Source organism: Lycium ferocissimum, chromosome 4 (genome assembly GCF_029784015.1).
Source record: "Lycium ferocissimum isolate CSIRO_LF1 chromosome 4, AGI_CSIRO_Lferr_CH_V1, whole genome shotgun sequence".
Classification (NCBI taxonomy): Eukaryota; Viridiplantae; Streptophyta; class Magnoliopsida; order Solanales; family Solanaceae; genus Lycium; species Lycium ferocissimum.
The window spans coordinates 28685556-28736505 of record NC_081345.1 but is presented as its reverse complement, the minus strand read 5'-3'; the positions used below and the strand labels follow the sequence as shown (position 1 = coordinate 28736505).

General features: G+C 34.9%; 2 protein-coding genes and 1 long non-coding RNA gene across 4 annotated transcripts; all 3 read right to left on the bottom strand.

The window, feature by feature from the left end:
* Positions 1-12532: 12532 nt before the first annotated feature.
* LOC132053909 (myricetin 7/4'-O-methyltransferase 2-like) lies at positions 12533-14360 on the bottom strand. The gene is made up of 2 exons (XM_059446001.1): positions 13527-14360; positions 12533-12844 (listed from the first exon to the last, which is right to left on the bottom strand). The coding sequence occupies exons 1-2, from the start codon at positions 14358-14360 to the stop codon at positions 12542-12544; spliced, it is 1137 nt and encodes a 378-aa protein (XP_059301984.1). The 3' UTR covers positions 12533-12541.
* An 8399-nt stretch (positions 14361-22759) lies between these two features.
* LOC132052123 (uncharacterized) lies at positions 22760-25714 on the bottom strand. Of its 2 annotated transcripts, none has more exons than XR_009413939.1 (2): positions 24809-25714; positions 22760-23035 (listed from the first exon to the last, which is right to left on the bottom strand). It is a non-coding gene; the product is annotated as an uncharacterized LOC132052123 (long non-coding RNA). The 2 variants fall into 2 exon arrangements; XR_009413940.1 differs by having other exon boundaries at positions 24814-25714.
* An 8349-nt stretch (positions 25715-34063) lies between these two features.
* LOC132052122 (myricetin 7/4'-O-methyltransferase 2-like) lies at positions 34064-44235 on the bottom strand. The gene is given in 5 exon segments (XM_059443496.1): positions 34064-34200; positions 34203-34327; positions 34329-34414; positions 35540-35854; positions 43636-44235. Coding segments are annotated over 5 exon segments (1104 nt in total). The 5' UTR covers positions 44092-44235; the 3' UTR covers positions 34064-34078.
* Between the last annotated feature and the right edge of the window lie 6715 nt (positions 44236-50950).

The following is a 50950-nucleotide window of genomic DNA, read 5'->3' as shown; positions in this document are numbered from 1 at the left end:
CCCCTTTAAAAATTTTCACGTGAGTTTAATATCTCCTCAAAAGATGATATGACAAGGGATGTGTTTTTCAGTGCCGCTTGTCCATTAAGCAATTAATTTTCTAAGACCCCATAGTTATGAGGGCCCAATATGTAGTTATGTACCTTCTATATGTATATTTTTTTTTTTGAATATTTAGCAGTTTAGAAGAAAGAAATTGTACTAATTTGTTAACATAAAAAAGGGAAGAGAGGTTACTGTTTGGGATTGGAAGAGAATAAGAAGAGTTTGGTGAGAGAAAGATCGAACGTATTGTACTCCATAAATGCAATTTTAGAGATCACGTGATTTCATGCCAGGAATATAGTTCGTGTATCTATTCACTCATAAATTATTGTACTTTATACTTACCTTTCAATTTTTTTTCTCAACACTCATTACTTATTAGCATATATCTGTCGACAGTTTCTGTTACAGTTGCCTCGGCCGAAAGAAAATTTTCAAAATTGAAATTGATAAAGTCTTACCTAAGATCAACAATGTCTCAAGAGATATTGAACGGATTATAAGAAAATTATTAGTCATTTTGCGTATCGAAAAGCTAGAAAAATAAATTTCAAGAATAAATATATATGAAAAAAATTCAAGTTAAGGCCCCTCATTAAAATTTGGCTTTAGGCCCCCGATATGGTTGACCCGCCCCTAGTGTTTTCACTCTCCCAAAATCGTGTGGAAAGGAGAAAAAGATAAAAAGTTGACCAGGCCCTTTTTTTTTTTTTTTTTTTGTTGCCTCATCACTTTTTTGTCCCATCCTACCTTTCTTCTTCCATCCTCAACAATGGAGTCGATATCTGTAACACCTCAGACCTTTAACTTAAGCTTTGACCATGATTCTAGACTTAAAAAACCAGATAAAGAATGTGGGAATTGAAAATTTCCCTTCAGTTGTCAGATGAGGATTTATGTCCCAGAATGCGGACCGTATTTCAAATTTTAATTTGGTATCTAAATCACTGTGCATTCTGAAAATTGGCTCAGGAAATTTTATAGTTAAATACGAACTGTTTTTTGAAATACGGCCCGTATTTGGGAAGGAGGTGCTACAGTGTTTTTGTCCTGTTGAGCATGCTTAATTACGGTCCAGATTTATGGACCGTATTTCTCAACCCGCACCAAAAACTATAAATACCTAGTTTCAATTCTAATTTTATTTTTACAAGTCCCAAAAACCCTAGAACGACTTAATTCCCTCCTCTCCAACCCAGGAACTCTAAGGTAAGCAACTTCTACCCATTCCAATCAAATTCTATCATATATTTATATAATATAAGATAGAATTCATTGTTCTTAACCTACACAGATAAGGTTTGAGACACAGGCTTTTGGGTTCTTCTCAGAATTTAGACTTTTAGATTGAGGATTGTGAAGCACATAAGGTATGTGAGGCTAACTATCTATGTTAGGGAATGTTCATGATTCTCCCTACGCCTCATTCTTCATACTTATCAGTAAATTGACTCAGAATACAGTTTAGCCCTAGTTTCTTAAATAGTTGTAGAACTGTTATCTCTAGGCTTATAGTTTCAGAATTTGTTCATGGTGATTAATTTGAATATTTTGAACTCAGTTCGTAATCAATATAGACTTGTGAGTTGTATCTCATGAGTCTCGGTATGAATACTTAGAATTATTACGAACAGTTACCAGTTTTATCTTCATAATCGCAATCGCATCATGTTATCAGTTATATTTCAGTCTCAGTGCTTGTTATTGAAAACCTTTATTAGGGCATCAGGGCTACAGATATGGACCTAAGGTCACAGATAGTAAAAAGGTTATTCATTATTCAGGACAGGGAGTATCCATATCTTTACTTCTCTGTTTCAGTCCAATTATTAACATTTCGCCCGCTTTTGTTCAGCTTATTATTTCATTTAGTTGCTTTACATACCAGTACAATTTCAGTGTACTGACATCCCATTTGCTCGGGGCTTGCATCTCATGATGCAGATACCGATATACAGGGTGTTACACCCCGTACCTCAGAGAAGCACTGGTTAAATTTGAATGTAAGTATGTCGAGTTATGGCTAGGTAAAATAATTTTGGAGTGTGAGAAACGAAGCATTATTAAGTATATTATTTAAGTAAAAGATGAATTATGATCTTATAAGTCGTAACTAGGAAGAACAACCTTGGAATCAAAGGAGATGACCGTTATCAAGTATGATTAGTGATAAATATCATGTATGGAGAGTTTCGGAAGATTTCGGGATCAAACAAATCGAAGAAAATAAGTTTGACAAAAATTTGAAAAAAAGTTGGCAGGATTTTGGCAGATTTTTAGTTAACTTTGGAGGGGTATCTCTCCAGGTATATGAGGAGTTTTAAGGTGTTTTAAAAGCCTAAAATGAAGTTCGTCGAGTCTAGTTTCTAACGCAATAAACCACTCGTCAATAGGACATCGGAGTAGAGAATTATGAACGTTACAAATTAGGCGGATAGAGTAGGTCGCGATGCTACAGTGGTGCTACGGTATTAACAATCTTTGCTGATGCCGACTTTGGCACACTATATAAGGGGCAAAACCCCATTTTTTCTTCACAAATTTTTTTCCAAATGCTCTAGAAAGTTCATCCAACATATGAGAGCCTATATATCATATAAAAGTGAGGATTTTGAGTAATTTCAAGTTACGGAGTACTAATCGAGGTCCGGACAACGTGTAGTGTGATTGTAGTATCGTTTTGCGGTGGATTTCGGCTTGGATTCAAGGTGGATATTGGAGATATTATTGTTCTAACAAGGACAAGGTATGAATCTCTCTTTATTGGTATCAATTTCGACTTCTTTACAGAAATAAAGTTATTAAATAGTAGTATCACAAGCTGGTTAGTTGAGAAATTTGGAAAACATCGTGTGGGATGTTTTAGGAAACATATTGGTATCGAAATGATGTTATTACTATTGGTATTGTTGTTGATGTTGTTGGTTGCTGAATTGGAATTTCGGGCTAGGCATATAAACAGGGGAGATGCTGCCCGATTTTCGGCAGAATATAGAGTAGTTTGACTTGAAAGTTTAGTATAAGTATACTATGATGAGTCTAATGATAGTGTGAATCCTCTTAAATGTAGACTCACGAATTCGGACGAATAAGTGTGGATAACTGGAGGTTGAACATGTATGTTAAGGCTAGTCCCTTTCTTCTAAAGGCATGATTCCTTTTTTATGAATTCAATAGGTGTTTTCCAAATGCCCCATGATCCCTTTCTGTGAATCCATAAATGTTTTCTAAGAATATTCTTATTCTCAAAAGCTAGAGATTCATGATTCATAGAGTTCCTATGATGCTAAAGATAAACATATTTTTATGATAACGATGATCCTATTTCTAAAAACTCCTATGTTATAATTCCCTACATATGTTTCATAACCTCCTTACTTCCAAAAGTTAGAGTTCATAATTCAAAGGCATGACTTCTTTCTTGATAATCCATAAATGTTTTCCAAAATGTCCCTATTTTCCGAGTCAAAGATTTATGCTTCTATAAGCTGTTATGACAACAACAACGGATATGTTTGTACAATGTTAATGACGATGCTAAAGATGAGAATGTTTCTATGATGATTACAACGATGATGATGATTTCATGTTTAAAAGTCCCAAGCTTATGATTTCAATGAGAATATGAGAATGTTGAGTTTTTTTTGTGATTTTCTTGATTTTTATTCATTGTTGTTGATCTCGCTTATAATAATTGTTCCTTCAAGGTGAGATAGAGTGATGATGATTATTCCATAATATAATCGGAGGTTACCAACCTTACGTCACTCCGATGTATTTATAGCTTTTATTTGGCTCTCATGCATACTTTATATATATATATATATATATATGTATGTATGTATGTATATATATATATATATGTATGTATGTATATATATATATATATGTATGTATGTATATATATATATATATATGTATGTATATATATATATATATATATATATATATATATATATATATATGTATCTCACACCGCGCCGCGCGCGTATAGTCGGCCGGGCGCTGGCACGGAGATGTGCACGCCCGCGCACTGGGCATGTTATGATATTGCTCCGAACGCAGTAATGATGATGACACCGAGCCTTAATGGTCGGGCATGATACTATATATATGACACCGAGCCGTAATGGCCGGGCATGGTACTATATATATGACACCGAACCTTAATGGCCGGGCATGGTACTATATATATAAAAAAAAAAAAAAAATTTAAAGGCTAAGCATGTATAGCATCCGCCTTATGAGGCATCCAGAGGTGCAAGTTATCTCTCTTATTCCATGTTACCTTTCATATCTATATTATGTTGTTATTCATGCCTTACATACTCGCACATGATTAAATGCGACCGACGCTCTTCTTGTAGACGCCGCGGCTCATGCCCGCAGTAGGCGAGAGATGGATCGGCCCCGTAGGTGTTCTATCAATGGATTCTCACGAGCACTCCACTTACTTCGAGTCTGCAGCCTATTTGGTATTGTCCTTATGATCATTGTATTCTATGTAGAGGTCGTAGACGTGTGTGTACGGTTAGATGTTTTATAGCTCCACCGGTTCATATGGTTGTATAATATTTTGGTGGCACTTGTCGGCCTTATTTTGAGCTCTTGATACTTTACCGTTAGCCTTGCGGCTTTATGATATACGTTATGTTGTGGCGACCTTGTCGGTCCGCATATGAACATATGTGCTGAATGATCGGATATTTCTATGTTGGGCCTTTTCTGCGTGCAGGTGTTCTTTGAGTTATGGTTTATAATGTTCAAAGTAACGGATAAGTCAGGTGGTTCCCGGCCTACGGGTCAGAGCCCGTCATACTCCTGATAGGGGTGTGACACAGGGTGCAGACGCAGCTCGCTAGGAGGCTTTCAAATTCAGCTAGTCAGTGGTGAGCCTCAGTTCTCCGAGGCCCTACCTTTATCTTTATATTCAGTCAGTTAGCAGATAGTATTCCAGTATTAAGGTATGCCGGGGGCCTTGTCCCGGTAGTCAGTCAGTATTTCCTTATTCAGTAGAGGCTTCATAGATTACAGTCAGTCAGATATTTCAGTATTTTGTTGGATTATTGAGTTAGCCCTTTTAGTTACTACTTATTCAGTATTGCAGAATTTTAGTATTTCTTCCGCACAAATATTGTAACACCTCAGACCTTTAATTTAAGCCTCAACCATGATCCAGGCTTAGAAAACCAGATAAAGAATGTGAGAATTGGAAATTTCTCTTTAGTTGTCAGATGGGGATTTAATCCCAGAATACGAACCGTAAACCAGTATACGACCCGTATTTCAAGTCATAAAGTGTTACCCCAAAATCACTGTGCATTCTGGAATTTGGCATGTGGAATTTTATATTGTTAAATACGGACCGTATTTTGAAATACGGCCCGTAAAGTGTGATCGTATTTAGGAAGGAACATAAAACAGTGATGCTGTTTGAAGTATGTTGAAATACGGTCCAGGTTTACGGACCGTAAATCAGTTTACGGACCGTATTTTGGTCCGTATTTCCCAACCCGCACCAGAACCTATAAATACCAGCTTATGAGTTAGTTATTTCGTTTTTCATAATTCCAAGCCCTAGAAACAAAGTGTTCTTCTCCCAACAATCCAAAACAACAAGGTAAGTCATTCCAAACTCTTCAAATCAATTCTATCATATATGCTCTTAATCTAATAATAAAATCATGTTCTTAACATAGGGTTTTCAAGAAAATCCAATTAAAGAGTATAAAGAGCAAAACCTTGGAAACTCTTTTTCTAAGACCAGATTATTATTCAAGTTTGAGAGCAATTCCAGGTATGTTAAGCATACTACCTACATGAGGAACATTGTTTAATCATCCTCATACCTCAATAATCATAATTCCCAGTAATCCAGCAAGTTCACGATTTTGCCCTAGTTTTTGATTTTCATAACCTTGCGTTAGAGCTCAATTTTCTGATTATGTTCATACTTGTTATGCATGCTATGGATCCTAGCTTAATCTAAAAGACTTGTAATTCAATCTACGAGTCTCAAAAATGCAATGCTTAAGTCATCGGGCCAAAGTTGCGAGAGAGTCGATTTTTACATCTGTTGCTTCATGTTTGATTGGGCCTAAGGCCATAGTTATGATTCATATGGATAAGTAATTATTTTGGGCCTGAGGCCATAGCTTTGAGATCTCATTATTTATTGGGCCTGAGGCCATAGTTACATGATATTTGCACAGGTGGTTTCTATACAGATCAGCTCATGATATGAGCATTCAGTTTCATTATGCTTTATTGTTCATATCCCTTATTATTGCTTCAGTTGCTTATCATACTTGTACAATTCAAATGTACTAACGTCCTTATGCATGGGCCTGCACTTCACGGTGTAGAGTCCGACTTTCGAGGATACAAAGCGGTCGCTTAGCTCTGAAGCTTTTGGTAGTCAGCTGAAGTTGGTGAGCCCCTCTCATCCAGGGCTTCCCGTCTATTCCCAGTTTTTCGAGTATTAGGTAGTTCATTAGTATTTGAAACATATTAGGGTCTTCTCTTGACCTGGTTATTTTTTCAGTATTTTGATCATAGAGGTTTCATAGACACAAACTTTAGTCAGTTATGTTGGTTTTGCCTCACAACATTTATTATTATATTTGAGATAGAGCATTCTCTTGCTTCGTGTTATATCTTGCATGCTTCCATGATACAACTGTTAGATTCAGTAGCCATGAGTTCGCTCGGTCATAAATAGTCAGGCACCGAGTGCCGTGTCACGCCCAAGCTATAGTTCGGGGCGTGACAGATATATTTTAGTAAGTTATTCTCACTTGATTAGCATGTGTTTATCATACTCAGATATCAGTATACCACATGTTGATTCAGCCAGCCAGTTGGTGCGCTCGGTCACATGCAGACAGGCACCGAGTGTCGCGTTACGCCCATGCTATAGTTTGGAGCGTGATAATATCATCAAATTAAATGAATAATCAAACATTGGTAGCACAATCTTATCGATACCATCAAATTAAATGCATCCAAATATCAGATAATTAATTAACATTTGAGTGTACGTTCTTCGTGTCACGATGATTGAGATGTAATTTTTCGACAGCTGCAAAGATAGATGGTATCGCCTTATCCTTCAAGGCTCTAGATGTGGAAGGGGCCAATTTTTATCGACCTGCGAATCCCCACCAGAAATAGCCGAGAACCCACCGGAAAAAGCTAAAAATCTAAACAAAAAAAACATCATGGTAAAGCCATCTAAAATGGAAATCTAATCAGCAACTTTTGTAGGAAAAAAAACCGCTAGAGAAGCGGCGCAATTATGGCTGCAACATCTAGGGCTAGGTTTTCTGGGATATGAATGACGAAGTGTTCATCAACAATAATCATGTCAATTTAATCAAGTACAATTGATGATACCTTTTTCACTCTTCTTGTGACACCCCGGCGTAGGTGGAAACTTCCACATCGGCAAAATACAAGAGAGATGCTACGTATATAAGTAAGCATGCCTTACTTCCTAGTTATGCATTTTAAAGCCGTGCGGGCCTAGGCCCAAAGCGGACAATATCACTAGAGGGCTGGGTCGTTACAAATGGTATCAGAGCCACTCTTGTGTCAGCCTTATTGATAGTGGGCCAAAGTTCAACTGAGTTTAGGCAAATCCCGGATAGGCAGGGCAAACCTCAGAGCTAAGTCTAGGCAAATCCCATGCAATGGGGCAAACCTCAGCAAGGACGCTGAGTCCATAAGAGGGGGTGTCTATGACAACCCAACTTAGGTGGAAAATCCCATATCGGCATAACATAGGAGAGGTGTTGGGTATATAAGTAAGCATGTCTTACCTCCTAATGACGCGTTTTAAAGCTGTGCGGGCCTAGGCCCAAAGTGGATAATATAACTAGCGGCAGGCTATTACAGATGGAATCAGAGCCACTCTTGTGTCAGCCTTGTCGATGGTGGGTCATAGTTCAACTGAGTTTAGGCAAATCTCGAGTAGGCGGGGCAAACCTCAGTGCTGAGTCTAGGAAAATCTCATACGGTGGGGCAAACCTCAGTGAGGACGCTGAGTCCACAATAGGGGGTGTATGTGACACCTCAGCTTAGGAGGAAAGATCCACATCTGCATAACACAAGAGAAGTGCTGGATATGTAAGTAAGCATGCATTATCTCCTACTGACACGTTTTAAAGCGGTACGGGCCTAGGCCCAAAGTGAATAATATCACTAGCGGACTGGGTCGTTACACTTCTCTCTCTCTCTCCCCTTCTCTCTCTCTCCCCTTCTCTCTCTCTCTTTCCTCCTTCCCAAAAATCATTAAAAGAGTACAATCGACGACCCATTTTTTCATTCTGGTGACCGGCTGTTGTAAAAAATGGAGTCTGGCGGCAACATTTTCGATGTCCGATCTGTCGATCGACGATTGTAACGAATATTCTGCTTCACCCATCTATGATGTTGTGGGGAAGAGATGGCTGGGTTGGATAAAAAATGAAAAAAGATTTTTAGAAAATATTAAAAATGTGTTTTTGACACGTGGAGGTGCATGTAGAACACCTCCCACCATAAGTGTGGTTTTGTACTAAGTAGGTGCTAAATTCACTTGAAAGTTGTTTAGGGGGATAAAAAATTGCCCATAAATTTTAATAGCTAAAGTGAATTTTGGGGACAAGTTAAAGAGTGATTTTATATATTTTCTCTAATTTTAAAATGGAAAAGGATCATATTTGCCCCTGTACTCTTAGAAAAAGCTATATTTATCCTTCTCATCCAAAGTTGGGTACATATTTATCTCAGAAATCCTACGTGGCGCCTATGTGGATATTTGTTTCTCACAATTTAAATCCGGTCAAATAAAATCCGACCCATCCAAATGGCCGACTCAATTTGCAAATAAACTTATCACAAATATTTAAACTGTGAGAAATAAATATCCATATAGGCACCACGTAGGATAATAAAGTTGGGGACAAGGGAACTAAAGATTCAGGCATAAATGTGAACCCAAAGTTGAATGAGAAGAGTACATATATCGAAAAAATATAACGAATGACAAATATTTTTTTTTTGAGCGAGTATATGGGCAAATATAACCCTTTTTCGATTTTAAAATGATAATCATGCACGACCCTTAACAAAGAATATTGGCTTTCTACGCAGTTCAACCAATAGATGGGGGCAAATGTCAAATTTATCCGCCATAATTTGAAATTGAGTAATTTGTCCTTGGACAAATTTTTGTTCATATCTTCTCTGTTACCTCGTTATAGGTAAATGTCTCATTTTTCTCTCTGTATACCAGAAAAAGGATGACAGCGCATAAAACTAATTATTCCAATTGCGTTTTTTTCAATACGGTAATTATTTTTCTTCTTTACTAACTATATAAACAGTCCAACGTCGGAAATCTAATGTCATTTGTGGATAAATGCCGAGAAATAATACGTATTACTTAGTTAATAACTATAAAATATGGTAGAATTTTGAACAAAACAAAATTAAAAGTTTAAATATTTAATTTGTAGTGGGTAATATAATTATCATTAAATTTAGTATTTGAAACAATGGTGAAATATTAAAAAGCTTATTTAATCATTATTTCACACGAAATAATCAAGATTATTACTAACAATTTTCAACCTTTCTTTTCATGTCCAAACATTATTATAAATTATAGTAATAAATTTCGAACACTCTATCTTAATTCACAACTCAAAATTCAATATATGTACACAAATAAATAAAAAGACAAACTCAAAATTCGAAATTTAGAAAACTAACTAAGGCTGCATATGAATGAAATTATGCACTTTTTAACTTTCCAGATAACAAAATTTATCAATGAAAGAATCAAATCTCCACGTTACTCTAACAGGTAACATAAGTAACAAAAGAATTCTTGAAACATAAATAATAGTAATAATATGTTGGTTTAATTAGGAAAGTAATTGTTGATACACTTTGAAGTTCCAAACCAATTCCTGTGAAATGATAGGAAGATATTCTGCACATTAAACGACAGGTGGTGATAATTGATGATATAAGCAAAGGGCAAACTGGTAAATGGCACATACAAATTTGAATGGCAGCTACAGTAATGTAGTTCTTCAGCCAATAACATTTGTATATTTTAAGTACATTTACTGAAATACCCTGTTGGGTCCATATGGCAGAAGGTGCTATTGTCATTTTATGTCCACAATAAAGTACTGAAGCCTAGGGAACAAGTACAGAATGCACAATAATAAGTCAAAATGACCAAAATGCTCTCAGGTTGCCAAGCAGGCATGTTGACCTCCTATGTGCTAACTCCCTCTTATTAGATAGTAGAATTTCTTAATAAATCTTTAATATAAGATTTAGGTAGTAGTATTACCTTTGTAGTTTCTTGTCCTTTGATTTCCTATTACTATCTACTATCTCTTGTACTTCGATTATCGTATTGGTTTGCTGCATTTACTCTTGCTTTTCTTCATAGTGCTTATCTTTATTATTTTTGTTATTACTTCTTTACTTTCTTCAATCCTTGTCTAATTTTTTTGTCATGCTTTCTCTTGAGCCGAGGTCTTTCGGAAACAGCCCCCCTATCTCTCAAGGTAGGGGTAAGGTCTGTGTACACTCTACCCACCCCAGACCCACTTGTGGAATTACACTGGGTGTTGTAGTAGTAGTAGTAGTAGTAGTAGTAGTTGTTGTTGTTGTACTACAAGGATTGAAGAAAGTAAAGAAGTCATGACAAAAATAGTAAAGATAAGCACTATGAAGAAAAGCAAGAGTAAATGTAGCAAACTAATATGATAAAGAAGTACAAGAGATAGCAGATAGTAACAGGAAATTGAAGGACAGGAAACTACAAAAGTAATACTACCGCCTACTAGTATGGAAAGATACACGAGACATGCTCTACTACCCACTAACTTTCTACCCTAATCCGCATCCTCCACAACCTCCTATCTAAGGGCATGTCCTTGGCAAGTTGTAACTGCGCCATGTCCCGCCTAATTACTTCTCCCTAATACTTCTTTGGCCTACCTCTACCTCTCCTGAAACTATCCCTAGCCAACTTCTAATACTTTCGCATTGGGGAATCTGTGGATCTCTTCTGTACATGCCCGAATCATCTCAGCCTCGCTTCCCGCATCTTGCCCTCCACTGAGACTACTCCCACCTTGTCCCGGATAACTTCATTTCTAATCCTATCCTTCCTAGTATGCCCACACATCCATCTCAACATCCTCATTTTCACTACCTTCATCTTCTGGACGTGAGATTTCTTGACTGGCCAACACTCCATCCCATACAGCAAAGTGGGTCTAACAACCGCTATATAAAACTTGCCTTTAAGCTTTGGTGACACCTTTCTTAGTAAAAAATCAAAATAAATATAACTTTTTTTGTCAAAAAATTAGAATATGGGAGTCCATTCTTTCATGCTGGAGCTCGTTAGTGGTAGAGACAAATGAAATCATTTTTCGAATTGACCGAAAGTCTAATGGAAAATATAATTGAACAACTTAATTTGATATTACTGTGACAAATTTAAACCTTACACCCATTAAATAAAATAAAAATACCGTAATTCTAACTTCTAAACCAACAATAAGAGAAGAATAGCTGACCCCGAAATGGCGCACAACTTTTTCAAAATTTTGCTTTACCTGTTTAATGAAACGAAAAGCAATGATGCGGGATTTAAGATCTGGATTTTGAATCTCGAAACAAACTCACAATATATTCTATAAAATCATGAACAAACTAAGCAATTGGTTTTCACCAAAAAAAAAAAAAAAAAAAAATGAAAAAGAAAAGAAAAACTCCGATGAAAATGTTATCCAAACACATACACCTTTCGTCCCAATTTATGTGACATTATTTGATTGGATGCAAGTTTAAAAAAGAAAAAAAATGCTTTTGTAACTTGTTAGGCATGAATGAGTCATTTTGGTAACGGACGATGTCATAAATGAGCCGAACTATTGATGAGTGACATAAATGAACCATTTCAGATAGTTCGATGGCGTAAATGAGCCAAACTATTGATGAGTGACATAAATGAGCCATTTCCAATAATTTGATGATATATTTGAGCCTTTTCCGTATACACTATTCTTTAAATACTAAGGTTAAATTTTATTATTTGGGGTAGACATGATCATATGTGATTTATCCTATGGGAATGGATTGTTTTTTACACAAAGTACATTAGTGTTTACTTTAGCTATACTCTTCGTATACTATTTACTTTAGCTACAAATAAGATACAGTAATTAATATTTGAAGCACTTATATAATAACTGCAGACATCTTTATTAATTCTACCTAAACAACATAGATGATGTGTGACATAGGGAAAACATGAGTGTTGCACTAATATTATTATTATTACATATAAATCAACTTCCTGTCTCTTGTTTCAATGAGATTCCGAACAGAGAAAATTAGAGTAAAGTATTAAGTAACTGGAAATATTCATCTTATTTAGCTAAATAAAGGATAATACCCATATATAACCATGTCTTGTTTATGGATAGATTTCAATTAGAGACCTCAGGCCAAGAGAGGTTATTATTTTGTATGCACTAAAACCAGCATCTAGGAAGAGTTTTTCCCATTCCTTCTTAGTTCTCTCTTTGGAAGCATGAATAATCCTCATCATAAAGTCCATCAAGTGTTGTGCTTGAACAAGCTGCTCATTGCTAGAATTATCATTCATTACAATGTCTATGATGATCACTTTCCCTCCCTTCTCCTTACTTGGAATTGACTCTTTGCATTTCTTCAGTAAGTTCACACAATCTTGGTCACTCCAATTGTGCAAAATCCACTATTTTACCATGAAATAACAATCAATTGATTAGTAAATGGCTAGGAATATTTTTAATAGGCATGTGGAAAGGATAAAAATGTGCATCTCAAGGGGCCATATTACCAATAATATTCAAAACAATTTCAGTTTCTCAAGTAGTGATGTGGATAACTAAGAAGAGATGACATGGGAATTTCACATATATAATCATTAAATTTTGTCTATTATAACATGAGTAACATTACAAAACCTTTTTTTGTCACCTTAAAGTAATTGCACTTTACTCGCTATAATATATTGTTAGGTCACATAACTTTTTTTTCATTACATTAAGTAGATTTTGCCTATGTTAATATAAATCACCAAAATTTACCCACTATGACTGACAAACTAAAACCAAAATCTCTAGTGGGTCGTAAAGTTGTGTAATCTTAACATTATAGCAGGTATTTTCGGTTACTTTAATGTAATAAAAAATAATTTTGTGTTGTTTATTGTTATGTTACAGTGAAAAAAAATACAATAACACTACTAAAATCGTGAAATTCCAAAAACGTTTCGCCAGAGCACAGTTATAAAAATATGAGATACCTTAAGGAAGATCGTTAAAAACATTTCCAACAAGCCAATTTCCTACATATTCTTTCAGGAATAATTAAGCCTTGAAGAATATAATGACTAAACGAGGAAAAGCACGTACCTTGAGTAAGATTGCATTAGCATGAGGAATTTTATCAAACATATTCCCAGCAACAAATTCCATGTTTCCTGTTCCCTTTCGGTCACCTATAACATGAGGAATATCGAACACAATGCACTTCAAGCTAGGAAAAGCATTGGCAATAGACATGGCCAGAGTGCCCGTGCCGCCTCCAACGTCCACCAACGAGGTCAAGTCCTCAAAAACACGCTTACAACAATCAGAAATCAACAGATTTGAGACCAATAATCTCGAATCACTAGCCATTAAATCGTTGAAAATATTACCGAACTCTGGCTCTCCAGCGCAATAATCCCAAAGGGATTTCCCATGTGCCGTGTCAAAGGCAGTGGGAAGATCATTGCATAACCAATCGCTTATGGAAGCAAATGTATTTAGCATAACAGGATGTTGGGTGAAAAGGAGATGTGACCTCCTGCTGAAGGGGTCATTTTCAACAAGGAGACGACCATCACTGGTGAGTGAATAGCCGTCTCCTTGTTGGTGGTAGTTGAAAAGGCCAGAATGAACTAAAAGTCGCATTAGAATAGGAATAAAGGGAGCCTTAGAAGGGTTCAAATTTGGCAAAGCAGCAATAAGGTCAGATAGAGTCATGAAGGGATTGGCATGTTTGTGAAGGATATCAGGAATTCCTAATTCAATTGCGCATTTTATACATGAAAGACGCATCCAACTCGAAATGTACTCTGAAGTTTGAGCTTCAACTTGTAGGAGCTGATCAGCGGATTGCATGTTTGCTACTACGTACTGCTTAATTGTGTCAATTTGATTAAGTTTCGACCCGTAGATCGTTACCGATTTATAGCAAAACATGCACAAGCGCACTGCCTTACGTTAATTAAGATAAGATCAATTAGTAAATACTTTTAATTAATAAATGCTGCCTATATATAGGGTAGTTACTACGATTAGGTTTATCCGAGTTGCATGCATTTGCATGTCGCTTACCAACCCTACTGTATAGCATATGAGATTTATCTTATATAGCCACTGGTAGTGTACATACTTTTTACCAATGGAATTTAACTTGTTGTAAAGAAATTATCTTTTAGAAGTTACTTTTACAAAAGGTCACTTAACTTAGAGCAGTATAATTACAGTAAAATTAAGATAGGATCAATTAGTACACTATTAATCGCGCATACCGTGCATATCATGTAGCGAGGAGCTTGGTTTTGAGTTGGGTTACTAATAAATGTTGCAAATTTGGGGTAGTAATTAGGCTGAGTTTATTATACAGTCAGACCTCTCTATAACGACATCGTCATATAACAATACCTTTCTATAACAATCAAGTTTTTCTCGGAATTGATTTTTTATGTTATATATATATGGCAACTTTTTACCTATAACATCAACAACCATCTTTATAATGGTACGCTCTTTGTAAAATTACCCCTCTATAACATTTTTTTTTTTTTTGGTAATATAATGATTAATCATCTTTATGGTAATAGAATCTCTAAGATTACCAATAATAGGAGTAGAGATTTTAACAAATATTTTGATACTTTGATACACTATTTAAGACAAATGATATTATATGAATATATATATTTTCACCGTTAGAAGATTTTCCTTTGTCGTTATACAAAGTGTGATTAAGCTTAGGATATAACAATTTAAAATGAAAAATTAGATTTTATACATCTTTTTAGCCTATAACAGCAAAATATTATTTAAATGTCAATGATGTTATAGGTGTATATAACAACCATCGCTATATAGTGAACAAATTTAGGCCGATGATGTTGTGATAGAGAGGTTTGATTGTATACATGTCAGAACCCTATAGTATATATTGACTGTTGTTTGCGAATTAATAATGACTTGCTGAGCTAGGAATATTGACTGCTATATATTTATATTGTGAATTATAATGACCTGCGCCGAGCTAGGAATATTGACTCCTCTTTTTGAATTAATGACTTGCCGAGTTAGGAATATTGATTGCTATTTATATTGTGAATTAATGACTTGAGCCGAGCTAGGAATATTGACTCCTCTTTGTGAATTAATGACTTGCCGAGCTAGGAATGTTGACACTTGGCAAGGCATGTTCAAATATGAAACCCGTTCTCTAGGCGATTTAGTATTACTCCATGAATAATTTTTACAAATATTTTAAGATATATTTTTTCATCGTATTGATATGAGAATAATTGTAGCCTATAGGACTTTTCGTGTAGTTTTTGAATATCTAAATTATAATTTTAAAATATTGAATTAATTTAATTTAACTTAGCTCCGAGGATTTGTGAAATTGAGCACTCTCAAAAATCGAAACGTGACAACTATTATGGGACAAAGGGAGTACCAAAACACATTTTCTCAGTTTTTTGATGAAGCCTAACTCTTACAATATTCTATTATGGAGAGATGTAAAAGAAACACAAATAAAGAAAGTTTTTCTCAAAGTCAAAGATGCGAATAGATTGAAAAAAATAAAGGATTTCTAGCCATTTCATTATCCTCTAACACAATAACACATGTTGATTATTTGATGAAACGAAAAAATAGGTGATAAAGAATCCATTGAGAAGTTCACGCATATAAGAGGGATTTGCATTTATCATGGAAATTCCATTTTTCTAAGATTAATATCTTCTTTAGAAGGTAAAATGATTTTAAAATTCAATAGTTTACTATCAGTTCATTCAATACTTTCTTTTCTAGAGGATGTTTTTTCACATCTAAATAATTTATTAGTAGCTAGATATACACTAATACCCTACCCATTCATTTGAAAATCTTAGTTCAAACTCTTTCCCATTAGGTGAAAATGGCCTCTTCTTTATTGCGATTCTTTCTCAATAAATATTACTAGTAGAATTTAAATAGTCTTATAGTAGCGTGTTAACTAGGGAAGTAAGGCAATAGAAATTAGCAAAATAACAAAAAAGGTTCTAGGGAGTGCAGTTAAGTGGGTAGAACTTCAGACGTGCCACAGTGATTACACCAGTTATCTTGCATTAGTTCACACAAAGTTCTATAAATCTCACCTCCATGAGATTGGCCATGGCCAAATACATGCAGGGCGTATATATGCGGTGTAATATAATTTAGTAGCTTTAATCCATATATTGCATACTAGTGGCATTTGCCCGTGCTAAGTCCGGGCCCAAAATTAAGATTAAACGTTAAATTTGTATTTTTTCTTATTCTCACGCTCTTTGTAACATTAAGTTATTAAAAGATTAGTCCGATATTTTCTGCAAACTCTTTAAAATTAGAGACTTCCCATATATTTAAATTGCACAAAAATATTTAAAACTTGAACAAAGATTTTTTTTTTTTGTCTTTACTTCAGACTTTTTTTTTTTTTTTTTTTTTTTTATACCTTCAAACAAATTTATGAAATAAAGTCTCTTAATTTTTTAACAGCATCCAATATGAACTATAACGTTTTCTTTCAAAAAGATGAAAAATAGTTTGGTTTTAGAGACAACAATTGTATATGCTATATTTATTCTTTGTTGAGATTTTAATGAGGTTACTTATAAACAAAGATAATACTCAAATAAATATAAATAAAATTTTATACTTTACTAATATTTGTAGATGTTAATTTCAATTAAATTATACAAAGTGTATCCAAAAGATGAAGAACATTAATTAATTTTTTCAATAAAATTAGACTTTCCTTTTACTTTCTAAAAATTTATGTGATGAGAAAATGGCATTTTTTTTCTTTTGTTAGTTTAAGTGGAACATTATTTTACAAAATGTATATCTTAATTACTTTCTCAAACACAAATAAATATTCAATGATTCATGATTCATTTAACCATGTTTTCCTGTGTTAATTAACAAATACTGCCTAACATTTTCTTAAACCGCCAACAGAAAAAGATACTTAAGAAACATAAAAAGTTTACTCCCTTTTGTCACAAGTTGTTTGACATTAGTACTGATTGGAATACTGAAGTTTGTTTCATTAACTACATATTTTCAAAGATGTTCTCAACATTTAAACTACTCCATTCAAGTTCAAATTACAGTTTCTTTTTATGTAATTTTTAATTGTAAATATATAGTAAGAAACATATCTATGAATTCATATAAAAAATTGAACTGACTAACTGCGTAGTACATCTTGTATTTTTTTAGATGAATGGAGTATAAGCTACAATTTACATTGTATGTTAGGTATAGAAACTATTATTAAGTACGTGTGCATTAGATTTAAAAAAATATTATAATACCCCAAAAATATCTGGAAAAAAAAAGTTAATTTTGTTAAGCAAGAAAGATATAGCTAATCAACATACAAACCAACAAAACATGCCAATGAAAAGATTTAATTTCAATATTGTAAATAAATGATTAGATAAAATAAAAGTTTAGGTAACAATATCTAATCCAAACGAAGACCGATTATATCTGTTAAATTTTCAAAGTTTCACACTGAATAATCAAAGAGCTGTTAATTAGAGAAACTTCAATTTTTGTGAGCAATACATATTTTAATTAAGGTAACTACGAATGTGGTGTATTCTCTCGTTCAAATTATGCATAGTGACGTGTTTCTTTTAGTTGACATCATCACACAAAGATTTTAAGAGGACCTTAATTTTTTTTAAATTTACCAAAATTGGATGCGGCACCTTAAATAATAAAGAAATAAAGTAGGAGTAAAAAATCAGGCATATGAAAAAGTTATAGTACATGTCACATTACCTTCAAAAAAGTTAGTCTTAGGGGTTTTGTATTATCAAAAAAAGATGTCTTGATATTTTTAAAACACCCTATGGTAGATGAAACAATAAAAGACAAATATAGGGGCAAATTTGGAAAAAGGAACCTTTAGTTGGAAACCCTTAGTTGTAATGTAACCAAAAAATCTAACTAAGGATTACAAAAAAGTTAGATTGACACTTATTATATATAGTAATGTTTTAAAAGAAGTCATAAAATATAGCAAAATTAAATTTCGAATCCAATTATTAACACTTGAGCTCGCTGTTTTAAAATCATGCACCCATAAAATTTAAATTATGAATCCGCCTCTGAATATATTTCCCTCCAAATATGGTCACGACTAGCATATATCGTTGTTAGAATTAGATTCCGGAAAGACATGCATATCGGGGTTGATCATCTAACATTCATGGGAACTTTGAATATCTCACTTCGTTAAAGCTAATTAATCACCTCATTAACGTAACTAGCAGATGCTTTCTCTGTCCCAAAATAAATGTCATTTTAGCTCTTTTATTGTTAGTAGGCGTTTGGACATGCGATTTGAAACCATGAGATGAAATCAACATTTGGATATGCATTTCAAACCATGGTTTGAAATCCCAAATCATCCAAAAAGGCATGATTTGGGGTTTCAAAATTTTTAAATATAAAATTTGACCCATAAGTTTATATTTTGTAAAAAAAAGACCTATAAGTTGGTAGATATTTTCAACAATTACTCCCACCAACCATTTACCAACCTTTATTTATGTCTACCATGTGGGAAGATTATATTAAAGAGTAGTTACATTACTATTCATGTTATTTTTTTTATTGAACTAAAGTTTGATCAATTGATGTTGTATCTTTTAGAAAGGCCTTCTAGTAGCGTATTAATTTTATTATAAACTATGACGTGCTCATTTGGTAAGATTGCATAAGAATTGAGAATATTTGATAGTTTTCACAACTTATGAGGTTTTTATGTCTATAAGAAAAAATACAACTTAAGAAATCCAAATTGCATGTCCCAAACATGATTTAATCCAAACTGCATGTCCAAACATGTTTTCAAATTATGATTTCATCTCATGATTTCAAACCATGTCCAAACGGCTCCGTACTAATGGGGTCAAATGTTTAAGCCTGAGAAAAGGACATAAATGGTCCCTTAACTATGAGAGTAGGTTCAAAATAGTCCCTCAACTATGCACTTAACGGTTTTGGTCCTTTAAGTTTTCCACAAGTTAACAAAAATGGTCCCTTAACTATGAGGGTTGGTTAAAAATAGTCCCTTAAGTATGCACTTAACAGTTTTGGTCCTTTAAGTTCGCCAAAAGTTAACACTTTAGTCTTTGACAAAATATTCATCTAACTCTGTTTGTTAGATTTGATGAGAACTATGAAAAAAAAAAAAAAAAAAAAGATAGCGAGAACTCACATTTAAAGGTACACATTATTAAAGAAACGGCCAAATACCTTGGGACAAAACCGATGGACGTCAGACGGTTATAGGGAAAAATCAAGGAAAAACTTACAGACTTGATAATGTCATAAAATAGTGTCTCGGAACACAATGACCGACGTAATCTATCGATTAAAACCAAAGGAGTCCATCGGCTAAGTAAAATACACTAGACTTGTTTTTACTGAAAACCCGTTATAAAAATAAATACTTCCATTGTAGTGACTCTTTAAAAAAAAAAAAAAAATCTGCGCATTTTTCCTCGAAAATAACCAACCGGCGTCCATTGGTTTTCGTAAAAAACAATAAAAATTAAAAAATAGTGTCCCTCAATTTTATCCATCTATTTCTGTCCATCGTTTTTTCGCTTGTTCTTAATAGTGACAACTTTTGTAGTTTCTGCTATTTTTAATTTTTTTTTTTAAGTTTGGTGTATTTTACTTAGCCGATGGACTCCCTCGATTTTAATCGACAAAGTCCGTCAGTATTTGTGTTTCGAGACACTATTTTCTGCCATTATCAAGTCTGTAGGTTTTTCCTCGATTTTTCCCTATAACCGATTGACATTCGTCGGTTTTGTCCTGAAGTATTTGGCCCTTTCTTTAATAGTGTGTATTCTACATGTGAGTTCTCGCTATTTTTTTCCTCTTTTTTCATAGTTCTCGTCAAATTTAACAAATAGAGTTCGATGAATATTTTGTTGGAGATTAAAAGTGTTAACTTTTGGCAAACTTAAAGGACAAAAACTGTTAAACGCATACTTAAGGGGCTATTTTTAATCAACCCTCATAGTTAAGGGACCATTTTTATTAACTTATGACAAACTTAAAGGATCAAAACTGTTAAGTGCATAGTTAAGAACCTATTTTGAACTTACTTTCATAGTTGAGGGACCATTTATATCCTTTTCTCGTTTAAGCCTCAAACCAAACTGAAGCCTTTTAAATTAGTGGTCGTACTCTAGCTGTCAGCAGAATGTAGTAGGGGTGTAGCCGTGTAGGCCATGAATGCATGATTGTAGACTTGTACATAGTCGATCCTCTAGAAAGTATATTTTTTCCTAAAAGAAAACACACTTATTTTTGCAAGCCACGTAAAAATGGGTGCAAATAGTAGAGTATATTAAATAAAAATTCGACGAGGACTCATGGAGCAATTTCATGTACCTAGGTCTGTAAGGGGTCGTTTGGTTTATGGAATAAAGTCCTATATTTAGGATTAAATTTTGAAATAACTAATCTCGAATAAGTTTATACTTCAAACTCGGTGTTATTTTATTTCACACAGAAGTGAATAACTTAGTTCCAAAATTATAATTTCGGGACTATAAACCAAAATACCTTTGTCCACTAGCCAAACAACCCCTAAGTAGCTAGGATATGTAGAAAAATCTTGTTTTGAACACTTTATTTATAGGGAAATAACACTCTATGTCTATTTGGAGAAAATATATATCCGAAATGGTCCATATTTCTAATATTACCCGAAATGACCCTTTTATACATTATTATACACTTTTATACAAGGTTGATACATTGTCTACAGTAAATGCATAATGTTGTATATCTTATGTATAAATACTGTTACCAAAAAAAAAAATTGATTATGCAGATGTAATTAAAAATATGACTACGTGAATGCAATATTTTATGATGGATTGTATATTATTGAAATTATCCCTTATTTATATGGAAGAAAGAATCGCTAATCTTTTCTTTATTCGAAATTAAAACGGCCAAAATGCATAAGTACTTGTCCTTTGTGCCACTATTTAACCTATACCCTGCTTTTTAAGATTACTAGATATTATAGCACGGGCTCAATATAGTAAGGATTAGCACGGGCCCAATATAGTAAGGACGTTTATGTAAAAAAAGATTTACATAAAAAGTTATGTGCACACGCAACAATCGAAGGGATTGGGCTCCTCTTCATTTTCCTTCTCTCCATTTTCTCAAATTCTACCTTAGATTAGAGACATATGACATATGTTAGATTTAATGACTAGGATTTAATTGACTAAAACAAAGTCCTAACCATAGTTTACATAATTAATAACTTATCCATAAATATATTAAAATATTTTCTCTCTCTTCCTATTTTAATATTCCATCTTTTTTTAAATCATGACAACTCTTTAATGGTGATATTTTTCAGAATATAGACAACTTTTTCAGAAATGTACAATTACCAATTGAATAATGGGGTCTATATTATGTGAATTAATAAGCATCATAATTGAAAAAATGAAAAATATCACCAATTGAATAATGGGTCTATTAGGAAAAAAAATTAAGTGGCAAAAAATAATTGGATAAAATAGAAAAGATATTTTACTGGGTAGAAAAAGTAAATAGGAAGAGAGAGAAGAATATTCTAATATATTTATGGATAAGTTATTTTGGGAAAAGGGTCAATAATATCCCATCTTTGGAAAAAGGGCTAAAAATATCCTCCAAACTTATTTTGGGTCAAAAATACCCCTTCCGTCCTTAAAGTTTTCAAATATACCCCTGTCTTAACGGAAATTATCCTCCAAAATAACCTAAATTCATTATTTAAACCCGCTCCATCATTAAAATCCGACCCAACCAACTAATAACCCATAAGATCCCCTTATTCCTCCAATTGCCTCAAACTTCATACCTACATATTAGGGGAATAAGGGGGATCTTAGGGTTATTATTTGGTTGGATCAGGTTTAAATGATGAAGCGGGTTTAAAGAATGATTTTGGGTTATTTTGGCGGATAATTTCCGTCAAGGCAGGGGTATATTTGAAAACTTTAAGGACGGGAGGGGTATTTTTGACCCAAAATAAGTTCGGAGGATATTTTTAGCCCTTTTTCCAAAGTAGAGGGGTATTTTTAACCCTTGTAATCATGGTTAGAGCTTTGTTTTAATCAATTAAATCTTAGCCGTTAATTCTAATTCATGTCATGTGTCTATAATCCAAGATAGAACTTCGGAAAAATGGAGAGAAGGGAAATGGAGAGGAGTCTAATCCCAATCGAAGACTCAACCTGCTAAAACATCTATAAGCTCCGTTTTTGTGTAAGGGAATATACAACCCAAAGCAACTTCAAATTAAATACCAACTCAAATCATAAAAATAGAAAAGAAACCAAATCTTAGCATAAGTCAAATAACGTCCACCAATAAAATAACAGAAACAATGAAAGTTTATTCAAAGAAGCTCTTAGGATCATTCTGTTACTACAAACTATCATTTTCATCTGTTGGATTTCACCAACTCTTTTTGGTTGGTTCAATAAATTAAGAGTTGCACTGTAGTCCTTATAAGAGGGCTGATTTGTACAAAAATATATTCGAATCTTTACCTGCAGTGAAGAAGTAGCAAATTTAGGGGGGGGGGGTGCGGGGGTGGGGGTCTAAGTTATGCAATACATTTCAAAATTTAGAGGAAAGACAAAGGAATTCAAAATAATCTTATAAAGAAGGAACCGATCCTTCATCATATCATTTCATAGAATGAATGAACTTCTCCCATATATAACTGAGAAAGACATGAACATAGAGCCATAGAACTCCCATTAAAACATCTTTGGTTTCTTTCATATCCACAAAACACATGCAACAAAAGGTTTTCTAAGTCTTACTCCAAATGTAAAATGTACACCGTAAACGAAATTGTAAGACCTGTGACGTAATCAATCATCTAAGACATTATATGGGACATCTACATCAATTATTTCTATCTTATAAAATATTTCAAGAACCAACACTGGAAAAAATGGGAGAAACTTGTCTGGACTGTCATAGTTCTAGAAGATCTTTTGGCAGTATCAACTTTAAGTAGTAATATATCTTGTTTCAATTGTGGAATTCTTTTAAGCAGGTTCTCTTGTGGGACTTTAGCCACGAAGCTCTGATTACTCTGTTTAAGCGTCTTGCATTCACTATTTCACTCCCTTACTGTTGCAATAAATTAATTGAAGAATAGAATATTCTCAGTAAACCTTGACAGTTCCATATAGCTCAAAGTAAGCTACTGTGCAAAGTCTTGCTGCATTTTATGTTCCACCACCAAAATGAGAAAGAAGGTAGCAAAGACAATTTCTTCCCATTTAAATCAAAATAAAAATTGTTCAAAGGAAATGATCTGCGACTCTAGATCAAATCCATAAAAATGTTGCATATTCCGTCCTAAATAATTAAGCAGAATGAGAAAGCCAAAGTGCAAAGGTCTAGGATTATGACCAACATTGTGACATGACTGAGTTAATACACCAAAAGATGTTGCTTCTGTGCGGCCTGCTAATATAATATTTCTTCGTAAAGCAAAAACATATGCACACACACACATCATAGATTATGAAGTTAATTTTCATTTGAGAGAGAAATAGAAGCAAAGCTTAGAAGAAGCAGAAAAAACTAAACCTTGAAGCTAGTTCTGATTTTACGTAATTAGGCATCATGGTTGGGCAATGCTACATTATTGGAGCATATTTGTTGTCCTCATTGTGCAGCTATTACTGACCTACTTCCAAGAATAAATCATGCAGCTGTAACTGATTTTCACGTGGAAGAAGAGTGCAGATTATCAATGCTACTCATCTAATTAAGGATAACCGTAAATCTAATCTAAAAAGGAAAGTTACTCCCTCCATACTCTCTTTGTCCTTCCTTCCCATCATTTTAGTAATAAATTGAGAATTCTTCAATCCTTTATTGAATTCTCAAGTTTAATTAAACAATCAAGATATAATAAGAAAAAAGAGGAAAGGAAATAATAATATAGAAAAGTCACGCTCACCTAGAACTGCTATATTGTCTTTTCAATTGACTTATTGAAGTGTTAAGTGGTGAATGAAGCTCAGCGAGTTCATTAGAGAAGAAGGTAGACTAAAGTCATTTATCTTAAAACTTACAGAAATAATAGAAATATATGAATGTGAAAGCTTAAATATGGAACATAGAGAAGAGCTACTTTGATTAAAGAGAAAGGTCTGGTGATTTCAGGATGGGAAAACAAATTCCACCTATTTGTTAAGTTACCACATCTGTAATAGTAGTAACACTAAGTCTGCTAGGCAACAACAAAATTCTTATGAAAAAAGTACTTAAAAAGATGGAACCATAGTTTGCATTACCTTACCATCAAGAAAATTTGCCTTGACTTATTTTGAGGCATTCCATAAATGTCAATTCTTAAAATGTTGGCAAATTTCTCCCAGCTAATCACATGCACAACCAAAAAGATTACACGATTAAATTAATTGTTGCAATAGAAAAAGCACAACAGAAAAGGCATCATAGCTATGCAACTCTTTAAGAGGTTCTTAAACATGATAAAAACATGTAATTGTTGTTGAGCTAATTCAATCATGAATACATACCAAGCACCAAAATGGCAGCCACGAAAGAACTCCGCGCCAATTTGGATTGAATATGACTTTCTCTATTTATTTAGATAAACAGTAGTGATACGACAATAGTTATATGAGCTAATTAAATCCATTTAAAACAAATGTTCATTTAACAAATATATGATTATTCAGTAATTCAGTCCAATAGAAGTAAGTAAGGTACCTTTGGATTGCCGGAGGATAGATCAAAAAAGATATTCAATACCTGAGACATATTGTCAAACATCTTTGCTGCATCAAGCTTCTACCCTAAATTTTTAAAGAAAAATGCTCAGAAAAAAAAGGGAACCAACATGTAGAAATTCTATGAATCCAAAATCCAAGGCCCAAAGATGGAGCAAGCAAAGCAAATGCACAAGATAGGTAAGAGAAAGAACAAAGTAGTTGTTCAAGATGGAAGACTTACTTTCTCTATAGCCCATTTTCTTCAATCAATGCATGTACGGAATTGGTTAAAAGAATAACGAATGTCATAGGAATTTCAAGAATAGCTACAAAAATCTGGTAAGTAACTTCTCCGGGCGTCGGTAGTAATGAATTGACATAGCTACATCCCTAAAATAGCACGTAATTGCACCCATCTCTAAACGTCGAGAAATCTCAGATAACCCAGTCAGAAGCTCTGGTAAAACGTTGAAGGCAAAGAGAAAATTTCTAAACAAAGATTGTAAAGTTCCCGACATAGAGGGACAACTGAGTAGAGCGGCGTGTTTTACTCATGAAATCTAAAATGCACGTGTTTACACAAAATGCAGACCATGTGTTTTCCTGGAGAAGAATGATGACTAATTACCAATTTATCCTTAAATGAACTTGTAATTACCAAAATACCCATGTTCGTCCCTTGTTCGTACACCTTAAACTCCCATTTCTAAATAAATAAACTAGCAATACATGCCCGTGCGATGCACGGGCCGAATATGTCTATTTACTTTAAAGTATTGATAAAGAAGAAAAATGGGGATAAAAGTCACTCACTCTGTTTACTTTTACTTGTCCACATTAACATATCAAGACAAAGAAATCTTTGTTCTTATTATTATATTTACCCTTCACATTAATTACTCATTTTTAAATCATTTTCGAAGGCTATTAAGACTTACACCAATAAATATGAATATTATGATAGAATATATACTCCCTCTGTCCCATATTACTTGTCACTTTCCCTTTTGCATGCCCCTTAAGAAATCATAAATAAAAGGTGTATTTTATTATCATACCCCTATCTCTCTCCAATAAATATATTCTAATCAAAATTGACTATTTTCTAGAATATTTATTACTAAGGGTTAGATAGAAAAGATTTAATTAATTTGGACGGAAGGAGTACTTCATTTATTTCTAGTATAAAGCTTGGAAATATAGACACCTGTTATTGCACAAACAATAAACTTAACGTGTAACGTAAATAAATGAGAATAAGGGAGAGAAAGTACTACAGACCCTTTAAAAGTACATATTACTTTGCTTTTTGTACAATGTTTTAAATGCGGTGTTCGTCCTCTAACTCTTTAAAGTATTGACAAAGAAGAAAAACGGGGATAAAAGTCACTCCCTCCGTTTACTTTTACTTGTCCAAATTAACATATCAAGACAAAGAAATCTTTGTTCTTATTATTATATTTACCCTTCACATTAATTACTCATTTTTAAATCATTTTCGAAGGCTATTAAGACTTACACCAATAAATATGAATATTATGATAGAATATATACTTTCATACCCCATATTACTTGTCTCTTTCCTTTTGCCCCTTAAGAGATCATAAATAAAAGATGTATTTTATTATCTTACCCCTATCTTTCCAATAAATATATTCTAATCAAAATTGACTATTTTCTAGAATATTTATTATAAAGGGTTAGATAGAAAAGATTTAATTAATTTGGACGGAAGGAGTACTTCATTTATTTCTAGTATAAAGCTTGGAAATATAGACACCTGTTATTGCACAAACAATAAACTTAACGTGTAACCTAAATAAATGAGAATAAGGGAGAGAAAGTACTACAGACCCTTTAAAAGTACATATTACTTTGCTTTTTGTACAATGTTTTAATGCGGTGTTCGTCCTCTAGCTCCCACTTATTATAGAAAAAGAATATATAAATAGTAATGGTAAAGTGATTTAACTAGTGTCCAAATTATAGTAAGTTACAATATTTAAACCATAATACCCCTAAATTACATTTTAAAAGTTGTGGGTATACACGTTTAGAGCCCGTTTGGCTTAGGCAAAAAAAGTGGCTTATAAGCTGGTTTGACCTAAAAATAGCTTATAAGCCAAAAAAAAAAAAAAAAGTTGGGTTAGCCCAACTTATTTTTTTTGGCTTATTCTAAGCACTTTTTTTAGTTTATAAGCTGGTTGCCGAACACCTAAAAAACCAAAAAACAGCTTATAAGCTGGTTTGACCACTTATAAGCCAATCCAAGCAGGCTCTTAATCCTAGTTACCTTCGTCGTCTCTAACATCTCCACTTTTCAACATATATTCATAAAATAAAATAAAAAGAAGAAGAGACAAAAGTCAAAAACACACCTGAAGTTTCAACTTTTTGCAAGTTTCCTACTTGAACTATCAAGTATTTGCATTTCTACATGAACTATCATCAATTATTTATCAAAACACACCTTGAAACTTTTTCAAATTTTATTTCTCGCCATTTCTCATCTCACTACGGGTTTGTTTGGCATGAAGAAAAATGTTTTTCTGGAAAATGTATTTGGGAAAATAAGTGAATTTTTTACTCTTTTTTTTATGTTCGGTTGGTTACTGAAAAACACTTTTCAGAAAATACCAACCACCCCACCACCCACCACTTAGGTTGGGGGGGGGGGATGAGGTAGGGGTAGGGGTAAGAAAAAATTTCCGCATTATTTATAAATATTTTATAATAGTAAAATACAATATATGAAATAAAAAATTCGTGGGGAGGGGGGAGCAGGGGTGGGGTGGGTGGGGTGAGGGGTAAGAAAAAAAAATTTCCATTTTTGTAAAAAAATTATGAAATAGAAAATTCGTTGGGGGTTAGGGAGAGGTGGGGGTAAGAAAAAAATTTCCGTTTTTTATACAAAAATTTATAAAAATAAATAAAATATATGAAATAGAAAATTCGCAGTGGTGCAGACAGGGTTGGGGGTAAGAAAATTTCCCCTTTTTGTAAAAAATGGGTGGGGGGAGCGGCTAATATGCTCAAATTACACCTAAATTATTGGCGTAAAGCGGTCACTATCAAATATAGTAACCCTATTAGGTTGTGGTCTAATCTCACAGGGAATATGGTGTGAAAATATTACTTTACTAGTGTATTACTCGACTTGTAGTCGTAATCATATCCTGGTAAGTTGTAAAAGAGTTTACATTTCTGATTGCTACTTTTAATTAAGTTTACTTGAATTGGAGAAGGAATCCAAGGTTGTGTTCCCTTTGGTAAAGTGTAATGCTATAGGCGTTGATATGATATATTCCTAATGGGTCACTGTATGGTATTTATTTAATCTTTAAATGACTCTCTAATATTTCCCAATAGTTAGAAAGTATTTCCTCTTTATAATTTTTCCAAATGTAAAAGAGTTGAAGTCAATAACGATTAATTTATGCCAAGTAACTCCTCTTATTCATAAGTGAGTTCATTAAACGAGGGTTAACACCCCGAGTTCTTGCTATTCATTTCTACTAAACCCTAACTCATTTTTTCAAGTATGAGAAAAGGTTTATGGCATAGGTCAATGTTTGCAACCACTAACCAACATTAAAGAGTATAAATAGAAACTAACAACCCATTATGCATATATTCAAGGAAAAAGGTGCAAATATACCCTTCAACTTTGCGATTTAGAGTTGATATACCCCCCGTTACAAAAGTGGTGTATATATACCTCTGCCGTTACAAAATGATGCAAATATACCCTTTTCTTTGACAGAATTTTTTTTTTTTAAAAAGTCACTTTGGTTGTTTTTTAATTAAAAAAAAATGCCACGTGACTTTAAAAAAGTCTACCTATTTTTTTTAGTAGACATATTTTTCTAAAGCCACATGATAATTTTTTTTCTTGGTGTGTCGGGTATGGTTCGTTTAAAAAAATATCTCCGTGACTTTAAAAAAAAAATAAGTCTATCCATTTTTTAAACGAACCAGACCCCACCAACCAGAAAAAATTACTATGTGCCTTTAGAAAAGTATGTCTACTCAAAAAAATGGGTAGATTTTTTTTTAAAGTCACGTGACATTTTTTAATTAAAAAATAACCTAAATGATTTTAAACAAAATCCCATCAGCGAAAAGGGTATATTTGCACAATTTTATAACGGCAGGGGCATATATACACCACTTTTGTAACGAGAGGTATATTTGCTCTAAATCACAAAGTTGAGCGATATATTTGCTCCTTTGCCCTATATTCAGTAGTAAACACCCATCATTGGGTTCACAACCTTAGTATTAAAAATTTAGCTACTCATAGTTTGTAGTACAAAACAAAGCATTAAAGAAAGCACTTAAAACTTACAATGAAAAAAGAAGAGAAAAAGATGAAAGATTCTCCTCAAAAGCTTCAACACTTAGTGGGTCGCTTTGTAGATTTACGGATAAACAAAAATAAATGGATAAAAATTTAGTAGGCGTTTTCGATGCAATTTGAAGCCTATGAAAGTGCACAGATGAAATCAAGTAATGGACATGCATTTCATCCATATTTGAAATCCCAAATCATCCAAAAAGGCATGATTTGGGGGTTTCAAACTACGGTTTCAAAAATTTTAAATATAAAATTTGACCCATAAGTTTATATTTTATAAAAAAAGACCTATAAGTTGATAGATATTTTTAACAATTACTCCCACCAACACTTACCAACCTTTATTTATGTCTACCATGTGGGAGAATTATATTAAAGAGTAGTTACATTACTATTCATGTTAAATTTTCTTTTTTATTGAACTAAAGTTTGATCAATTGATGTCGTATTTTTTAGAAAGGCCTTCTAGTTCTAGTAGCATATTAATTTTGTTATGAACTATGACTTGCTCATTTGGTAAGATTGTATAAGAATTAAGAATATTTTGATAGTTTTCACAACTCTAAGGGGTTTTTATGTCTTAAGAAATCCAAACTGCATGTCCAAACATGGTTTCAAACCATATCCAAACGTTCTTAGTATCAAGGTTTTATCCCACGTTTGGTTGGGATAAATCGCGGGATAACTAATCCCGATAAGTTTTCCTGGAATTGTAGTGCTTTTTATCCTACATAGAGGTGGGTGGGATAACAATCCTGTGATAACTAATCCTGGGGTTAGTTATCCCGGGATAACTTGTTCCCCAACCAAACAAGCCCTTGGAGTATTCAATGCCATGGAATATTAGGACAAAATCTGAACAACAATGACCCACAAAATCTTGCACAAACTATTTATAATGATTCAAAACGTGGAATTAATTGAGACAAAAAATACGCTCGACAAAAATAATTACAGACCCTTAAACATTAGTCCAATCCGTCGATTTGATGCTAGTCATTGTAAAAGTGTAATCCTTCAAATCTAAGTCTTCTTTTTGTTCACTTTTATGGACCGTCAATAAAAATTACTGTCCGTGCCTCCTGCCGTCGTTGAATCTTCAATTGAGTCATGATTCTGATCATTGAGTTCCAATAGGAATTACGGTCCGTAGAAATATTCTACAGTCCATGAAAAGGGGTCGTAACTCGTGTTCAAATCACTAAAGGTTTTGATTTTGCCTGTCAGTTACGCTACAAGTTACGGTCCGTATATCATATATACAGTCTGTCAAATCCTTCAGACTTGGGCTTTTTGTGCAACTTGTTATTGCCATTTGATCATCAAACACCTAGAAAACAACAAATAACATAAGAAACGACACAAAACATACTAAAAAACATTCAAAACTCTACGTAAACGATATCAAATGTGCTGTAATTTCACGACACATCAGTGGGTGAAGATGAACGGAGCTCGAGGGCAGTGGTTGGGGGTGGGGTTGAATTTCATTTGTGAGACTTATTTTCCCTACTTCAAAAAGTCATTTACTTCATGTTTAAGGAACTTGTGTTCGAAAAAAAAAATAAAAAATTTTCGACCAATCGAACACACTACGCCTCATTTTTAAAGCCCATCAATCCTAGGTCTTTAAACCCCAACACTCCTTCCGCCCCATGTGAGATCCATCACAGAACCACCAGTGACGCCAACTCTTCATCGTCTCCTCATTTTCATTAGAAACCGCACTTACACAGATCAAATAGAGATCGTTCCATATTCACAGCTTCACCAATACACATAATCACTGAATTACAGATACGTCACTGTTCCTTTTTAGCCCTTTTCAAAGAGTCATTTGATTGACAGTAATTTCAGATCAGAATCATTGTTTTAATTAAGGTCCAATTCTAAACTCTCTTCAACTCTTGATTCCTCGAGCTTCTTCTCGTTGATTATTTGGATGAAATATTTGTTGGTCTTGGTGTTCATTGTTTACTCTTAAATGAATAGATTTGATTCAGTTTTTTGGAATTGATTGGCACTGATTAAGATTAGTGATATAAGCATGATTTAACATTGTCAAATGAAAATAAAATGATCCTCGAGCTGCTTGGTCAATTGCTTGTTTGGATGGTTCTTACCTGTTGTATTGCAATGTGTTGTTAGTTTGTTTTGATTGTTATTTTAATTTTATTGTATTGCATTGTTAAATTCATCGTTACGTAACATGAAAATTTTCATTTCATGTATCAACCGATTTGATGTTATCGCATCGTTACCTTATTTATTTTTTCTCATTTTGTCTTTACTTTTTATCGAATAATTATATTTTATTCTTTATCATACTTTTTTATGATAACTCTACATTGTACTCCACTTTTCTTGTAGGATAATCCTGCAAATTGTTCATGTCTAACATTATGTAACGAGGGGAAATGATACAATCTATCCAATCGTTGTATTCATCAAAACAATATAATGCAATACAATTTAATACAACACAATATGATATAATACAATACATTATGAAATAATACGTAACAACCATCCAAACAAGTGTAAGTCAAATATTGTCAAGAATGGAAGCGAATTTATCTTAATACCCTTCAACCGTCCTTTCATGATTACATGCCCACCGTGTGTGGCGCGAGTGGGGAGTGTATTTCTTTCCTTCGAAAGTCAACACTCCCTTTATTTTCTCCAAAAATTTTTTAGTTTGCCAAAATAAGTTGAATAAATGATGCACCTCCATACTAGGCTCATTCAACTCATTTTAATTAATTTTACCTCTTTTTATTCCTTTTTCAATGACTAATTAGATGAATCCTTGAAACTCATCTTTGATCACATTAATTGTTTCTATTGAACTTTTTTTAGAGGAAAATTAAAATAAATAGTAATTCTTAGTGGAGACAACTTTAAATTTTTTTAGTATGTTGGTCATGTGTGTGTGTCTATTTTCATGTCTTTCATACCTATTCCTTTTTCAATGGCTAATTACATGAGTTGAAACTCATTTTTGGCCACATACATTGTTTCTATTGAATTTTTTGAAAAAGAACACTCTCATACACTAAAAAAGTAATAGATTAAACGCTAACAATAGATTGTTTCAAGTGCGTATGACAGATTCTGCCATCAAGCATGAGATTTGGTATGTTGATATGACCTAAAGCTAATTTCTTTGAATTTTACACTTGCATCATTCTTTATTGATAATTTATTAACATCTTAATGTTTCCGCAGTATCTTCAGCAAATATGTGCTTCATTAAAAACTATTACATATTAAATAAAAATCAGTCTCGGTGGGATTATCGATTGTGATCTCGATGGGATTAACGATTGTTCCATCATCTCAATCAACATTGAAGATTGCAGCCTGATACGCATCAAGCAAGTCAAATATAAGGACACACCCTTTTCTTATGTTGTTGTCCACAACAAATTCTTTTGCAAACCACCTTTTCCCACGACATAGAAGAAGTGTAGTGTGCGCTATTGTAGGAAGTTGTTCATACATTTTTGTGGGATGATGCTGTGAAAACATTAGGTATTATTAATAAAATACCAATAAAGAATGATGCAAGTTAGTGTAAAATTCAAAGGAATTAGCTTTAAGGCTATATTAACATACCGAATCATCGTGTTTGATGTAAGAATCTGTCACACGCAATTCAAACAATCGATTATTAGCGTTCAATTTGTTACCTTTTTTTTTTTTTTTTTTAGTGTATCAGAGTGTTCTCTAGATATATACATATACATGGCTAACATACTTAAAAAATTAATTTTTCCTCCATTAAGAATTTCCATTCATTTTAATTTCTCTCTCAAAAAATTCAATAGAAACAATGCATGTGGTCAAAGATGAGTTCCAAGGATTCATCTAATTAATTAGCTATTGGAAAAGGAATAGGTATGAAGAGATGAAATTAATTTCTTTATATATATACACACAGACACGGACAACATACTTAAAAAAATTAACTTTCCTTTCATTAAGAATTCCTATTTGTTTTAGTTTCCCTTTCAAAAAATTCAATAGAAACAATTCATGTAGTAAAGATGAGTACCAAAAATTCATCTAATTAGCCATTGAAAAGAAATATGGATGAAAGAGATGAAATTAAAAATGAGTTAAATGAGCCTTATATAGGGGTGCATCATTCATCCAACTTATTTTGGGAAATTAAAAGGCTCTTGGGAAAAATAAAAGGGATACCCTTCCCCCACACGTGGTACTTATGTAACAACTGCAAACATCTTTATTAATTTTAGGATACGAATCAGGTTGCTAAACACATATATAATGCGTCAAATTGGGAAAACACAAGTGCTACACGAATATTATTACGTGTAAATCAACTTCCGTTCTCTTGGATAAATGAGATGCCAAGGAGAGTTATTTCTTGTAGGAGTACTACATAAGTGGAAAGTGTAGACTGTTAATTAATTAAGCAACTGGAAATTAAAGATCCATCTTATTTGTTAAATAAAGGATATATATCCATAACCATGTCTTGTTTTAGGATAGATTTCAATTAGAGACCTCAAGCCAAGAGAGGTTATTATTTTGTACTCACTAATACCAGCATCTAGGAAGAGTTTTCCCATTCCTTCTTAGTTCTCTCGTTGGAAGCATAAGTAATCCTCATGATAAAGTCTATCAAGTGTTGCGCTTGAACAAGCTGCTCATTGCTAGAATTATCCTCCATTACAATGTCTATGATGATCACTCCCCCCTTTCTCCTTATTTAATATCGACTCTTTGTATTTCTTCAGTAAATTCACACAATCTTGATCACTCCAATTATGCAAAATCCACTGCTTTACCATGAAATAACGAATTGATTAATGATTAGCTAGAAATATTTCCACGAGGCATGTGGAAACGATAAATGCATGGGGGCTATCTTACTAACAATATTCAAAACAATTTTTGTATCTCAAGTGATGTGGATAAGAAACAGAAAAACCGACATGAAAAACTGCCAAAACCGACATAAAAAATCGACATAAAAAATCGACCCAGAAACCGACTTCATGGGTAGGTCAGTAAAACCTTGGTCGTTTTTTGTTTGCAACCTCAGGAGGTTGCAAACTACCGACCTCACGGTTGGATTTTTCTTTGTAATTTTTTTTTTTTTTTTGGAAACCGACCTCACGAGATTGTTTGTTTAAAGTTTATTTTGCAAAAAAAGTTATTAAAATGTGTTTTTTAATTTTAAGAAAAACAAACCTCTAGAGGTCGGTTTCCACTTTTCTTATTTTTGGCGCTAAAAACGGACCTTCGTATTTTTGAACAAAATAATTTTTTCAAAAAATCAACCTCCAATGATCGTTGTTTTCTGACTTCTTTTGAGGTCAGTATTTTGAGGTCGGTTTTGACAGTTTTTTTAAGTAGTGAGATGACATGGGTATTTCACATACGGTCATCAAAATTTTGTCTACTATAACATGAGTAACATTATTAAACTTTTTTTTTTTTTTTTTTTGTCATATTAAAGTAATTAAGCTTTACCCGCCTCAATAGTTAAGTCACAAAGCTTTTTTTTTTTCTAATTACATTAAAGTAACCAGATTTTGCCAACTACAAGTCTACAACGATAAATTACCAAAATTTACCCACTATGACTGAGAAATTAAAACCAAAATCTAAAGTGGGTTGTAAAGTTGTGTAATTTTAATATTATACTAGGTAAGTTCAGTTACTTTAATGTAATAAAAAATAATTTTTGTGTTGTTTACTGTTATATTAGTGAATAAAAATACAATAAACTATTAAAAAACGTGAATTTTCAAAAAACGTTTAACAGGAACGCCGTAAGAATATGAGATTTCTTAAGAAAGATCGTCGAACATGTTTCCAATAAGACAATTTCAGACAGATTCAATCAGTAATTATTAATTCCGGAAGAATATAATGAAAAAACAAAGAAAAGTACGTACCTTGAGTAAGATGGCATTAGCTTGAGGAATTTTTTCAAACATACTCCCAGCGACAAATTCCAAGTTTCCCGTTCCCTGTCGATCGCCTATGACATGAGGTAGATCAAGCTCAATGCACTTCAAGCTTGGAAAAGCATCGGCAATGGCCATGACCACTGTGCCAGTGCCACCCCCAACGTCCACCAATGACGTCAAGCCCTCAAAAACACGCTTACATTGATTAGAAATCAACAGATTTGAAACCAATAATCTCGAATCACTAGCCATTGCAACATCGAAAATACTTCTAAACTTTAGGTCTTCAGCGCAATAATCAAAAAGGGATTTCCCATGTGCCGTATCAAAGGCAGTGGGAAGATCATTGCATAACCAATCGCTTAAGGAAGCAACCGTATTTAGCATAACAGGATGTTGGGTGAAAAGGAGACGTGAAGGGATTGGCATGTTTATGAAGTATATCAGGAATTCCTAATTCAATTGCACATTTTATAAATGAAGGACGCACACAACTCAAAATGTACTCTGAAGTCTGAGCTTCAATTTGTAGAAGCTGATCAACAGATTGCATGTTTGCTAAACGTAGTGCTTAATTGTGTCAATCTAATTAAACTTTGACCAATCGATCGTTACCAATTTATAGCAAAAAATGCATAAGCACCGCTAGGGGCTTGGTTTTGAGTTGGGGAACTAGTGAACATTCATACGCAAATTCTAGGCTCGTTTAAATTGGAATTGCCGGGGAATACCCCCGAGATATCTTACACCCCGAGGATTCAGGGAAGGCGAAGAAATTGGATAGCGTAGGTTTTTAATTTCAAGCATTTTACTGTTTAGGTTCTAATAAATAATGGGTGAAAAGGATTTTCACCCCCCCAACTTTGCTTTAAAAATCAAACTCCCCCCTCAATTTTGAATAGTAGTCATTCTCCCCCCTTTATGCTAATTGACTTTTTTAAATTCCTATTTTACCCTTACATTATAAACTTGTCTTTTTTTCTTTTACTTCATCTCTTTAATCTATGTAACAAACTTCCTATAAGAAAATAAATATTATTTTCGAGACGAAAAAGGAAAAGTAAGAAATACTAGTTGAGTTTATTACTTGATGTCGTTCTATACTGAAATAAATGAGAAGAATAGGATTTTTTTATTAATAATAATTAAAACTCTGATATTTATTTATACAAGTAATAATACCTTTATAAATATATTTTAATGCACGTGATACAAAATAATTAATAAAAAATAAAAGTATATTCCATAACAAATTCCTAAAATATTATCTATTATATTATAAATAAATTTTAAATTATAATTCAAAATATTCTGTTAATGACAACCAAAATTTGTTTATATATACAAATGCATGTACATACATAATATATACTTAATGTATGTAACACTAAAATATCAATCTTAAAAAGTAACACTTGATTTTGTGATAAATTCATAAAAGGATTATTCTACTTATAACATGAATTTGAAGTAAAAATCTATAAATACCTAGGTTAAAAAAAAATGGATATAATATAACAAGGTATTCATAAATGGAGGATTGAATATGTCAAGGGTGAAATAGACATTCCATAGGATAAAGGGGGGGGGGGGGGGGGGGGGGGCTATCTATTGTTCATAGTTGAGGTGGGAGTTTGATTTCTAAAGCAAAGTTAAGGGGTGAAAATCATTTTAGACACTTTTTTGCTCGCGCTTGCTTGTATGTGAGTTTGTTCAATTGAGTTTTTTTCTATGCCGATACAAGCCAATAAAGCGATCGTGCTAAAATCAAGGGACTCGAGGGGGTGCTAAAATTCTAATACTCGATCTTTTTAGAATTGTGAGAAAAGGGGATTGGAGTTGTAAAAAAAGGTTGTTACATATCCTGTAGCTGTAAGAATGCACTGTTTTGGCCCGAGGTACACTATTGCCTCGTATACTTTTTTTGCTTTTTTTGATAAGGTTGCCTTGTATACTAGTTACTTTAGCTACAAAAGCCAGAATAAACAAACGAAGAACTTATACAACAACTGCAAACAACGTTATTAATTTTACGGTAGAAATCAGGTTTCCTAAACACATATATAACGTGTGACATTTAAGAAAACACGAGTGCTGCACTAATATTATTACATGTTGTAAGAGAATGTTTTCCCTGAATAATCTGTTCCCTTGAATGGGTTGATATACATGATTTACAACATAATTGTAGGTTACAAATTAGGAACTAATTTGACTAAATAATTCTAACATATGCTATCCTAAAATAGAAGATTACAAAATATATTTTACTAAATAATTACATAATCTAACACACCCCCGTTCGAAGCGGGAGGTTTACGAACGGTTGAAGCGTCGCGAAAATCATCAAATAGTACGCGCGGAAGACCTTTGGTGAAGATGTCGGCAATACGATAACGGGACGAAACATGTAGGATACGAACTTCGCCACGTCTAACCTTTTCACGAACAAAGTGAATGTCCATTTCGATATGCTTGGTACGTTGATGTTGTACCGGATTTCCGGACAAGTAAATGGCACTCACATTATCACAATAGACCAAAGTTGCTTTACGAATAGGACAATTGAGTTCAAGCAACGATTACGAATCAACAAGACTCGGAGACAACATTAGCAACCCTGCCGTATTCAGCCGGCCTCAAAGACTGACTTAGATAGAGTAGGTTGGCGCTTGGAAGACCAAGAAATCAAGTTATCCCCAAGATAGACACAATAGCCCGATGTGGAGCGACGAGTGTCTGGACATCCTCCCCAATCAGCATCGGTATATGATAGTAGTGACTGTAGAGAGGATTTGTATAAATGTGTGCCAAAGTCAATCGTACCTCGAATGTAACGCAAAATGCGTTTTAATACTTCCATATGCTGGACTCTGGTCTGGGGTCATGCATAAACAGGCAAACTTGTTGGGCGGCGTATGATATGTCAGGCCGAGTGAATGTCAAGTATTGCAAAGCACACACGGACGACGATACTTCGTAGGGATCCTCATACGGGCGCTTGAAGAAGCGAGTTTGCGTTTCGAGTCAACTGAGTGGGGCAAGGCTTACCTTGTGACATGCACCGCCCGTCAAGAATATCCTCTAATAAGAACTGCGAGACATAAAGAGACTATTGTTGTCCCGAGAGACAACAATCCCCAAAAATAGCTCGACGGACCCAAGTCTTTCATTGCAAATTCGTAGCTAACTTGGACATGATACCAAGTATTCGAGAGAGTACGAAGATGCGGTAAGAATAATATCATCGACATATAACAAAATGTAAGCAATATCTTTTCCACGACAAAAGGTGAAGAGAGAGTTGTCGGATGTACTATGCGAGAAACCAATGGTTGCCACATATTCGACAAAACGATACCAAGCCCGTGGTGCCTGCTTCAAACCATAAAGAGACTTACGCAAGAGACAAACATGATCAGGACGAGCTAGATCCCGGAACCCTAAAGGTTGATACATATAGACGGTCTCATTCAAATTGCCATGTAAGAAAGCATTCTTTACATCAAGCTGGTGAATGGGCCAAGAGCGAAATAAAGCAATAGTAAGAACCACACGGATAGTTGCTTAACCACCGGATGCCGAACGTCTCATCACAATCAACTCCTTCCGTTGAGACACTGCCATCACCTACAAGACGGGCTTTATGCCTCTCAAAAGTACCATCGGATTTCTTTTTATGCCGAAAAATCCATAAAGACCGAATAATATTAGCATTTGGAGGACGAGGGACCAACTCCCAAGTCTTACTATCAATAAAGAGCATTATATTCATCTTGCATAGCATTTTTCCAATTCGGGTCATTAAGGGCACCAACGAGGATTAGAGAATGGGAGATGGAATTGGTGGTGACACTTAAGGCTTGATTATGGTACTTTGGAGTTCGGCTTAAAAATCCCACGTTGACTACGTGTAGTCATGCGATGAACGGGTGGGGGGGTTTGGGAGGGGGGGGCTGCGCGCGTGGTGGGGGGCGAGTGGGAGAGGGAAGGGGCGGCGGGGAGGCGGCGTGGGGGCGGTGGGGGGGCCGCTAAGGTGGGGGCGGTGGAGGGGGGCTGGCAGGGCGGTCGACGATGAGAGAGAGAGAGAGGGAGAGAGAGATCGGGTGGTGGGTTGCTGAGGAGGTAGGCTGCATTGGGGAGCAGTGGCCTGGTCATGCAACAATTGGATTCTCAATGGGGAATTATCATCATCCAAAAAATCATATGAGGTAGGAGATGGAGTATTTATTTGTGAAAATGGAAAGGAATTTTCATCAAACCACACATGCCTTGGACTGCTGAATGTTTTTCGGCTCGATAAGTCATAGCATTTGTACCCCAGATGGTTGGAAGGGTATCCTAGGAAGACACATGGAGTGGACCTAGATTGCAGCTATGGATTTGTGTGGAGGGAAAGAGAGAGGAAAGCATAGACAGCCAAAGACTCGGAGATGAGAGTAGGAGGGATTCTTTTGATAAAGAATGTGAGTGGGTGTCTTATATGCTAAGAGTTTAGAAGGGAGAATATTGTGTAGGTACGTTGCCATGGCCAAGGCGTGATGCCAATAGGAGGGGGGCATAGATGCATGGGCAAGGAGTGTACGAACAATATTATTGATCGATTTAATTTTCCGTTCCGCCTTACCATTTTGGGGGGAAGTGTGGGGACAAGAAAAGCGGAAAAGCATCCCGTTTTGTTCACAAAATTTATGAAAAGGACCATGATCAAATTCACTCCCGTTGTCACATTGAAAAGTTTTGATTTCTTTTTCAAACTGAGTGGGAATGAAAATCCGGAACGACAAGAAGATATTATAAAACTGGGACTTTGTTTTAATGGGAAAAGTCTAAAGAAAATTTGTGTAATTGTCGAGAAACAAAACATAATATCTGTGACTTGAAGAGCTAAGAACAGGTGCAGTCCATACATCACTGTGAACAATGTCAAAGGGCATAGTAGTAGTTGAAAGAGAGTCATAAAAAGGCAATTTAATTAATTTCCCCGGAAGGGCAAGAATGACAAACATTGTTTCGAGCCTTATTACATTCAATCAAATTACTACTACGTAAAGAACTAAGAATAACGTCCCTGGATGACCTAAACGGGAGTGCCAAATATGAGGAGAGATGACACTAAAAGCAGATGGTGCGGAAGACGAGATGGCTCGAAAATTTTTGAAGAATGGATAAAGATCACCCGAACTCTCACATCTCATGAGTTTGCTCCCCGTCCGTAAATCCTTCACATAAAAACCAAAGGGATCAAATTCAACAGAAACCATATTATCGATAGTAAATTTACGAACAGAAATAAGGTTTTTGATGAGTTTAGGTGCATGTAAGACATTTTTCAGTTTTAAAGAGGGATTCACTTGAAGGGAAGTATGACCATAACCACGAATTGGAATCATGCTACCATCACCAACAACAATGCCATTATTTTTGCTCAATTGATAATAAGACGAGAGAGTACCTTGGGAGTTGGTCATATGAGATGTGGCTCCGGTGTCCATGTACCAATTCTTGTCATCGGGCGGATTCAACGACATTGTGTGCATAGCTTGATCAATATCGTAGGCGCATACCCGCCATGTGATGACGAGGCTGACGAGTAGAACGACTGTGGAGGACGAGGACCAAGAACTCCCTGCTGCGAGGGAGCTGGACGCGGCTGCTGCCAGCCACGGGGCTGCTGCCACCCAGCCGTGGGGTAGGGGCACGGTGGGGTGGCCCACGGCTGTGGCCCCCAAGTCCTTCACGGTGGATAATACCACGACGGGACAGCGATTCCCTGCTTTCTTCTTTGCGGCCGTGCGGTGGAGCGGCCCGCCCGGGCTTTGTCCATTGCCAGCGCCACCGCTTGTGTGTGCGGTTGCGCCGCCACGACACGGTTATTTTTCTTTCCACGATTCTGCGAAGTTCCACGATTGTTAAAAGTTATTTTCGAATTATTGGTCGTCCATTACGAGGGAGTCGAGGATTAACATTGTGGGAAACAAAGCCGACGATCGAGCGGCGTCGTGAATGGCGTCCTCGGCATGGCTATCTTCCTCAAGCTCAAGCATCGACCGGACAACGTCAAAAGACGGGAGAGGAGTACGGTGCTGCACCGTCGTGCGAAAAGTTTTATATTCCTCCGACAACCCTCGCAGAAGGCGAAGCACAAGTCGTTCGTCGGAAACTTTGTGACCGACGTTGGCAAGGTTGTCTGCAAGAACTTTCAGCCTGGTGCAGTATGCTTTCACATTCGGAAAATCCACCAATTTGGTGTTGGTGAACTTTGCATCAAGAGCGAGAGCCCGGCCGGTTTATTGTCTGAAAAAGATGAACAAGGCGGTCCCCGACCCCTCGAGTGCATGGTGTCCTGGATGAATGATCGTGTTGAGAAGATCATTCGATATCGTGCCATATATCCATTGCTTGAACAATGTCATCTAGCCGTTCCCATGGGGCCTTAGCGACAAGTTTTCGAAATTTTGCAGGATTCTGGTGGTGGCACGGTGGGGGCGGAAGGTAGGATGTGGTCGATCACCAAGTTGGCACGACAATGGAGTTTGAAGGAGTAGCCAGTTATTGTATTGCTCCCTTCGTAGTCAAAAACAATAGGAATGCGTGATTTGATATTGGTGACGGTAGTCGCAGGATGCAACTTGGAGGTGTTAGCCATGGAGAAGAGAAGGGAGAATAGCCGAAGGAGAGGAAAACGAAAAGAGGGGGGATCAGCGGCCAAGGGGGGGTCGGCGGCTAAGGGGTAGGGTTTTAGGATGCTAGGGTTTTTAGGAGAACCTAGTACGATACCATGTAAGAGAATGTTTTCCACAATAATACATTTCCCTTGAATGGGTTGATATACATGATTTACAACATAATTGTAGGCTACAAATTAGGAACTAATTTGACTAAATAATTCTAACATATGCTATCTTAAAATAGAAGATTACAAAATATATTTTACTAAATAATTACATAATCTAACACATGTAAATCAACTTCTATTCTCTTGGATCAATGAGATGCTAAAGAGAGTTATTTCTTGTACTAAGTAAGAGGAAAGTGTAGACTGTTAATTAATTAAGCAACTGCAAATTCAAGATCCATCTTATTTTGTGAAATAAAGGATATATATCCATAACCATGTCTTGTTTAAGGATATATTTCAATTAGAGACCTTAAGCCGAGAGAGGTTACTACTTTGTATTCACTAAAACCAGCATCTAGGAAGAGTTTTTCCCATTCTTTCTCAGTTCTCTCTTTGGAAGCATAAGTAATCCTCTTGAAAGTCCATAAAGTGTTGTGCTTGAACAAGCTGCTCATTGCTCGAGGGACTAGAATTATCATCCATTGCAATGTCTATGATGATCACTTTCCCTCCCTTTTCCTTACTTGGAATTAACTCTTTGCATTTCTTCAATAACTTCACACAATCTTGATCACTCCAATTGTGCAAAATGCACTGTTTTACCATGAAATAACAATTAATTAATTAATGATTAGCTAGGCATATTTCCAAGAGCCATGTGAGATGATAAAAAATAGCATCTCAAGGGAATATTACTAACCAAATATTTAAAACAATTTCAGTTTCCCAAGTGATGTGAATAAGACCTCTTCTCCTTTTAGTTTTTCTTTTGGAAAACTCCCAAGTAACAAAGATGACATGGGAATTTCACATATGGTCATTAAATTTTGTCCATTACCATAGTAACATCACAAACTCTATAATTGTTCTAGTATTTATAATAGATTTCTATCAAAAAATAAAAAATAAAAAAAATCACAAACTCTAAAATTGTTAAAGCCACAATTTTTTTGTTATATTAAAGTAACTAGACTTTACACAATATAATAATAAATTACCAAAATTTGCCCACTATGACGACAAATTAAAACCAAAATCTAAAGTGGTTATAAAGTTGTGTAATTTTAATGTTATAGTGGGTAATTTGGTTACTTTGATGTAACAAAAAATAATTTGGTGATTTCACTCTTAGTGTGGAAAAGATTCAGTAACACTATTAAAAACATGAATTTTCAAGGAACTTCCCGTCGGAATGTCATCGAAAATATGATATTTCTGATGGAAGGTCGTCGAAAATATGCCAAGGGGATTTCCCATTTGCCGTTTCAAAGGCAGTGGGAAAATCATCGCGTAACCAATCGCTCACGGAAGCAGCCGTGTTCTGCCTGACAGGATTTTGAGAGAAAAGGAAAAATGACCTCCTGCTAGAGGGGTCATTTTCAGCAAGGAGACGGCCAACACTAGTGAGTGAATAGCCGTCTCCTTCTTGTTGGTGGTAATTGAAAAGGCCACAATGACCTAAAATTCGCATTAGAATAGGGATAAAGGAAGACTTAGAAGGGTTCAAATTTGGCAACGCAGCAACAAGGTCAGGAAGAGACATGATGGGATTGGCATTTTTGTGAAGGATATCGGGAATTCCTAATTCGATTGCGCATTTTATACATGAAGGACGGACGTAACTCAAAAGGTAGTCCCAACTTTGAGCTTCAGCTTGTATTAGCTGATTAGCGCAAGTGTTGTCGTTATTGTGCATTGTGTCAATTACTTATGTTGCAAGAGTTTCATAAGCACTGCATTAATGAAGATATGAATTAATTAGTACATACTTTTATAGAGAGCCCAAGCCCCATTGCTTTGTGTTTGGGGAATGATCAATGATCCAGATTTAAGGTACTAGGATTAGGTTGAGTTGCATAGCCATATAATGTAGGATAAGCGGAGAGGGATTAGTTGAGTTGGATATCCATAAGATTTAGGATACGAAAGGGAAAATATCAACTATTTAAATTTGGGGGAGATATTTGATTTTTAAAGCAAAGTTGAAGAGGGAAAAAGATTTTTACCCATATAAATTGATTTTAAAGTCGTAAATACACTACAAGAAAGTATAGAAATTGCAATAGCTCGTTTGGCAACAAAAATAATATAGTTGGCAAAAGTCAATATTTGGCAACAACTTAGTTTTATTGTTGGCATAGATGATGAATCTTTTAAAAATGAACTTTTTTTGTTGCCATATAGTATTGACTGTTGTTGCAAAGAGTACTTTTGGCAACAAAAAAAAAGTAGTTGCACGTCGTTGTAATAACCGCCGTTGGGAAAACTTTATGCAACAACAAAAGAAATGTTCACTACAAAAAAAAAAGAGTAATTTGTGGAGGTTGAAAGTTGCAATTCGCGGAGGTTTTAGCCTCTGCTAGTTGCTAAAAGAGGCTAAAGCCTCCGCGAATTGTAACCTTCAACCTTCACAAATTACCCATTTTTTTGTAGTGTTTGCAACAATAACCTATCTATGGCAACAAAAAAAAATTGTTGCCAAATGTCTTCTTTCCTATAATGATAGTTCAGTAATCGAAATTTAGATGATTACTGAAGTCCTAAATACAGAAAAATAATTGAATAATTATTTGTCAGACGTGAACTCTATTTTTCAAGGGTAAAAAGACGACATTCTACTAACTGCTTCATGCTTTTAATAAACAAATCTCTATACTCTTGCGTTGCACATATATTTCATCTTATTTTTCACTTAATATATATACCAAAAATAGTTAACAATTTTGACTATGCAAGCATATTCGTAATCATTGAAATGGATGTGAGACATTAGGGGCCCTGCTCCGCGATGTAAATTTTGTGAGTATTAGTAATCATACAATTGATTTTTGTTTTTGGGGTAGGGGGAAAGAGACATGATGGGATTGGCATTTTTTTGAAGAATATCAGGAATTCCTAATTCAATTGCGCATCTTTCTTTCTTATGTATAAAGGACGCACATAACTCAAAAATGTAGTCCCAACTTTGACTGCATCTTTCTTTCTTAAGCATTGTGTCATTTAATTAAGGACAAAGGTGTAAATATACCTCTTAATTTTGCGATTTAGAGCAGATATACCCTCGTTATAAAAGTTGTGTATATATACCCCTGCCGTTACAAAATGATGCAAATATCTTACTTGTTCTGAAAATGAATTAAGAATATATCCTTTTAAATTGATGGATTTAAAAAAAAAAATCATTTAGGTTGTTTTTTAATTAAAAAAAAAAATATACGTGACTTTAAAAAAAAGTCTACCTATTTTTTTTAGTAGACATATTTTTCTAAAGCCACATGCAATTTTTTTTTTGGTGGGTCGGGTACGTTCGTTTGAAAAAATCGGTAGACTTATTTTTAAAAGTCACAGAGATAATTTTTTAAACAAACCAGGAAAAAAAATTAACATGTGGCTTTAGAAAAATATGTCTACTAAAAAAAAATAGGCAGACTCTTTTTTAAAGGCACGTAACAATTTTTTTTAATTAAAAAAAAGCACCTAAATAATTTTTTTAAATGCGTCGATGAAAAAGTAGATATTTGCACCATTTTAGAATTCAAGAAAAAGATATATGCACCACTTTTGTAACGAGGGTATATTTATGCAAATCGCAAAGTTGCGAGGTATATTTACACCTTTGCCCTTTAATTAATTAAGCTTCGCCAGTCGTTACCGATGTGTAACAAGAGTTTCACAAGCACTGGGTTAATTAAGATATGAAATAATCATACTTTTATAGAGTGCCCCATTGCTTGGAGTTTGGGGATTAATTAATGACGCAGAATTAGGGTACTAGGATTAGGTTAGTTGAGTTGCATAGCCATTTACAAGTTGTTAATCACCAACCCTACAGTATATAATACTCCCTCCATTCCGCACTTTATATCCGAAAATAATTTTCACATTAGGAATTCATGGCACAAACAGTAATATATATTATATTACATTAAAAGCATGAAGGTTATCAACGAAATGTTGTCCGTCTTTTTACCCTTGAAAAATAGAGTTTCGCACTAAACAAAATAGGCATTTAATTATTTTTCTAATACTTAAGACTTCAAATCACCTAAATTTTGATTATTAAATCTTTTATTGTTCATAGATTAAGATTCTTATATAAATGGAGAATGACTTTCCTCCTCCAATACATATATATTTTTTTAAAAATCAAATACCTCCCCAAACTTGAACAAGTGACATTTTCAAAGTCATTTCTTCTTCCTAATTGTTACCTTTCGGGTTGGGCAGCTCAAAGATAAAGGCTAATAAAACAAGGCCGGGTTTAGGCCAATTATTACTAATGGTATGTTACAAATTATTATTATTATTATTATTATTATTATTATTATTATTATTATTATTTTACAAAAAACACTGAGTACTTCATAACCATCTCATTAAACTTGACTTTAGACTATCTATTTTGCTGAGCCACCCTACCTTCGGATTGATCGCCTAACATTTCTGGCAACTTTGAAAATCTCTGCTAAAATAACCTAATCTTCGTAACTAGCATGTATTTTCTCTGAGTTTGATGTTACATGCAAACAAATTAGTGATTATGTTAGAGAGATAGTTGAATAATTACCTAATCAAATTTTAATCTATCTACAAGCAAGCTAAACTAATCGTTTAATCTCTACCTCGTGCAAGATAGATCAAATTGAATACTGATGGCATCGTCAATATGCAAGTTGGAGAAGCTACTTTTGGATAAATTTTTGGTGAAGATCAAGAAAAATGAAAGTTAGAATACTCAGGTAAGATGAAGCCTACCTCAAAGTCTCATTGTAGAACTATTGAGCATCAAATAAGAGCTAAAATCAGTAAAACAATTGGGATATAAAGAACTGAAAGTGAAAACAGACTGCCTACTTATTGTCAAGCTTATTACAGAGGAGGATATACAATGTCACTGTCTTAGAGCAACAATTGAAGATCGTAAGTATTTGTTAGAAGCAAATAAGACCACCATTAATCCAATTTGGAGTGAGGTGATCAATATGCAAACTTTCAGACGAATGAAGACCCACAACGGGCTACAAGCACGAAAAAAGATGGGCAACTTACAAAAATGACTACAGTTTAAGGTTTTTTTTTTTTTTTTTTTTTTTTTTTTTTTTTGGCATAGCTATACTTTTGCTAATTATATTTCGTAGCTACAATAGAATGTATTCAAATTTCGGCTGAGTCAGATTTCACTGTATTCAAGTCAGATTTCGATGTATTCAAGTCAGATATATTCAACTAGTAGTATTCAAAACTTTTACACTGTATTCACTTTACTATTTAAAATCGGTTGTCTACAAAAAAATATCCTTCAAAATACAAGCAAAAAATACATAAAGAAACATTGAAATTTACACTAAAAATTTAACGAATACACTCAAATACTGAATACACGAAATAAAATACACCCCCAAACACTTAATTTTGCACTAAAAATTTAATGAATACACTCAAATACTGAATACAAGAAATAAAACACATCCCAAATGCTAAAAAATTAACGAATACACTCAAATATACACCTCCATCTCAGATACAAGAAAATAAAATATACTCCGATTTGAAAATACAAAAAATTAAAAACTCAGATCTAAGCCGGCACGTCGGAAAACAACCGGAGCTGGAGAGCACCGGCGGTCGTGATAGTAGCAGATCTGGAGAGATGTTCTGGCGGTGGTCACGACGGAACTTCGGCGGCGATAGGAGGCATGGCGTCGCTACTAGATCTGGATAATAAAGTGTATCACCGGAGATTAAAGAGAGAGACGGCGATGGCGGCGGAACTCACGCGGAGATTAGAGCGAGAGACCAGATGGCGTCGCTACTAGATCTGGATAATAAAGTGTATCACCGGAGATTAAAGAGAGAGACGGCGATGGCGGCGGAACTCACGCGGAGATTAGAGCGAGAGACCAGATGTTACAGTTGAATAAAGAGAGAGTTTTGATGGTGTTTAGGGTGTTCGACGGAGGTGGAACCTACTGGAGATTACAGAGAGAGACGGTGACGGCGGAAGAACTCGCCGGAGATCTCCGTGGTTGTAACACCCCGTAGCTTCGGCGAAGGTTTGACTCCATAAGATGATAACATAATGGAACCAATATTAGGGTTATAGAAGTGTTTTGAAAACTAATCAAGTCATAAGAAATGTCTTTGGGCAAAAGCAAAGTTGGAAGCCACTCTACGGGCATGTTTGCAAGTGAGTTTATAGAAGGTCTTACTTGACACCATAACCCCTTTATTAATTATTAATTTGGGAAAACTTTCGAATGAAAGTTGTAGCCCTTGAAATACCTTTCCAACGGTATATTATGGGGTCAAGGGACCTCGTACAAAAAGTTATGGCCATTTTACTGAAGGATTACAGTGCAGTCCGTTCACCGATCATGTTATACGAACTGGTTATATGGCCCATATAATTTTATACGAACCGTATAACTTGTTCGTACTTCAGGACGCTCCAAATCGACGTTCTGTTTAGCCATGATAAAATATGGTCATATTATACGGACCGTATAACTTTATACGGACCGTATAATATGTCCATATAACCTCCGCCCACTTTTGTATAAATCCAAGCCTCGAGTTCTTCTATTTTATTATTCACAATTCCAAGCCCTAGCAACAATCCAAAACATCAAGGTAAGTCAATCCAAATCCTTCCAACTCAATTCTAACATATATTCTAATAATCTAAGCAAGAAATCATTGTGCTAATCTAGGTTTAAGAAACCCATCCCAAGGTTCAAGAATCAAGATTTAGAAATCTTCTCCAAAATTTAAGTCTTTAATTCAAGATTTTTGTCACACCCTTAATCCGATAGGGTGTGATGGGCACCCGACCCTTACCTAGGGCCAAGCGAACCCGCTGACTCTTATGACATTCATAATCATACTGGGCCCTTAGTCATAACATAATTACATGACGGAAGTTTTTTGGAAAGCCAAATATGCTTTTCATCTTTTCAAATCAAATAAATCCGTAACATATGAAACTTAGAATACAATACATAATAATACGTCGGCTTACCGCTTACATAACCGACATCTTATATCCACGACACCGTCCGCAAAGTCTCTAACACGGAACATGAAACCATAACATAATACTGCCGACTTGGGCAAAAGACTCCGAGCAAATGGAGCTCGTCAATCCCGCCGGAACATCTTTCGCTAACATCTTCGGCTACTTGGTGTACTGCGCGGTACGAAACGCGTGTACTCGAAGAGTGGGGTCGCACGGAATATGTCCGAGTATGTAAAGTACGAAACATAATAAGCGGGATCATACCGAAGTAAAGCGTACGAAGATCACAAGACTTGCCTTCAAAAACATTTATCATGCATATCAAAATCATGTAATCATCATATATACATATAGCGGGTCCCGCCCTACAGTGAGGGACTCGGTAGGTGAAATCATATCATAATCATATCATCGTACATATATACCGCACCCCACTCTAGCGAGGGACTCGGTGAGCAAAATCATCGCTTAATCATGTATGCATGTCTATATACATATATATACATACCGTGCCCCGCCCTACAGTGAGGGAGCTCGGTGAAATAGCGTGTCCCGGCCCCGCTAGCGAGGACTCTGTGAACAATCATAGTATCATATAGCGTGCCGGCCCTTTCGGGACTCGGTCGTACCCGGCCCTTTCGGGACTCGGTGAATAATCATATCATCATATACGCACCCGGCCCTTTCGGGACTCGGGTCATACCCCTACCCTTTCGGGACTCGAATGTCATATACATACGTACCCGGCCCTCTAATGAGGGACTGGGTGAAATAATCATATTAACTCCGTGCACGAATACGCACCCGGTCCGGGACTCGGTGAAGGACATATTGAGCTTGCACGAGCAAGAGTAGTGAGAAACCATACGCACATAAATCATTCCATGGACTCAACGAAGTAATCAAATCGAAGCATCATTTTGAAAATCGGACCATAGTTGTATCAAATATCTTTCGGACGTTATTCAGAAACATGTCAAACGGAATTCTAGAAATCATAGCTACGTATTAGAATCATAAGTATACAGATCATCATTTTAGACTCAATAGATAAGTATATAATCACACTCGGGGGTCGGAAAAATAGTCGTATTAAGTTCCTTTTAAAAATAGGTCGTTGGAATCGAACATAGAAAGTCGCGGGACCTGCGAGCGAGCGTCAACCCAACCCGGGCCCGCCTATGAAAGTTACGAACCTTACACTTTAGGACTTGCCACGAACATATCGAAGCAATCCGAGCCCTTCTGTGAAAGTTACGCTCGTTCGTAGTTACGGAATCGTTTAAAAGCAAAACTCTTTTGAAAACAAAACTTTTGTGCAACTTTTAAAATCCAATTCATCCCAATGACATAAGAACCATAGCTTGACCATATTGAGAGTACGAATATCAAGACACAAATAAGAATCATAAGCACGCTCGGATTGCAAGAATAGAGTTACCTCGGGATTCGTGTCATACTTACTTGCACTAAGATACCAAAGAAAGAAAGATTGAGCTTCACATACCTTAGCCGCTTCCTAAGCTAATCCGAACTCACA

Coding starts and splice junctions, on each gene's coding strand:
- LOC132053909 (XM_059446001.1), bottom strand. CDS start 14,360: ATGTTTTGCTATAAATCGGTAACGATCTACGGGTCGAAACTTAATCAA. Junction 12,845..13,526: donor CTAATGCAATCTTACTCAAG/GTACGTGCTTTT, acceptor ATGGTAAAATAG/TGGATTTTGCACAATTGGAG.